Below are 54,508 nucleotides of genomic sequence, written 5' to 3'. Positions count from 1 at the left end.
AAGGATTTGAAGAGAGACTTCATGAAAGATGAGATATGATGGAAAATATGTACATGAACAGATTCTTCCCATTATGAGTCATCAGGGCAGGGCAAAATAAAAGCATAATGAAATACCACTGCATACCTATGAGAATGGCTTAAAAAAAAAAACAAAAAAAAACGAAGTTCTGGCAATAGCCAGTTTGTGAAGCAATAGCCTCTTCGGACAACAATTTGGCAGGTTCTTGTACAGTTAAACATGCACTTATCCTATGACTCAGTAGTCTCATTCCTAGATGTTTACCCAAGAAAAATGAAGATGTATGTCCACTTAGAGATCTCTTTGTGAATGATTACAGCAGTTTTCTTCATAATGGTGCCAAACTGGAAATGACCCATATATTCATCTTCTGGTAAGTGAAAAAAAAAAAAAAAACACCAAAACCCAACCCCGTGGTCCCTATGATGGAACACTACTCAACAATAGAGAGGAACAAGCTATCGATACATGCGAGAGCACGGATGAATTTCGAAAGCCTTCCATTAGGTCCAAGATGACAGATAGAAAAGGCTGTGTACTGTGTTTTATATAAGATTCTAGGAAAGGCAAAATATGGGGGCTGAAAGAAGATCAGTGGTGGCCGGGGGTTGGAGGTGGGGGTAGAAAATTGGCCACACAGCAGCATGAAAGGGCTTTTTTTTTAAAAAGATTTAATTTTTTATTTTATTTATTCATGAGAGACACAGAGAGAGAGAGAGAGGCAGAGACCCAGGCAGAGGGAGAAGCAGGCTCCATGCAGAGAGCCCGACGTGGGACTCGATCCCAGGTCTCCAGGGTCACACCCAGGGCCGAAGGTAGATGCTCAATTGCTGAGCCACTCAGGTGTCCCCATGAAAGGGCTTTTAAGGGTGATGGAAATATTTCACATCTTGACATGTTGTATTTTTTTTTTTTACAACTGCACATACTCATCCAAACCTTTCCTACACCTGAACTGGGTGACCGTCACCGTACGCAAATTATTCGTCAATATATGCGGTTGAGTTTAAAAGTGAAAGAGGCAATTGCTGTGAATCAGAAAGGAGGTGGCCTCCGATGTCATGTATCCTGGAAACGGAGTCCTGCACCCTCTGGTGGCGTCCGGGGACAGTGACAGTCTGTTTTCTGGCTGAGAAGCTGCCAGACTGCTGGGACCCCAGTCCCCATCTGTTGCCTGGCTCGGGTGCAGCACCAGCTGGCTCAAGTCCCTGGGGCCAAGTGGGTTTGGTGGCCCGTGTCACCCGACTTTGGGCGGGTATGTGTAGGGACACTGCAGAGAGGGAACTCCATCAGGACCTGTTTATTTAGTCAGACGTTCCCAAGCGCAGCGGGGAGAAGCCGGAGGATGTAACCTATTTAAAAGCAAACAAAGACTTCAGAAGTTCTCAAGGAGAAAAAGAAATGACAAATTGTCAGCCTCTCGGGGCACTCCGCCTCACTAGAAGTTTCAGGGAAATAGCAGTGACTCAGTTATGGCCTTTTGGTATCGTTGCAAGCTTTGCCTACTGTCCGCGCGCCCTGGGAGGGGCACGTAAGCCTGGAAGGGGATGTCCTGTCCCCTGCGCTTGGACCCGGGTCTCAGGGTCGAGTTTAGCCCCAGCACAGACCGGGGCTGCGGGAAAGAAGGCCTCACTGGGTGTTGGATAATGATGGGCAACGCTGGCTGCATCCGAGGACACGACAGCCCGGGGTCCTGTGAGCTGCCCTTTTATCCAGGACTTTCGTGTCCATGGCCCAGAATAAAATCGCTCTGTGATTATCATCATGAGGGCGGCTGGGGCGATCCGGTGACCTTTGTCAGATTTGGGCGTGGGGACTGGGTTAGCTTCATAAGATCAATCCGGAGGCATAACATCAATCCACAGTTTCCCTCCTGCCCGCTGGGAAGAGTTTAGCATAGAGCTGACCCGCTTCCCTTGGTTTGAAAGAACTCCTTCTAACGTGGGGGGTCTTTTTCAGAGATGATAACTTTTCGGATTTCTCCTGTGGTTATTGGTCTTTTGCTCGTTGAGTCAATTTTGGCAATTTACAAATATATTCCTAGAATGTTATGCTTTAATGTTGAAACACTCTAATTTGTAAGCATGGGGTTATACGTCCTACTCTCTTAAATTTCAGAAATAATCTCCATGGCTGTGTTAATATTCCCTCCTGAATCTCATGTTTTTATTATTATTTTGTTCCTGACCAGACTAGTTGATGGATTGTCCATTTTATTTATTTTTTTATTTTTTTAAAGATTTTATTTATTTATTCATGAGAGACACACACACACACAGAGGCAGAGACACAGGCAGAGGGAGAAGCAGGCTCCATGCAGGGAGCCCGACGCGGGACTCGATCTCGGGTCTCTAGGATCAGGCCCTGGGCTGAAGGCTGATGCTCCACGGCTGAGCCACCTCGACTGCCCGGCTTGTCCATTTTAATTAGTTCCTGCCTTCCCCTGCCAACAAAGAACGATCTAAGTATGAATTATACTGCTTCTAAGAAGAATTTTGCCTCTCCCCTCGCAGCTGCTTTTTGAACCGCTCTTTCCAGGAGTCCTGATTCCAGGGAGCTGCAGAGGAAGGAGATGAAGGTTTGAGCAGTGGTCTGGCCGTGCTTCAAAGCACAGGCGTATGGTTTTCCGTCTGGTCCCAGAGGCCTGCGACGACCTCGTGGGAACCACGCCCCTTTCACGTCTCCAGAAATGGGCTTGCCTTTGAATCCCAGCGCTCCTATTCACTAGCTGGGGGAAGTGGGACAAGTCGCATGGGCTCTCTTTGCCTCAGCTCCTCCATCTGCAAAATGGGAATAGTAACAGCACTGCCTTCCTAGGGATTTGTGAGGATTAAAAGGGAACATTTGTATAGCATTTAGGGCAGAGCCTGGCACAAGGCTGTGGTCCACAAGGTAGCTATGGTGAGCGTCATTCTTGGTGTTCTCCTGCACGGTCTTTTGCTTCTCCCATTCCCCCCAGAAGGTAACTGTGCTTTTCCCAAAGGCCAGATCTGAAGAGGCTTCGTGAACCGAGGCACGGGGTGGGGGTGATGGAAGGTTGCCCTAGAGGGCAAGAGGGATGGGGCTGGGGAAGAATGAGGGAGGGCACAGTGAAGCAGGCAGAGAAAAGAGGCTGGGAGAGCTTCTCCCAGACTGGAGAGATGGGCCTACACCTCTGCTAAGTAGCAAGGACAGCGTTTGCTCGGGCCAGTGCCCTGACGACGCGGTGAATCTCCAGGGACACAGCTGTATGGTGTCCCTGTGCTGTGCTGCCGAGTTCAGCCACTGGGCCAGCTCGCAGTGCCTGGCGTGGACTAAGGACCACAGGGTCCGTCTCTGTTGTTCTGGGTCTTTTATTTTAAAATGTATTTATTCATGAGAGACACGCAGAGAGAAGCAGAGACACAGGCAGAGGGAGAAGCAGGCTCCCTGCAGGGGGTCCGATGCGGGACTGGATCCCAGGACCCCAGGGTCACGCCTGAGCCGAGGGCAGACGCTCAGCCACTGAGCCACCCAGGCGTCCCTCCGATGCCCCCACTGCAAGCCTCTGTGGCTTCCCCCAAGCCCAGTGACGCCTCAGGTCCTCCAGAGGCTACAGTGTCTCCCCCTGGCTGTCCTGCTCTGAGGCCCTGGCCTGTCACCGTGCAGCTGAGGTTTTGCATGTCACCTCTTCTCTCTTCTCTGTGTCCTTCTCCACCCTCCACCCTGTTTTCTTCTGTCCAATTCTCTGGCAGAAGAGGAGCAGCACGGAGCCCAGGGCGCCCCCGCTCCTCAGGGCACAGATGGGGAGACTGAGGCCTAGCAGCCCGGAGAGTTAGGACCACAGCCAGGTCCCCTGCCACTTGCATGGCATCTGCTCTCTCTGCCCCTCCTGCTTCCAGCCACGCCAACCCCAGATCGTCAGTATTTAACAGATTCTGTGGCCTAGACCTACGAGGAGGCTGACAGGAGGCCCACGGAGCCTCGAGATGATTCTAATGGCATAGTCTGGGAGGTGGGGAGCGTCTCCACCTTAGGGCTGAGCAAGCCCGGGGCAGGGGGTATTGGGCAGGTGTCCGGGAGGCTCTTTGCAACCCAAGTGGCTCAGGAGTGCCTGGACGTGATGCTGGGGCCCCTCTGGCTTGGGGAACCCTGGAGGCAGGTGCTGAGGCAGGGGTGGAGATGGCTTGGCCGCCAAGCCTCCCTTCTGCCCTTGGAAGGTCCTGCCTGTATGGGGCAGAGTACCGGGCTCAGGTGGGGCCCACAAGCATTGCCAGGGACGGGGACTGAGGATGAATCACCTTTTCTCGGTTCCGGCAGGGAAGGTGATCCCACCCTCTGGCCCTGGGAGAGCAAGCAGCCCCCGGCCCCTGAGCCCTGTGCCTCCGGGAGCCTTGAGCTGAAGGCACGGCTTGTCCCCGGAGATACACCAGCAACACCCGGCCCCGGGTCCCGGACGGGGGCCTAGAGCATGGCTTCCAGCACCGGATCCTTCTTGAACTCACCTGTGGCCTCAGACAAGTTCCCATGCTGGGCTTCAGCTGCCTGACCTGGGAACTGGGGACTCGTGACTCAACCTCATAGGGTCCTTCTTGTCTGAGACCCCCCTTCACCTGGGGGGGGCACCTGGAGAGGAGGGGGCAGGGCCGGAATCAGGACAGCATCTCCGCGGGGTACAAGGGCGAGGCCACAGCAGAATGGGGGCCCCCGGATAACGGGCACCTGCCCACACTCCTCCTCGGTCCTCCAGCGCCTCATGGAGGGTGGCGAGGTCCCAGCACCTGGCACCATGCGCCAGGGAGGAGCTGGCGCCCAGCACGACTCCATGGGGAGGTGGGGCTGCAGCCCCGCTCCGTCCTGTGGACTGGGCTGGAGGAGCCAGGCGGGCTGAGACTCTTCTGGAGGAGCTGCTTGGCTCCAAGAAGCCCTCCCTCTCCACCTCTGCTGCCAGGCATCGAGGCACGAATAGCGTGAGAACCAAAGCGGTGTGGGGGGGGTGGGCAGCCTGCACTCACCCAGGGCTCCTTGGAGGGCACTCCAGGTCGGCCTGTTGGCCACGCACCAGGGCATTCCCATGTTTCCACTGGGGAAACCAAGGCCCAGAGCACGACTTACCCAAAGTCACAGAGCCTGTGAACAAACACGAGCCTGGCCCCTAGAGCCCTGGTGCTTAGACCCAGGCCTCCCCTTCCTCACTCACGTCAATCCCCTGGGAAGGAAGGAAGCTGGCAGGGCCAGGTGGGTGCTCACGGAAGGGGAAGGGGAGAGGTGACCCAACCGTGTCCAGGGCTCAGGGATGCTGTGGGGGGGCGGGCAGCCACGGGGCCCCTCTCCGTGCCCTTCAGCCTCACTCAGGCAGATGCCTGCGCTTCCCTTCCCGGGAGACGCCGCAGCAAAGGCTCCGCCACCCCCCCAGGCCTGTGTGGCCAGCTGCGGGGAGCACCAGCTATGGGGAGCACTATGTGAGCTCCGGACAGCAAGCCTGACCGCAGGCCCAGCACAGGCCCGGCATCGGGAGGCTCTCAGGCTGCAAGTGAAGTGGGGGTGGCCGGCAGAGTCGGTGCAGGAGGAGGGCAGGTTGGGGGGACTGGGCAGGGGTGAAGGGCTAGAGCTGCCCTCCCACACTGCCTCGCCCCCTGCCCACGGGACGTGGGGCCCCTTGTCACCCAGTGGGCTTGGCCTTGGGATAAACCCCCGCGGGGCTGGGGGCCCCCCGGTCGAGTAGTGGTGGTGGCTGTCCCCCCACCATTCCGCCAGGGGAAGGAAGCGGCCCAAGGACGGCCCCTGAGCCCGACCCAGCCCTGGCCAGCCCCGGCGGCAGGCCACAGCGCAGAACCACAAGGTAGAAAAACCTTGTTTTATTCAGCCCAGGCCTGGGCGATCTTGCTCTGTGATATGGCCAAAATATAAAAAATAAAAACCAACAACCGACAAAACAACGTTGTAGAGAAGAGTTAAGTACAAAATTGGGCCTGGCATCCGGAATCCCTGTGGTTTCGGTCTGCGCTTGCTCCCTGAGGCCGGCAGGGAGGGATGCCTGTGGCTTCCAGCTGCCCCTGCCTGGGGTGGGGGCTGGGCCCCTTGGGCCAGGTCGGGCCTGGCGGGAGGCTTCCTGGGGAGCCAGGCCGGCTTTGGGAAGTGGGGGAGATTGGCCGTCTGTCCCTCCTCGGCAAGATCAGGATCTAAGGAAAGAAAGAGAGTGGGTCAGTGGCGGGCTCTGGGGCAGGCCCCTCATGCAGCCCAGACAAGGCTGGCCACCATGTCGCCGGCAGAGGGATGCCCTTCCCGGACCCAATCCCAGATGGAGGGAGGGCAGGCTGGGGAGGAGCCCCCAGCCCCAGCCTCCAGGAGAGGGTGTCCCGGCCTCAGCCACGCACGCAGGGGCCGTCTCAGCACCACCCTTTCCCCTGGCCCCCTGTCCTCCAGGCCATTAGCAGAGCTGCTACTGTCTGGAAACACTTTCTTGTTTTTTCTAACTCGGTACTTTTAAAAAAAGCCTCCTTCCTCCTCTTCAGAAATATGATCGAAAGCCACAGGCGTCAGTCCCGTGGCCTTTCTGGGAACACTGCATCCAGCTTCCTGTGCGCTGGCCCGGCCGCCCGCCTGCGGTCAGGGTACCAGAGACGCCCTAATAAGTCTTGATTGAGCCTTTCCAAGCACTTATGTAAAGGGCCTGGAAAGAAGGGCCTCCGCCTTCCCTGGCCCGCAGGCCCCAGGGGACCAGAGGGGGCACGGGGCTGCTTCTCCGCCCGGCCTGTCGGGGGCCTCGCTCGTGCATGGCCGGGGAGCGGGAGGCTGTTTCAACCCACCCTTCCCAGCGGTGGGATGGGCAAGAGAAGGACGTGGTTCCCTGCCTCTGTGCACACCCCTGGCCCCCTTTTTGCCGTGTGCCCCTTTCCTTCCTCCTTTTCCTTCCACAGAATTGCTTCCCAGAAACCCTCTACCATTTAGGTGACCCCTGAATTGGGAATGGCTGAATGAGACAGGCCCTGAGGAGGGAGGTTAGAAAGTCAGACCTAAAAAGAGCCAAGTTGCCAGGGATGGGGCAGGAGTCAGTTGTTTTAGACGTATTCTGTGACCTGGACAATTCTGATCAAATTCGATTTAGGAGGAATCTAATCTCTAGACTAGAGGCTGCTGTTCTCATTTTTAATATACAGAGGGTGGTAGTAGTGGTGGGGTGTGTGTGTGGTGTGTGAGCAGTCAGCTTAGTGGGGGCAGCTGAGGATGAAAGGGCGGTCTCTAAGTGGGTCCTGACTCTGATCACACGCGGAGTCTTAATCCTGGTCACACACTGAGCCCTGAGCCTGGACACACACTGAGCCCCGACCCTGGACACACACTGAGCCCCGACCCTGGACACACACTGAGCCCTGAGCCTGGACACACACTGAGCCCTGAGCTTGGACACACACTGAGCCCTGATCCTGATCACACTGAGCCCTGACCCTGGTCACACACTGAACCCGGGCCCTGGACACACACTGAGCCCTGACCCCGGTCACACACAGAGCCCCCCCTGCGACACACACTGAGCCATGAGCCTGGTCACACACTGAGCCCTGACCCTGGTCACACACTGAGCTCTGACCTTGGTCACACACAGATCTCCCCCCGCCCCCTCCCGACACACACGGAGTCTCAAGCCTGGTCACACACTGAGTCCTGACCTGAGCCCTGACCCCATCACACACTGAGCCCCGAGCCTGGTCACACGCTGAGTCCCGACCCCGGACACACACTGAGCCCTGAGCCTGGTCACAGGCTAAACTTCATACCTGTCAATCATTCCTAAGCATATGCTTTTGTTTCTCCGAGCCCTGAAATCTCTGTCATTTGTCCCGCAGCTGATGGACTGAAGTCCAAGACTACTCCTGTTTTGTTTTGTTTTTGTTTTTAATGGAAAAGACTTGCTTTGAGCAACTCAAAGGGTCCCCCCGCAAGTACTTCATGTGGGAAATCAGGAGACAGACTGAAGACAGGCAGCCTGGGACACGGCACCTGAGGGCCCTGCCCTAGAGCCGTGTGCCAAAGGCCTGGCCCAGAGTTCTTCAGCTGCTTGTACAACTGGGCCCAGGCACTGGTGACGGCTCATTCCAACCAGAATCAGGGCTAATCTGGGACTGTTTAATTCAATTGATTTGACAGAGACACAGCTGCCATTCCCTGAGCACCACTGGGAAGGCTTCTCTAACACCAGACATCAGGCCTTGATCTTTTAACCTCACAAGCCTACGTGGGAAGGGCCTAATTTGTTGTTGAGAAAGGTAGTTCAGAGAGGTGAGGCGACCTGCCCAATGTTCCAGAGTGAAGAAGGCGGAGAACCAGGCTGCAGACCTCCCCCGACCCAACTCTGCTTCCTCCTGCTGGTTCCCACTTGAGAACGCTTAGGGAGCCACACAATCTAGCCCCAGGTCCACACCCTGTGGCCGGAGCCCCCCTGGGAGCACTCGGCTTGAGGCTGGCACGGATGGGGCTCCACCTGCTTGGCTGTGGACTGGGCCTGACTGCAGCTGTGCGTGACCCAGGGTGCAGGCGCGGTGGGTGGTTGGTACGCCCCCCCCCCCCCCCACTCCCCAGGTAGGAAAGGGGCTGGGGCAGGGAGGGTGGTGGGTGAGCACTCACTGGACAATTTTGCAGTTTGTGGTAGAAACATAGCGACCTGTGTAGTGGATGTTGCAACGCACCACATTGTTGGTGAAGTCAGACTCCAAGACTATATACTTCGGGTTCACGTGGACCTGAGGAGGAAGGGATCCGGTCAGGGGGCCACACCTCACCTGGTCAGCAGGGAGGGTGGTGGGGGTGCAGACAGACAGACATGGAGGAGGCCGGGAAACGGAGAAAGACCGCTTGAGACCAAGAGCTACGGAGACAGAGATACACTGATCCAGAGATACAGCCTGTAGTCAACAAAACACGTCACCAGATCTTATCGGAAGATGGGAAGCTTCCCCAGAGCCGGAGCCCAGGCCAGCTGGGGCCTGCGTGGGGTGCTCAGGGTCAGAGGGGCTGAATCACTGCCCCGGTGGTGAACGAGGGATGCGCGGGGACCCGAAGCCTGGTTTCCCGGGTCTGAAGCTGGGACCCTCTCGCCACACGTCCGTCGAGAGGAGCCGTGGCAGGGCTGCTGGCTACCAGGTGGCCTCCCCTGCCCTGGAGCCCGAGACGCCGACTCTCACTGAGATGATGGCCCAGGTGTAACCTTCAATGCTGGACTAACTGGCGAGAGGGGTGCCTCACTGGGGTGGGCCACACCCGGCTCACACTTGCAGAACACCGAAGAACGTGTCACTTCTAGATCCTTCACACTCCCCACGGGCAGGAATTGTGCAGGACTTATGTGGCCTGAATCCCTGGTGCCTGGAACCCAGAGGGGCCTTTGTACAGGTCTGGCGAGTGGATGCACAAGGGAAGGAAAAGAATACCCCCGGCAACCTGGCCCCTGGCCGCCGAGCTCGCTGGGAGGCTCCAGGGACGGGGCTGAAACCGGGGGCGTCCGGGTTGCTGCGTTCTGAATGCAGCTTTGCCGGCGGCCGTGTTCAGGCGGGTTAAAGGGCCGCCCCAGCCTGGCTTCACCGCTCACTGCTCGGTCTTTGCTTCTCTCGGGCGTGCAGCGGCGGGCCCAGGGCGCCCAGCACCGCGGTTCCCGGCCCTTGCTTTGTGCGGAGGAGGAGGAGGCAGCGATCTGCGGGCCCCCGGTGAGGCCGTGCGCAGCCTGCGTGGAGGTACCACGTTGGGCTGTGTGTCCTGAACATGCTTTTCTCCTTGGCTCCACCCCACCCCACCCCAAGGGAAGTGGCACTGGGGTGAGCATACTGGAGAAGCGGTTCAGGCCAGAGGGGACTCGGTCACAGGAGCCCTTGGCTTTGCAGGGGTCTCTCTCAGAGAGCGCCAGCGCCCTCTTCCAGATGGCACGAAGCCTCCCCTGCCTGCAGGTGGCACGGCGGGGGAGCGTAGGCGCACCGCACAGCTTCCCAAGTCACCTAGGGAAGACAGCCTCACTACCTCCTCCATCATCAACCTGGGCCAAAGGTTCCTGCTTGTCTTTGTGGCCAGAGAGGCTCTACCTGCCTGAGGCCCAGAGCCTCCAAAGGCAAGAGGAGAGCTCCCCGTGAGGTCCAGGACAGCGTCTGTGCTCAGCAGCTGGGGAAGCGAGGGCCCTAGAGGCTGGAGCATTTACGGCAGGGGCAGGGACACGGAGCCCAAGCAACAGGAGCAGCAGGAGGGAGCACCCCAGACCAGGAGGCCCACCTTGAGGATGTAGTTCCCGGGCTGCACGTCTGTAATGTCGATCCACTGGCAGTCGATGTCCGCATTGTAAGTATCATAACAGCCTGGGCTCAGGCCCTGGGAGGAGGGACAGGGGTCCAGGCTGCGGTGCTGTGCACTCCCCAGCCGCCCAGGGCCACGCCAGCAGTCTGTGCCCCTCCAGCCTCCCTCCTTAAGCCAGCTGGGTGGATGCACCAGAGAGAAAATAGGGGCGCAGAGCAGCCAGGTGGGTGGGCCTGGATGAGGGGGATGCTGGGAGAGTGGGCTGGAGGAATGGATCAAGAGATCCACTCTGTGGATGCCTGGACCGACTGCCAGAAAAGGGGGATCTGGGTGGACAAACGGGCAGCAGAACACTGTGCCATCTAGACTTCGTTGGAACGTTCCTTTCTTTCCATGGGCAGCCACGCCTGGGAGCCACGCAGGAAGGGGCCTGTGCTGGGGGGTGGGAGGGATGTGTGGGCAGTTCCCCAGGGCCCGTGGTGGCCTGGGGGCTGATGAGAAGACCCTGGCTCCCACTGGGCTGAAGGGCCAGGAGCCGTGGGGCTCCTCAGTGCTCCCCTGGGCAGGGCTCCCTCCTGGTGCTTCCGAGTGCCCGCCCCGCCCTCTCCCTGGCCGCACCTGCGTGTGAGAGGTGCACGCGTAGCGCTTGAGGTTGCCGAAGTCACACGTGCTGTCCTCCAGGCAGAAGCTGGCCTTGTGGCCCTCGGCCACCTTCTTGCCTGTGGCTGCATCCAGCAGGTCATAGTGGCTGAACTCATCCATGCTGTGGTAATGTCTGGGGGCAGAGGACACGAGGAGAGAAGGGGGCCGAGTCACCCCTGGGTTCCTGAGCTGGCCCTGGTGAGCCTGCTGTGGCACGGCCTCCCGTCCCCCCTGGGCTCCCGGGGCTCCGTGGTCCCCTGGGTCCCCCAGAGCGCCATCTCTGGTGCTCTCCACCTGGCCAAGTCACCCTGGGGGAGCACCTCCCCAGGACCCCACATTTCTTTTCTGGGCTCCCACCTGCGCTAGCCTCCCTTGGGCAATTCCCTGTACTCTAGGCATTTCCATCCCGTAAGACCGAGCATCCTGCAGTCTAGCTTTTGCTAAAGGACTCTCGCCCTAGTGCTGGATCCGTGGCACAAAATACCTCACAGGTGCCCCAGCAGCACCTGCTCCTCCCAGAGCACTCTCGGCGGGAGGAGCTCAGACCCCGAGGCCCCGGGCCCACAGGAGGGGCCCCACTCACTGGTGGCAGCTGTGCCACTCCCAGGTGTGCCGCGGCCGGTTCGGGAGGAAGTCCGCGGTGCCCTGGTTCTTCACGCGCTGGGGGAAGCGCAGCAGCACCCGCACATCGTAGTCGGTGGCCTCGGGGGCATAGGCTGTGCTGCAGAGACAGGTGGGGAGAGGAGTGAGGCCGGGGACTGTGACACCGATGCCCAGAATGGGCCCACTTGTGCCTGAAGAGCCTCACAACGGACTCCCGGTACGGTGGCCAAAGCTCAGGCCCCTCCCCGTCCCTCCTGAGCACACGGACTTGGCTGTCCCCTCCCTTGTGGCCTCCACCAGGTGCCGGCAGCTACCAGTGAGGTCTTTCCGAAGTGGCATCTGGCCCGACAAGGACAGTCACACCCGCAGGTGATTCTCAGCTGGGGATGGCCTTGGGGCGTGGGGACATAGCAAAATCTTTGGAGGGCTTTTCAGAAGTGGCCCCTATCCAGGAGATTCTGGACAAGCGGCCCCTCCTCTGGACGGAGCCCAGACGGTTGACCAAAGTATGCCACGTCTCAGGTGTGGGCCCAAGAAACAGGCTTGGGCTCTCCAGTGTCCCTCCCCTCCGTCCGGGGGTTCTGGCTTCGAACACTGTTTCTCAAGCCGACTTCAGCCCTGGTAATCCATACTTGTGTCCAAGCGGTTCATTTGATCCAGATCTCACCCAGCCTCCTAGGTCTAACTCGTTTCCTCCTCCAGGAAGTCTGCCCTGATTGCCTCACTGAGACAAGTCTTGACTGCCTGTGAACTCTAACAATGGGTGGCCTGTGGCTGTATCCAGCAGGTCATAGTGGCTGAATTCATCCATGTGGCCCAGCCCGACACCACATGCCCCCTGAACGGGGTCGGTAGGACCAGGCCGCCTTTCCCTGACCGCACGGCAGCAGGACCAGGAGCTGCCCTTGCCTGTTCAGGGCGCACGGGCCTGCTGCAGACCGCCTGCTCCCAGTGTCCTTGCTGACCCCTCTTTCCCAACTGAGACGGGCTCTGTGAGAAGAGGAAGGGAGGGAGAGAGGAGCGAGGGGCAGCAGCGAGGGGAGACACGCACGCGCACGTCGGGGGGCCGCCTGAACTCCCCTTCCGCAGAGGATGCCGACAGCTGTCCTGGCCGGCCTCAGGGGCACTTCCCTGGCACTCACTACGGTCTGGGTCCTGAAGCCAGAGGCAGCAGGCGGCCAGCTGTAGGGATTAGCTCTCTCTGAGGACGTCTGCACAACAGGCAGTGTCGGCTGCCAGGACGTAAGGCCCTTGGCCTCGTCTGGGGAGGCTTGGAATCTGTCTGGGTCTGGGCTGGAGCAAAACATCCTCCTTCCCCCTGTTCAGTCAAATCCTGCCCTTCTGTTCGGCTCCGCACACCGTGGGAACCCGTCAGGGCCTGAGGTCTGGGCCCAGCTGGCCGCAGACTCGCGGGGAGACTTGGCGGGGCGCCCTCCCCTCCTCTGGGCTCGGCCCAGCCCACGCGCTCCGGACTCTCGGTGATCTTGGGGGCCCGGCCCTGCCGCCCCGGCCGCAGTCCTGCTGGGCCTCCCAGCCCGGCCCCGCCGCTGCCCTCTCCTCCCTGACCTCCCCCGACAGCTCCGGCCCGGGAGCCAGCTCTCGGCCGCTCCCTGCGGCTGGCTCCTGTCATGGGGCGCCTGAGGGGCCACTCCCCAGAGGCCCAGGACCGGGGCCGGCTGCCTCCCCTCTCCAGCCCATCCGCACAGGATGCTCCACGAAGACGGGGCCGTATTCTGGCTTTGACTCACACCCCTCAAAATTCAGCCTCGGTGGCCTGCCGTGGAGGCCGTGAGGTGCTCCCTGCTGGAGGGATTGTAACAGGGACACGACCATGATGCTCTGCCCCAGGGACAGCTGAGACGCGAGAACTGAATGCACAGGCCCACTGAGTACTTTGCTGCACCCCCTTATCCGCGGTCTCACTTTCCGCGGCTTTGGTTACCCACGATCAGGGCAAGGCACTCCGAGCCAAGGACGCAGCGAGCAAAGCTACATTCTGGTGCAAGCGCCCTGTCCTGTTATGGATAGACCATGCCTTGCGGTGAGCTACTCTGAGGGGCTGGGTGGGGAAATGTTGAGATTCCAGAGGGCTTCCCAGATACTGAAAAGTAAAAGTAAATAAAGAATAAAAAAAAAAAAGAAAAAAAAAAGCCAGCAAGTAATTGCTCTCCAACGTGGAGGGACGTCCACAAATGAGGCAGGACGATGTAATCTCTAACTAATTCTTTGAGCACAGGGAGATGTCCCAAAAGCATATGTATCTGAACAGAATATTCGAGGTTAATCAATTCCGAAGCAAGCTCTGCAGGAGGCAGAGTCGCCTAGGGATAAAGCAGAGCTGGCCTCGCTCCTTCCTTGGGGTCTTGCCAACTGGTCTCCTTCCCGTCCCGACTGCCGCACGTACCCAAGGCCTCTCAGTCCCGGTGCCCCCTGCCCCTGCTGGAGAGCCACATCTGTCCTGCGGGGCGATGGTGCCATGCTCCTGCCCTCTGTCCCGATGGCTCGTTCCCCCACTGAGCTTCCCTGGGTCCTTGTGGGAGCACCTTCTCCTGGGGGCAGCTCAGGGTGGGAAGGCCTTAGCTCCTCTCTGCTCTTCAATTGCCTGCCTGCAAAGGGCTGGTGTGAAGATTAAACACCACAGTGAGGTTCCCTGTATAGTAACCTGTACAGAAACGCTTGCCTGTTGCCTTCCCCTCCTGGCTCCCCGCAGCAGCCGAGACTCCCAGATGAAGAGGGCAGGGTCACTCGGCTTGGAGGCAGCCTGGCTGGCATGAGCACGGGCTCTGGGGGCCTCCCAGACACTGTCCCCACATTCCACACTTCATCCTCTGCCCCTTACCTGGCCAGACACTTCTCCTCCGCAGCACAGCGCAGGGAGTAGAGATGGGCTCTCTGCACATAAGTGGATGCTTGCACGTAGTTGGGGTCCGGGACCAAGTCGGGGAGACCTGGAGATGGAGGAGAGATGGAGGAGGGGGAAAGAGTTGGCGTCGAGGGGCGTCAGGCTGGCCGCGGCTAATGCCCAGAGATCTCCCCGACCTCAACCACCCTCCGCCACCCTCCTTCCTCTACACAGGCTGTCGCCTCCCCCAAGAAGCCTCCTCACCGGAGCGAGGGGTGTGATTGCAACTATTCCCTCTGGGCTCAGGTGTGGGCCGGGGAGCTCGGGGAGCAGGGATCTACTCCTGGAGCTCCGTGCTGCAGGGGCCTCGGAGGCCCCCCTGGAGGAGCTGGGACAAGAGGGAGGTCTGGGAGGGAGGGTGGAGTCCGGAAAGCCGGCGAAGGGGGAAGGGTATGCTTGGCGGGGCGAGCAGCATGAACAGGGGCCTGGAGGCAGGGCTGCGTGAACCAAGTGGTTTCCTGGCCCGGGCACTCCCTCCATGTCCTCGTTCCCCAGGCTTCTGGGCGCCAGCCCCCAGATGCCCTCTGCGGCCGGCATGCTTCCCGAACCACCGGGAGAGCCCTGGGCTCTGGCCCCAAGTGGATCCTGGAGACCTCACGGGCAGAGCCAGGTGAATGTCGGCTGGCACAAGCGGGGCGGGCAGGAAGGGAAGGGCAGCGGGGAAACATCCGTAGCACAGGCTGCTGACAGGGCAGGATTCCTTTCTTCTCCCCTGGCTGCCTCCTCTGGCCTCCAAGCTGAGAGGCCCGGAGTCTGCTCAGACCCTGCGGTCACCTGCTCCCCAGGCCACGCTAGGGCCAGCGCCCTGGCCATCCTGCCCCTCCTCGGTCTCTGTGCATCAGCTGGCCCCAGGGAACAGGTATTAGGAATCAGCAGAAACCAAACTCAGGTGTCCAGACCCTCTCTGCACTGGAACCATCCAATCTGGCTGCTGGCCTCGCAGGTTGGTAGGTGGGCAGGGGCCTCCAGAGCCCTGGGCTCTCCCCCCGCGTGGCCGCGGACTCGCGGGTGAGCGAGCCTGGAGCCTCTCTGTCCCCTCGTCCTCAGGCCTCAGGGATTCTGGCCGTTAAGCGAGGACATGAGGCCATAGGTTTCTTTTCAATTTCTTTCAAGCCCTTGGTTCTTGGGGGCCAAGTGAGGTGCGGGCAGGGAGTCACACAGGCAGGATTCCAGCCCCTCTTCTTGCTCCCCAAACACTCTGCTCAGTTTTCAGGTCCCCAAGGTGAGGCTGACCCTCACACACACGCATCCCCTAGGCTCCGAGACCCCAGCTCAGCTGGCCCTGGCCCCGGGCCTTGGCCCCACGCGGGAGCCCGGTCCAGGCCGCCAATGTGATGTCACCTACTCGGAATGAAGAGGAAGCTTGGAGCACAAGGGTGGGTGAGGATGAGGTGGCTCCTGGCTGAGGGGGGCCGTCTTGGCCAGCCTAGGTCCCATTACTCAAGCTCCAGGAATGCCTGCAGTCATTTCCCCAGGGATCCCTGGGCCCTCAAAGCGAGGGCGCACCTCGCTGCCAAGCTGGTTCTCCCCCTCTGGTCCCCGGAAGCCTCTGGTGGGGGGAGGGGAGGAAGAAAGGACCGGTAGGTCCCTTTCCCCATCATCAAAGCGCCTTTCCCGCAGCAACGTGTGGGGGTGGGTTAGCTGGGCCTGAAGCCTCATGAGACCCAGTTATTTGGCACCAGCCGGCCTGCCTCCCCCACCCCAGGCCCGGTTTCAATAAACAATGCACAGATGGCTCCTCAAAGCTTTTCTGGCCCAACCCTTCCTCTCTAGGCCATTCTATGAGCCGGCTGTGCCGTCCAGGGAAGTTAGGAGAACCAGCTGCGAAAGAGGCGAGAGGTACTTCGGGCCCATGACTGAGCCCTGACCCTGGCCCTACATGAGGCCAGACGTACTAAGGGTTTTTTTTTTACCTACAACAACTCTGAACCTCAAATTCACGGTCTCCAGATTATGTAACAAACCTTTGTACTTAAAACAGTTTTGGGGCACCCTGGGTGGCTCAGCGGTTTAGCGCCGCCTTCAGCCCGGGCGTGATGCTGGAGACCCAGGATTGAGTCCCGCGCTTCGGGCTCCCTGTATGGAGCCTGCTTCTCCCTCTGCCTGTGTCTCTGCCTCTCTCTCTCTATGTCTCTCATGAATAAATACTTAAAAAAAAAAAAAAAAAAAAAAGAACTGTTTTTAAGGAATTGCTTTGACCTCATTAATCCTTTTTATTGTAACGGAGTGGGTGGGTTTGGGTATCTGCAGCATCTACACGTAGGGGTTCTGGAGGACAACCAGCGACAGACCCCTCAGAGCTGCCCCTCACAACGGGGGTCCAGGCCCTGGCCATAGATGACCACCTTCCTCTTACTGCTGAGGAATCTCAGGTTCACCTCCTGTTCCAGGAAGTCCTCCCTGACTGGTAGCGACATTCCAGGCCACACAGGCTTTGGTCTCACCACTAGATCTGTACGGATTTAGAACTAGATCTCGTCTTATTTACCTGGGTCGACTCCCCCCAGACTCTGCACTCCCTGAAGGCAAGGACCAGGTCCCCCCCACCCCCCCTTAGCGGGCAACCCTCCAGGCTTTGGGGCTGACGGACTGCCCTGTCGCATGGGCCTGTCTGCTAGGTTTCTTTAATGATTAGTGGCTTGATACTTTTCTGTTCCAACCACGGAGTGCGCTCTGCATCCTGTCCCGTAGGAGGCACGAGGGTACACGAGGTGCTGCAGGGACCAGGGCTCAGAGAGGGTGATGAATTTGCCCCTATTACACAGGGAGTCAGGGCAGCCCTAGGAGAGGCTCCCCACCCCCTCCTAGGACTCCCTTTAAAACTCTTTTTATAAAAATGAACTTTTTGGAAGTATAATCTACACACAGACAAATTCAGACTTAAGGCATACACTTAAAGTTTTGACAAATAATATACGCGGTGGGACTATCACCACCATCAAGCTACGTATTGTTTCCACCATCCCTGAAAGTTCCCTCCTGTCCTTCCCGGTAAATCCCCCTTTCCCCCTCCACCACCTCAGGTAATCAATGATCTGCTTCTTTTTTTTTTTTTTTTTTTTTTTTTTACTTAAAGATTTTATTTATTTATTCACGAGAGACACAGAGAGAGAGAGACAGAGACAGAGACACAGGCAGAGGGCAAAGCAAGCTCCACGCAGGGAGCCCGATGCGGGACTCGATCCTGGGTCTCCAGGATCACACCCTGGACTGAAGGCAGTGCTAAACCTCTGAGCCACCCAGGCTGCCCCAATGATCTGCTTCTTAATCACTGTAGATAATTATGCCTTTTCTAGAACCTAAATGGAATCACTCCTGGCATGATTTTATTTTCTTTGTTCTGTTCTCTCTGACCATCACAGGAGTCCCCTAACTGGCTCCTCGTGGCCATGCTCTACCTCTGTCACAGTGGGGGAAGTCGCTGGAAAAGAGAGTAGCCCTGGAAGCTCAGGCTGGGACCCCCTTACCCCATTAGAGGAGGGGATCCCTTGCAGAGGTCCCTGGGAACCGCAGGCCCCTCCCTCAGGTGGTGGGCTTCTCAGGGAAGGAACAATGCCTCCTCCTCCACCTGCTCTCCTAGGAGGTATTCCATCCACAGCAGGCCCCAGGCTTGGGCTCTCAGCCCCAGGGGGCTGGGATTTGGGCCCATGTGTTGGTAGAAGGGCACCCTCCCTGCCTTCAAGGGAAGGCTTGGACAGGGGCTTGCAAATGTAGGGATAGGGGATTGGTTTGCGGTATCTGGCTTAGGAGTTAGGGGTTAGGACCAGGCCCTCCAGGCCCATGTTACATGAAGTGCACCTACAGCTGCATCATGTGCTCATCCCCCAACCCAGGAAGCATGCATTTTAAGAGGAAGACCCCGGAGAGAGGGTAAGGCTTACTCAGAAGGCCAGGAGAACTCTCCATTGTGGGGCTGTAATTTTCAGGAGGGGTTAGAATCTTTTATCCAGAATATATGGCATCATCCAGCCCTGGGACCTGGCACTGGAGACTCTATAAAGTGGGTTCCAATGAGAACGTCTCCCAGAGACCCCACATTTCTCTACATGCAGAGACTGAATGAACTGGAACCTTAATGTCAGAGCCAAGTAACCATTATTGGGGGGCACTCTTCCCCAGAAACAAAGGGCTGACCATGGAGGTTGGGCACACAGAGATCCAGGCTGTATAGTCTAGGCCAGGGTTGGACCAGGGACACCGAGGCAGCGGGCAGTAAAGGCCCCTGGGATGGCTGAAAGCAGGCTGCTCCGGGTGTAAGTGAATCGGGTCCCAGGGCCATTCTGCAGGCAGCCTTGGTGGGGGGGCCCCATCAGACCCTCCAGGCCCGGGAAGACACAGAACCAAGGCAGTCTGCATTCTGGCTCCATCCCTGGAGCTTCCTGGGGGTGGGGGGGTGGGAACCCAGGGCCCCTTCATAAGGGGCGCAGGAGCTGCCCCGTTCCCCACCCCAGGCTGGCCCACATGTCAGCCTGCAGCCCGAGGCCTGTCTTCCTCCTCCCAGGCAGGACCCGGCTGGGGCCTTCTCCGGGAAAGACTCCATCTCATCCAACCTCCCCAGTGTTCTTAGGCTCAGTTTCCCCATCTGGATGCCAGAGAGAGAACACTCACCTGCCCACGAGCACTTCTGTGGCTCCAAAAACATTTGGAGATGAAAATACTTTTCAGGAGCTACTCAGTCTGTTCCCTAGCCTCAGGCAAGAGCCCAGGACCTCTTAGAACCTCTACAGAAGATACTTCAGCAGCCCGGCAATCCTCCAGCTGTCTGACCTAAATCCTTCCTGCTCCAGGAAAACACTGGTCCCTCCCTCTCAGCGGCTCCAGGAGGCCACCGGGGCAGAGGGCCTGTGGTTACCTCCTGGTCACCTGCCCACGCCTCACCTGTTCCCCTCCTGGCTTCCCCCGTCCTGTGGGTTCCATAAACCTCGGCTCCTTTGAACTCTATCCTCCCCAGGCCTCCAGCTCCAGAAGTGGAATGCAAAATAGCCCTAATCTCTTGAGCCTGGGGCTGGAGGATACACGGTGCCCAGCAGAAACCGGTGGCGGCCTGGGAGAGATGTGTGGGACGGGACAGCAGCGAGGCTGGGAAAGCGGAGAGGGAGAGCTCAGGGGCTCTCCCTGCACCGCGAGGAGCTGACGGGGCCTCCAGGGTGGGAGCTGGCGGCTGAGCCCCCAGCCCCGGGAAATCCTCGTCTCATCATCAGGACATTGAATTGTCAGGCCTGGCCCGCACCTGTGTGACGGGGCGGCTGCGGGATTTGCTGGTCCTGCCATGAAGGGGCGCCCCCAGCCCAGGCAAAGGAGCTGTGAGCAGCCAGGAGGCCAGGCGGCCAGGCCCAGACTTCTGAGGGTGCCCGCTAAGGCCTGTGGTCTGGCCTCCACCCGGCCTTCTAGACCTCACAGCCCAAGGGTCAGGAGGCCGCTCCCTAGCACACCAGACCTCTTCTGTCCTGGTCTGATGCCACGGGGCCTGGTCTTGGAATTCCGCTCGCTTACACACACACACACACACACACACACACACACACACACACACACCCCTGCAGGGTCCAGTCTTTGGGCCCCGACTCTGAGCAGGGGATCTGGGAGTGTTCAGCTGAGAGGCTGCCCAGGAAGCAGGTTGGGCTGAACCTTTTGTGGGGGGGGGGGGTCAGCCACCCTCGGCTCTGGCCAAGCCCGTCTGCTGCCCTCTTGCCCCCTCACTCCCTTGAGCTCTTCCCCTCGCTGTGAACACAGCCCCCGAACCCGTTGCCCTCTGTTCCCCGTGCCCCCAGCCCTTACCTCCTGAAGCCTCTGTGGCTGCTTCTGTCCCCTGGGTCCCTCCCAGCCCCTCAGGCCCTTCCCAGTGACTCAAACTTTCATCTTTCTTACAAAACCTGCTCAGCCCACTGCCTTCCCATCTCAGCTCAGGGCACCTGTCTCCTTCCAGCTGCACAGGCCACAAACCTTCGTGGTACGCCTGACCCGTCTTCCTCTTACCCCCACGTCCAAGCCATCGGGAAATCCCATCACAGCTCCATCTCCAGAAGAGATCCTGAATCGGGCTTCCCACCACCTCCGTTGTTAGCGCCCTGCGCGGCGCCGTCACCCCTGCCTGTGTCTCTGTACCAGCCTCCTCTCCGTCTCCCACCTGCATCCTCGCTGCCGATCCCGGCAGTCAGGGACCCTGTTCAAATGTCACTGCTCAGCTCGAAGCCTGCAGTAGCTCCCCAACGCAGGGAGAGGAAAAGCCAAAGTCCTCCTAGTGGCCTCTAAGGGCCTGCTGCCTCTCTGGCCTGCCTCCTATCACACCCCTAGCTCAAGTTCTACTCTGTTCTAACCAGACCTGAATACACTTGAAACCCCCAGGGAATCCCTGCCTCAGGGCCTTTGCACTGGCGGTTTCCCCTTCCTGGAATGCTCATCCTGATTGTTGCCTGCCTCACTCATTGGCCTCCTCTCTGCCCAAATGTCCCCTTCGTGAGGCCTACCTTAACCACCTTTGCAACCTTCTCCTTGCCCCTCCCCATCCACGCCAGATTTCTAGTTACCTCTATTTTCCCACCATCCTTACCACATTGTCATTTCCCCATTTATTATGTTTAGGCAGGAAAATACAATGTCCGCAAAGGCAAGGGTTTTGTCTCTTCCCGCTAACACTCCGCTCTAGACTGTGCCCGGCAAACAGTAAGGCCCTCAATAGTTCTGGAGTGGGTGATTTTTCTCCGGAGATGCCATCTCTTCTCCTCAACCAGAGGGGTGGGAGGGACTGCCCTTTGCCTGCCCCCCGCCAACTATGGGGGCAAAGCAGGTGGGAGAGAGGCCGGTGAGCTGGTGGTGGGCGCTTAGGCCCCTGAAACCTGTAACCTGGTTTCTGGCTGCCGGGCCGAGACTTCGGGGGAGGACAGGCCTGGGTCTGGGGCCTCCCTGACCTCTACGTGCGCAGCTTAGGGCCTGGCACCTGTGTGCCCTGGCACGCACAGGCGCGAACACCCGCAGGGTCTGGTGGCCTCTGCCTGCGTGAGCAGACTTCATTATCCAGCAAAGGCTGAGGCGGATTCCAAAAGGCCTTTCTTTTGGAAAAGGATTAGCTTTGGGGTTGGAAAACCCACGGTTGCAGTTGGTCTGCAAGCAGGAGGAAGGGCGGGTTGTTTCCTGGGGCTTTGATGGCAAAGACCCCTGGGACCCGAGTCCCTTCCTGGTCAGGCGTTCTGACACCAGCACCAGCCCATTGCTAGGTGACACTGAAAGGCCCGGTTCCTGAGTGCCCATCAAGCAAGGGGGGTGGGGGCAGGGACCCAGGCCTGGCGCCGGCCGGTAATCCCGAATCCACACAGAAAGGCCCTCTGGGTCCAGCTGCCTGTGGCAAGGAGGCTGTTAGGTCAGAGCAGGGGGGGACCAGACCCGGCCTCGCCTTCCGGCCGAGCCGACGGCCTGGCTGAGCCACTGCCGCTCCGCAGGAATGCCCGGCACGGGAATTGGAAGCAGGTGTGGGCTGCCTGCGCGGACCACCCGCCTCCTCCCCCTCCTCTCCTGCCATTCCAGCAGGGCCCTGGGGAGTTTTCCATGTGTTCTTGGCTCGGACAGGAGTGGGATGGACTCAGGCTGGGGCTACTGGCGCAGTGTGTGTGTGTGTGTGTGTGTGTGTGCGCGCCCGTGCACACACCTCTCCTTCGGAGAGGAGAGGGCGCTGAAATGGGGACCCCTAGGGTTAGGAGAGAGGGAGGAGGGGGGACAAGAGGCCAGAACTCCTGGGTGGAGGGTGGCAACAGCCTGGTGCTACTACCCCAAAGGCCTGTGAGGCCTGCAAACTCAGGGCAAAAGTCCAAATTCTGGTTTTCCAGGGGGTTTAGGCCTGAGAGAAGCAAGGAGCCACCCCGTCCCCGAGGGGCGGGAGCAAGAGGCTGGGGCGGTCCAGCAGGGCAGAGGGGCGGCCTGGCTCCCAGCCCCGCCGGGGCCACAGGACCGGCTACCTCCGGGGGCTGCTGGGGGCACTACACGAGGAAACAGAAATCCCGTGCTTAGCAGAGCGTCGGGTGCACGGTCGATGCTCGAGAAATACCAACTTCCATGACTATTATTTAAGACAGGAGCCGTCTCTTTTTGCAGGGATGGTGCAGCTTGAGACCAGGGGAGAGAGGATGTGGCTCTGCAACCAGATAACAGAGGAGACAGGAAGTCTGCCTGCGATGAGGCTGCCAGGGACACTGGCTTGTTCCGACACTAGTGACCTTCGACTGCCAAACAGGGGAGCAGGAAGGGGACCCAGGTCCCTCTGTCTCCACAACTGGTCTGACCCTTTAAGACAGTTTCCTCGGCCTGAAGACTCCATTTCCTTCTGAAGGAGCAGCCAAGACAACGTCAGGAAGTAAGAAGGGAGGCCGGGTTGTGATTCTGGCTCTACCACTCACCAGCGAGGTGACTTTGGACAAGTCATTTAACCTCTGGGGGCCTCAGTTTACTCATCTGCAAAACGGGGATGATAAACAGTACCTAGGGTTGCCCTGGGGATTAAGTGACTCCTCGGAAAGCTCCAGGAAGAGAGGAAGACACTTAGGAAGCGTGCTAAGGGCTTGTGACATAAATGTTCTGGAGTCTGGCGTGAGAATGGCAAGTCTTTGCAAACATCCCACTGGGAAGGGACTCTTTGCTTCCAAAGCCTCGCAGATCCTCAGTCCCATCTCACCCTGTCATAACCAGTGCCTGGAACATAGCAGACGGTCAAGTACCTGTTTAGTTACCAAATGAAGGAGTCACTAAATGAGGTGCGTAGGACAAGCAAGAATACAGAAAGTCAAACAAAATTCTGCTGGTGGTCAGAACTCCGCATCGGAGGTCATGCAGACGCACCACCTGGTTTCACCACCAAGAGGCTGTGCCTGTCACCTTATCTATGAGATGGGACCAAAGACAGGAGCGGCTCGGGGCTGCGGCGGGAATTAAGGGCGGTGATGTGCAAAGTGCCCATAAATGCTAGTGTCATCCCCCCTCCCCTGGTTGCAGCTGGGGAAACTGAAGCCTGGGGGACTGCTGGAGGAGGCTGAGGTGCTCAGCCTGCCCCACCCTGCTCGCAGGGCAGGTGGCGTGTGGGTCCTCCCAGGGTCATCAGGGCTGGCTCGTTACTCTAATCCCCGCCTTGAGGCTGGAACTCTGGACACTTTTTGGGGAGAGGCCGGCTCCTGTCCTTCCCTGCATCTACTCTAAGCCCTGTGGCGGCAGGGAGGTTACCTGGAGAAGGGGAGGAGGGGCTCAGGGGCTAGCTCAGGCACAGGGACGGGGACAGCGAGCCAGGGCTGCTTTCAGGGACTAGGGGGTCCTATCTGGCTTCTTGGGTGCAGCGGCTAGATGGAGACGGGAGTGTGCTGGGAACACTGCTGGGTGTGCAGGGAGGTGAAACATCCAGGCCGGGGAGCAGCCTGGTTCCCATGAGGCTGTGGAGGGGTGAGACGGGGGAGGAAGAGAAGGAGGTGCCTCTGCTTCAGGAGCAGTAGGCTAAGGCGTTTGTTTTGTGGTGAAGGCCTTCGGGAGCTACAGAACTTTCTTGAGCAGGAGAGTAATACGGCCAGCACTGCAAGGCTTTATCTGCCCCACATGTAGAGGGACTGGCCGGGGAGAGGCTGGGAGCAGGGGAGCAGGGGGGAGGCAGCCAGGGCTTCGTCCTGGGCTCTGATTGGCCGTGGGAGGACGGGGACGCAGGACCAGGCCAGGGAAGGCTGGCACAGCCATCAGCGATGCCCTGGGACAATGGCCAGCGGGGCCGCTCCATGTTGCTTTCCACGGGGTTGCCAGCGCCGGTGAAGCAGGCCGGGGCTAGGAGGGGGAGCCTGGGGGAAGAGCTGTGGTCTTCGGGGACCAGTAGTCCTCTTAGTCCAAAGACCACCAGCTCAGAGAAGCTGAGGCCGTGGAGTGGGGAGGCGGGAGCAGGCACAGGAGGCGGGGAGGGTGGGGCTGGCCACGGCGGAGGGAGAGGCACAGTGCAGGGGGCGCAGCTAGGCCTCCCCTAGGCCTGGAAGCCCTGGGCCACCGTGCAGGCGTCGGCCCGGATTTGCTGAGAGCCAGGCAAAGTATGTGACCCTCTCTGGGCCTCTGCTTCCTGGTCTTCTCTCCAGTTACAAGTTGCAGAGCTGGAGACAGTGGTATTGCAGGAGGCCTGGGCAGCCCCAGCCCTGGGTGGGAGGGAGAAGGTGCAGGCGCCAGAGGAATAAACCGGGCTCTGGACAGACGCTTGGAAACTGCCCAAACATGGAGGGACGTGGGCGGAGCGCACATGTGTTTGGTGTTGTGAGGACACGTCCACGCCCACACACATGGGCTGCCAGCACCCAGCCTCAGACCCCTGGGTGTGTGGCCAGGAGGAATGAGGTCAGTCCCAGAGAATCTGCCTTGGACTCCCACACCGGGCCTGGGGGTCTGAGCTCAAGCACAAGGCTTGGCCCTCTCTTAACGGGGATTTTCCATGGTCTGGGCCTAGCAGGGTGGGAAGGGGAAATCAATGATGGGGGAGAAAGTACTGCTCCTTCTCTGGTCTCTCTGTGGGCCCCAAACTAGCCTGCATCCCCACGCTCCCTCCTACCTCCCACCCCATCCCCTTCATGACCAGGGGAAGGAGCACCTGGAGGGTGCTGATGGCTGTCACCTGCAGCAACGCACAGATCCCTCCTCCTCTGGCAAGTCCTCTCTGGGCCGCTAGCCCCCACCTGGGGAGGCCCCTTATCTGGGCTCCCGCGGCTCATGCCCTGCAAGCCTGCCCCATCACAGCACTGAGGTGTCCCCTTTGCTATGCCTCTCCCAGACCAGGGGCCGGATCTGATGCTTACCAGCAACAGCAAAAATGCCTTTAACCCCAAATGAACGGTGGGGCTCAGGGGCAAGACCAGAGACACCGATAAGCCCCGAGCACCCCCACTCCAGACGTGGCCTTGCCCTGGCCGGTCGCCTCTGAACTTTAAGAACTGTCAGGCCAAAGAGGGGCCCTAGAAAACCCACTGGCTTGGGACGCAGGTGCTGAGTCCCAGGCCTAGCTCTGCCAGAGTGCTGGGGCATTGGAGGCCTCAGATTTCTCCCATGCCCTTCTGACTGAGCCCCACTTTGAGGTCGAGTATCCTAAGAAAAGCCTCATGAAAGCTTAGCACCCCATATATGGGTTGCCCTCTCCTCCAAGGAGCTCTAGGAGCGGACGATGCCCAGCTTGTAGCCCCCTCCAAGAGCAAATCTCTTGGAGGCCCAGATGTGGGGGAGGCCACAGTGGGCAGGAGGACGCATGCTTCATCAGAGCACAGCAGGGCCCCCCCATCTAGCTCCTGTCCCAATCTCCAAGTGGGATTCAGCACCCAACTTGAGTGCTATGCCATGGATGTGAGGGAGTGGGTGCTACCAGTGGGGACACACCTCTCCCCTAGCCTTGGGTTCCAGCAGCCCTTCCCCCACCCCCACCCCCAAGCAGCACCCTCTCACCCAGGTCAGTGTGGCTAGAGACAAGGCAGCAGTTCCTGAGCGGACACAGGCAGAGGAGCAAAGGCTGGGGGTGCTGTGCCTGTACCCCCTGGGCCCTGCTGGGCTCAGCCCTCACCTGGTACGCCTGGCACAGCAACCTTGGCGTGGAGCACAGAACTGGGGCAGTGACTGCAGCCCGAAGGGGCTCAACGGAAAACCCTGATCGAAGCTGACTTTGGACTTGCAATAGCCACCTAGCCTTGGCCAGGCCACTCGGGGGCCCTCAGCGCGGAAGCCTGTCTGCCACAGCATGTGTGGAGCTGTCCACCGGAGGAAAGCTGCCGCTTCACGGGGTTGTCCCTTCACGGGCTTCTCCCGTACGGATGGCTTGGGCCTTCCCAAGACCAGGTCACAGTTTCGCATCCATCCCCACCCTCTCCCCCGCTGAAAATGAAAACGCCAGAGGGAGGCGGTCTCCAGCTCCCTCCTGGGGCTCTCCCGGGAGCCGCTGAGCTGAGCGAGGTACGGGCCTGGGCACCCAAAAATAAAAAAAAATAATAATAATAATAAAATAAAAACCAGTAGCCAAGAGAAGTAGTATTTGCAGCAACACTTTTTAAAACTCAGAATCGGTGGCCAGAAAAATCTGTGACGGAACAAAATAATCAACATTTCAAATAAGTACAGGATCAGTCCGCCTCTGGCTCCCGCAGCGCTTGGCGGGGCTCGGTTACTAATTGTGCTTGAAAGCGGGATACTACTCTGTTCATCACAGGTTTTTCTTAGACGTTTGCATGACTTTTGACCCAAGAGGCATTAGCATGTCACTTTCCTTGATCCCTGAGCTTTTTTTGACATCCGCCTTAAATTTTGCGCCCGGGGTCGGTGCCTCGCTCGCTAGCTTGGCCAGCCTGGCCCTGGCAGTGTCCCCCCTGCTCCCCGAGGGAAGTCCTGTCGTTCAGTCTGGACTGCGGCCTGGGCCACGAGGTGCCCCCCTGACTTCCTGCGCGTCGCGGGCCAAGCTCACAGATGCTAGGGGCTGGGATTTTGCTGCACGTCCAGGGGCATCCCCCCGGGAGGCCTTAGCGCACCCACCCCGAGCGAGACCCAGCTTTCCCCCTGCGAGGCTGGCGCTGCGGAGGGGGCTGGGGGGCGGGTGGCAGATGCCCCCCTACTCCGTTGAAACAAGGGAGGGGGGCAGGCAGGGGAGGGGGAGAGCGTCCTTCCCTTTGTCCCCAGCTGACCCCCACCTGCAGGTGCAGGGGCCTCCTCCCGCCAAGCCCGGCCAGGTGCCGCCTCTAGGGGTGCGCGCGGGCCTGGGGGCCCCGGAGGCCGCGGGGGCGCGGGGGCGCGGGGGGGGTCCCGGGCGGGTACTCACCGCGGCCGCTCGGGCTGGGCCGGTACACGCTGCCCACGCTGAGGCGCCCCTGCTGCGCGCCGGCCCGCTCGGCCCCGGGCGGGGGCGCGTCCGAGCTGCGCAGCGGCAGGTAGGGCGGCTCCGGCGCGCGGAAGGGCGGCTGCGGCTCGGCGTGGGCGTAGGGCGGGAGCCAGGCGAGGCGCGGCGCGGCGGGGCCCGCGTCGGGGGCGGCGAGCTCGGGGCCGGCGGCCTCGTGGTACAGGCTGTGCGCGTAGCGGCGGTCCAGGCCGTCGGGCGCGGGCGCGGGCGGCGGGGGCGCGTAGGGCCGCTCCGCGCCGGGGTAGAAGGTCTGCGGCGGGAGCTCGGGGGGCTCCTCGCCGCCGCCGCCGTAGTCCTCGTAGCGCGGCCGCGGCGGGAACGGGTAGGCGCCCCCCGCGGAGACCGAGGCCGAGGCCGCCGCCGCCGCCGCCAGCGCGCCCCCCGCGCCGCCGCGGTAGTACACGTAGCCCTGGTCGTAGCTGCGCGACCCGGGGTCGTAGGCCTCGTACTGGCCGACGAAGGGCGCCTGCGGCGGGGGGAACGGCTGCGGGAAGGAGGGCTGCTGGCGGTAGGTGGCGGCGAAGGCCGAGGCCGCCACGGACGAGCCCGCGCCCGCGCCCCCGCCCCCGTGGCGCGGCGGGGACACGGCCGTGCGCACCCGCGCCAGCCCCGCGCCGTCCCCGACCGCCACCTCGCGCCAGTTGTCGGGCACCTGGCCGAAGCCGAAGGGGTGGCGCGCCTGGCCGCGCACCGTGTCGGAGCCCGCGCGCCCGGGCAGGGGCTGCAGGGGCTGCAGGGGCTGCAGGGGCTGCAGCGGCTGCAGGGGGAGCGCGGGGAGCGCGGGGAGCGGCGGGGCCTGCCTGCGCCGGAGGCCTCCGGGGCCGCGCCGCGCCGGGGCCTGGGGGGCGCCGGCCAGCAGCAGCCGCGAGCTACCGTCGGGGCGCGGCGGCCCGGGCGCCACGTACTCGGAGCCCGAGTTGAGCAGGCTGTACACCTGCCCGTTGTTCTCCCAGCGGATCAGCTGCCGCCAGCGCCCCGCGGCCGCGCCCTGCCCGGGCCGCGCCTCCTGCCCGCGCGCCAGGGCGCAGAGGCAGGCGCCCCACAGCAGGGCCCGCAGCCCGCCGCCCGCGCCCGCGCCCGCGCCCGCACCCATGGCGGCCCCTCGGCACAGCCCCCGCGGCGCGGCGCGCGCTCCTCTGCCCGCGGCCTCCACGACGGCTCGGCGCTCCGCCCGCCGCGGCTCTAGCTGAGTCCATGCCGGCCGGGCCCCGCGCGGCGCGGCTCCTCCGGGGACGGCATGGCGAGGCCGCGGGCGGGGCGGGGCGGGGCGGGGCGGGGCGGCGCCCGGGGCGCGGGGCTCTCGGCGGGAGAGGGGTCCCCGCACCTGCCGCCCGCGCCGCGGGAACGAGCCGGGGCCGGGCGCGCCGGGAGGCCTGGAGGCCGGGAGGCCGCCCGCCGGGGCCTCCTCCGCGCGGCCCTACGGCCCGCCGGCTTCGGGCCCGGCTCCCGCCGCCCCAGCGAGCGCGCAGCCAAGCCGCAGACCTGCCTCCGGGGAAGGCGGTGAAGCGGGGGGGCGGGGGGGGGCGGCGGGAGGCCTCGCGCGGGGCCCTGGCAGGCGGAGCCGCGTCGACAGCCCTGGGACCATTTCCCCCAGCCTTGGGCTCAGCATCCCTGGGCTCGCCGCACTGGCTTCTCCGGCCCTGAAGGAGCCCCTAACCCCTGTTCACTCCCGCCGCCCCCCCCCAGGACTCCCCGAGCGCCCCTTCCCCGAAGCCAGCCCTAAGAGACCCCCCTTCTTGTTGATGGGGACATGCCGAATCCCCCCTCCCCCTGAATCTGGACCCCAGTTCCTTAGGCCTGAGCACAAAGGGGCTGGAGCTGGAGCGTCAGCTTTTCCCCCCTCCTGGCACACCTCTTGGCCTTCCTCTCCTGATGGGTCTCCTTGGGGACATGCCGAATCCCCCCTCCCCCTGATTCTGGACCCCAGTTCCTTAGGCCTGCGCACAAAGGGGCTGGAGTGTCAGCCTTTCCCCCCTCCCCGCACACCTCTTGGCCTTCCTCTCCTGGTCTGTAGAACGGGGTGTAGAACGGGGTGTGCCCCTGTGCCCAACAGAACTTGTGAAGTCACGGGAGAGGTCAGTTTCTCATACATTGCATCGCATGGTTTCTGTTCTCTCTCTCTCTCTCTCTCTCTCTCTCATCAACATAGCCTGGCAATAATCTGAGGGTGCCTGTGGGTAAAATGCAACCCAGGGGCTGTCTTTGATGGAGCAGAGGAGGCCTCGAGTGCTGAGGGAACAGCAGGAAGGGGGGTTCCGGAGAGCCAGGCCTGGTCCTGTTGTTGTGATGAAGTCCCTGGGGGTGGGTGGGGGGTCTTGGGCAAGGCCCTTCTCCGTTCTGATCCAGTTGCCACATCTGATCAATGGGGGATTCGGGCAGATGGTCCCCAAGAGTGCTTTGAGAGTTTCTCTGTCTTCTCCGAGGACAGCGGGGATAGGAGGGGTGCCAGAAGTTTGAACCTTGGCACCCAAGGAGTCACCCTCTGACTGCCTCCCCTGGGCTGCCTTCCCCAGCCTCACTCATGCATGAACTGGAGGGCAAATATTTCCCTCCTGTGCTTCTACATCACGTAGGAAGAACTTGTCCTTCACTTGGCCTCTGCAGATTCCCCTCTGCTTTGGAGACTCCTGGAGCCCACCTGGGAGAAGCAAACCAGAGTGGACATTCCTCGGGGACCCTGGAGCCCTGGCCCTCACCCTTGCCAGCTGGCATTTGTTCACCCATTGCACTGTGCCTGGGGTGAGGCTCCATTCAGCGGACTCCTGCCGGCAACCCTTCAACACAGGCCCCTCAGTTACCTCATGTGGGGTTAAGTTTCGGACCCCAGGTGGGACTCCGGCCAGGAGTCACCCGTTTGGCTCCTACAAGGAGCCAGAGTAAGAGCCAGGCTCACTGGGGGCCCGGGACCTGGAGGGTTAAGCCTTCGAGGCCTCCTGCCTGCCCCCTGCAGTGCGGGCCCCAGCTGCTTGGAATCCCTGGTGTCCCGTAGGGCCCTCCAACCAGCCAGATGGGCAGCAGCGCCAGGAGAGGAGGAGGAGAAGTGGAAACAGGCCTCAGGGTACCCCCAGTCAAGGAGGGGGGAGGGAAGAGGAAGGATGGAGGGAGGACAGAGGATGGCTGCGAGGTAGGGGAGCCCCACCAGCTGAGAGTGGAGAGGACCCCTCTTCTAGAGCCAGGCAGAGATGGGGTTGTGGGGAGATGGGGGCACAGGCTATCGAGCTCAACTGGCCTCTGCCTGAGAGCCAGCTCTTGGCGTGAAACCCTACCCAGTGCTGGCTCCTGCTCCTCTTTCTTTTTTTCTTAATAAGGTCGAATCAGAGTGAGTCAGAGGAGCCAAGTTTCCTGTTAGGCTCTGTTTGAATAAACTCTGCTCTGAACAGAGCTTGGGCCTCTGCGTAGGTTCCCCGAGCCAGGGCCACGGCCCTGCCAGCCGTCCCTGCTGAGAGCAGAGAGCTGGGGTCCCCAGGATGACCCCCCGGGGACCTGGCCCGGCCCTCAGCCATTCCCTGGGGAAGCCTGTTAGGTGCTCGGAGCTTCAGTCTTCAGTCTGTATCTCGGGGGTGACAATACCCTTCTTGTGGCATATCTGGGAGGATGAAATGAGAAGATTATGAAAAGTGCCTGGCTCGGCGCCAGGCATGTGGCCACTATCTTCCTCCTCCTGCACCCGTGAGAGGGGAAGAGAGGAGGCGGGGCTCATCTCCCATGGGGGGTTCCCCCCCATTTGCTCTGCCCCTTTCCTGTTTGTATCTGTCTCGAGCACCCTTCCTGGTACTGGGGCGGGGGGGATCCTTTCGGGGAGGGGGCGCTGAGCACCACCCCCTTTCTCCCTCCTCTCCACCCCCTCCCTTGACCTTCTTTGGCCTTCCCGTCTGCACCTCCTGCAGCTCTGTGAGCCCAGCGGAGCCTGCCCCACTCCCTGTCTCCAGACACAGGGCCAGGCCTCGTCTGCCTCCGTCTCTGGAGGTGTCCTGGCATCCTCCGACTGAAAACCTTCAGAGTGGCCGTCTTAGAGAGGCCGGCCGGGCTGCAGAGGGTGCAGAGTTGGCTCCAGTGAGGCCCTTGAGTCACCAGGCTGGGCTGGGCTGTCTGGACGTGAGGAGGTGGCGTGGGGGCTCCTCTCTGGGCCCTGTCCTTACAGGCTGGGATTCACACTCACGTTTTTAAGGTCTAGCCATATGGTTGATGAGGGAGCAGGGCTAGCTGAGGACAAAGCACAGCTGATGTCCCGCAAACAACCCCCACCCAGGGTGGGATATGTGTGACATTCTTTAGGAAGCTTCCAGTTGTCTTAGTTAGTGCCTTGCTAGAGGGAAAGGCAGTCTTTAACGTGACAATGGCAAGGCCTCCAGTACCGTGTAGGTCCTCCTTAGCATATGAAAATGCTTTTGAAATCTCCCTTTTTGCATAGCTCCCCCAACCCTGCAAGAATATGCTCAGCCACCCCTCACAGGCCCGGGGCAGCAGCTCATCCTGCCCAGGGGTCTCCCGGTCCCATCCGGGCTTTAATAAAACCACCGTTTTGCACCAAAGATGTCTCATGAATTCTTTCTTGGTCACTGGCTCCAGATCTCACCTATATTCCAAAACTTCATCCTGGTGGAGGCTTATTGCCAGTTCCTGTCACTTGGAACCAGTCTCGAGGGACCTCGGAGGGCCAGCTATGCAGGGCTGCAAGCTTGTCGAGAGCACGACTTCAGTGAGACCGACTGTGTGCTTGGATCTGGGCTGGGCTGCTCTGTTGCTGGGCTCGGGGAGCAGTTAGTGTCCCGTGCCTGACCCTGGGATGGAACTCAAGGTTCTGGAAAATCCACGCAGGAGTGAGGAAACATTAGGCCTGACCTGCAGAGGGTTTGGGGAGCAGAGGAGGAACTGAGTGCGGGAGTCCTCTCTGCTTTGCAGGGCGAAGGGCCAGGAGGCCCACTGGGGGTCTGAACATTTCTGTGATGCGGGAGGGAGGAGGAAGGAGGCAGTCGTCCCCCTCCCCCCCAGGCCCTGACACCTGGGTGGGCAGCTCAGGAAAGGGCACTGGTGGGATTTGTGCAGAACTGGGAACGGAAGCTCCGGCCCACCCAGCCTTGACCTCTGTACCCCGGCCCTGACTCTGGAAGGGGGGCCGGAGGAAGTGCTGCATGAGGAGGCCTGGTGAGCTGACCCAGAACTCGCTGACTCCGCAGAGTGAGGACCACCGAGTGACCACTGCCAGCTGAGGCCTTGCTCCCCCCTCCCCGGCAGCCACATCTGGCACAACGGTCAGGGAGGCAGGGGGGCTCCGGTCCCGGAGCCAAGCCAAGGGAGGGGCCGTGGCGGGGACTGCGGCCCTTCGGTTTGGAGTGTCTCTCCAGGGCTGGAACTCTGGAGAAGTCCGGAAGTGGGGGAGGTGAGGTCAGGACCTTTCCGAGGGACAGATGTGGTGGGGGCGGGTGGGGGCGGTGCGGGGAGGAAAGGAGCCACCCTTCTCTAGGACCCGGAGGAGTTCGGTGGCTCTGGCTGCCTCCCACTCGCCTTCCCTCCCCGCAAGCTGGGCCCCTGCCCGCCCCCTCCCCCACCCTGGTTCCCTGGGATTGGAAATACCAGAGCTGAAATAACAGTCTGGGCACCGAGGCCCGTCTCCACGGAGGCAGGAAGCCCCTCGGTCCCCCTGGGCCACCAGCCTGGCCAGCTTCTCCCTTTCCTGACTCCCGCCGCCCCCACTCCAGAGGCAGGCGGGGCTGGGGCCTGCCGATGGGAACCTTCCCTGCTCCCACCCCCAGGCCTCCAACCCCAGGCCCAGAAACTAGAGGCCCAGCTGCTCCTCAGGCCCCTCCGTGGGGTTGCGCCAAAGCTGTCGGCAGGGGCCTGCTGTGGGGAGAGCCCCCTCTGTCCAGCTCCGGGGCTCGGGGCGGCAGGTGGGCCTCAGCCCGCGTGCAGTGTGGGGAAGGAGCCAACGGAGTCCCCTGCCCAAAGGAGAAAGCTGGCAAGACCAAGCAGGGTGCCAGTGCCTCGGGCTCCAGCCCTGTAAACCCCGAGGAGGGAAACTGAGGAAGGAACCCAGGGGTGCTGACTAAGGCATCCTGGCAAGGCTAAGGGAAGCCTCGCTCCTCTCCTTTCTCTGCTTTAATTTTCCTGCCTCTGTGTCTTTAACTTTCATTTGGGTCTCACTGGGTTTCTTTAGCTTTTTTGCTTCTTTTTCTCAACACTCCCCCCCCAACTTGTCATTCATTCACTCATCCTCTCCGCGCCCCTCCACTTCTGTGGCTCGCGGTCTCTTCCATCTGTCTGTTCCCGCACATGGCTTACCCACTCACTGCGTCTCTGCTGCCAATGTTTCTCTCAACTATTCATTTGTCTGCACATTCAGTCAGCAGGTCCCCTGCGTGCCTGCTGAATGCCAGGCCCTGGGCCGGTGGTGGGTGGGTGGGAGGGGGACAAAAGCCTCACGTGGCTGCTCTCCCAGGAGCTTGCCATCTAGTGAGGGTGACACAATAGGCAAGACCAGGGTGAAGAGCCCCGGGTGGCGGTGAGGGTGCTGGGCCAGCGCTCTGTGACCTTTGAGAGAATTTCTGTCCTCCGTCCGTCCGATCCTGATCCCTGTCCCTGTGTGACTCCGTCCTTGCGACACCTTTGTGAGGTGGCTTGCTTTCTGTGGGGCACATGCAATTTGCTCATTTGCCTCTGGTGGGGGAGGCAGTGAGCTGAAGGGCCAGTGTGTGGGGCAGGTGGCTCCAGGCTTCCGAGGGAGCAGGGCCCTCGGGGCAGCAGACAGCAGTGCCCACTCCCGGGCTCCGGTGCGCTTCAAGGCGCTGAGCCTGACGCTTGGGCTTCTACTCAAGGGATGTTTTGCAGGCAATTCCAGGTAAGAGGAAATGATGGTCACAGGTATGGATTAAGCTCCTACTGTATGCCACAGGACTGGACAAAATAAGGTTCTTCACTGCTGGTATTTCCTATAGTTTAGTGTGTGGGACGCCCCCCTCCCCACCCCAGGAGTCCTCGAGGAGATGAGTTTTGCCCGCTTGGGTCCTGGAAGTAGGGGTCACAGGGTATGAAAGAGGAATAGAGACAGGATACCAGCAATCTCTCCCTTACATATTCTACAGCTTTTTATTGCAGATTACAAAATATGTCAGTTATAGGAAATTGAGAATATAGGCTAATAAAATAAATTACTCTGTAACATAGACAAAAACCACTCTCTCCAGTTTTTCCCCCCCTCTTTAAAAAAAAATTGAGGGATGCCTGGATGGCTCAGTGGTTGAGTGTCTGCATTCGGCTCAGGGTATGATTCCAGGGTCTCGGGATCGAGTCCTGCATCAGGCTCTGCAGGGAGCCTGCTTCTCCCTCTGCTTATGTCTCTGCCTCTCTCTGTGTGTCTCTCATGAACAAATAAATAAAATATTTAAAAAAAAATTTTTGAGATCATATTACATATATTGTTTTATGACCTGCTTTATGTAATCATATTTGATGACCATTTCCCATGTTAGAGTAACTGTCAAGACCTGCTTGCCTTTTCAGTATTCACATTGATCGTTGTTAAGCCTTCATCCCCTTTAGGACGGAACCCGGATCCAGAGTCTACAGTCAGATCTTCAGGTTCACTCTGGCGGGAAGAACTCAGATCTCGGTTGGGATATCCTGACCCACTGGTTAAGATGGCAAGTTGAGTGGTAGGGATTACCTTAATTTCTATCTGCCCTGAGGCCAACCACATCCTTCCTTCATTCCCCATGGAGCTAGTGGTGATCCTGACCCACTGGTTAAGAGGGCAAATTGAGTGGTAGAGATTACTTTAATTTCTATCTGCCCTGAGGCCAACCACATCCTTCCTTCATTCCCCATGGAGCAAGTGGTGGCTACCAGCCATATGCCTACATACAAGGGGGACTCCAGAGACCCCAAAAGACGTGCTCCACAGACTTTTTTGTGTTCCCCAGGAGAAGAAGCATCTGGCAACTTAAAATTTTTTAAATAACTTAAAATTTTTTTACTATAATACATACACAGTAAAGTATGCAAAGTGTTCATTTTGATGAATGATCCCAAAGTGAACACACCCATGGAACTTCCACCTAGATCAAGAAACATCACAGCAGCTGGCAAATTGTAGCAGGAAACTCCTTAAAGTTCTGCCTATATCAGCACTTGGCTGCATCTATTTTTCTTCAATAAGATTTTTAATGACTGAATTATGTAGATAAATCATGATTTAATTAATAACCTCCCTTGGGCAGCCCGGTGGCTCAGTGGTTTAGCACTGCCTTCAGTCCAGGGTGTGATCCTGGAGACCTGGGATGGAGTCCCGCATCAGGCTCCCTGCATGGAGCCTGCTTCTCCTTCTGCCTGTGTGTCTCTCTCTCTCTCTCTCTCTCTCTGTCTCTCTCATAAATAAATAAAATTTTAAAAAATATATAGGGAATATTTAGTACAGTGCTTACAAACACTCAATAAGCAGCAGGCATTATTAGCACCTTGGATTAATTCATTAGAAGTTGGATTTCCAGAGAAAGGGTTTGAACATTTCTGAGGTTTTGATACAGGTTATTCAGCTGGTTCCAGAAAGGTGGTCTCCATTTACCTGCCCAGAATGCCCTGGCTCTTATCACTACTGTGTACTGTCTTCTTCAAAGAGAATTAAACATTAAGCATAAAATATGTCGATGTATTTTTTTTAGTTGCATTTCTTTGATTACTTGTGAGAGTGAGCCTTTTGTCTGCGTTTGTTGACCTTCCACGTGGTTTCCCTGCCTCTACCTTTGTACACAAGTCTATTCTAGGACAGTAGCCAGAATGGCCCATTTAAGACCTAAGTCAAAATTTCTTTTTTTAAGTCAAAATTTCTCTCTTCTGCTTAAAACCCAGTACCGGTTCCCCATTCACGGAGAATAAAAGCCAAAGCCCTCTTGGTGGCTCCAGGGTCCTCCTCAATTGGAGCCCGGCTCTCCCTGCACCAGCCTTACTAGCCTCACTCTGTCCTCCAGCACCCTACCTCGCCCCACCCCCCATGGCACTCTGAACTTGTTCAAGGTTTGTTCAACTGTCATCTTCTCAATGAGGCCCCTCAGTACTGATCTTACTTACTCTTCTCTTTTACCCATAGTGTTTCTAAAATATCGCACAACTTACTTATTTGTTTGTTGCCTGTCTCTCCCCTGCAGAATGTAAGCTCCATAGCGGTAGACACGTTGGCTTGGTCACTGGGGTGTCTTAAGAACCTAGAACTATGTCTGGCACATAGGAGGCACTTGGTAAATATTTATTGACTAAATGAATAAATGGTGAATTTCCTGGTCACATTCTTCAACTATTTTCTATTGTAACACTCATCTGTTTAGTATGCGTTTATAAGATGTAGTATATTTAGCACCTATCCATATAAAACTCTTTGTCACATCTTGCACAATGAAGTTTTGACGTTTGTCATTTGCATTGATATTTTTTATACTTTACTAATATGCTGAAGTGCTTCATTTTTATTTATTTCCCCTTATGATCTCAGACTTTGTTGTGTGACCTTTGCCTTCACCAAGAATATATACATTTTCAATGAATATTTATTTCTGATTTCACTTTTTAAAAAAATATTTATTTATGTATGGAGAGAGGCAGAAGGAGAAAATCTCAAGCAGATTCTCCTCCGAACTGGGTGTGGAGGAGGAGCCGATGTGGGGCTCCATCTCACCACCCTGAGATCATGACCTGAGTTGAAACCAAGACTTAGCCATTTAACTGACTGTGCCCCCTAGGTACCCTCAAAATTTCACTTTTTAACTCTTTAACCTATTTAGTCTTCATGCATAATGAGAAGTAAGAACATAACTTTAAAACAAATTAAGCACTGGGTGTATTCTGTATTTTGGCAAATTGAACACCAATAAAAAATAAATTTATTATTAAAAATAAAAAAAAATAAAACAAATTAAGCAACTACCCCAAAGTTGATCATAAATGAATCAATCATTTTCTGGTCATCTAAAAGACCATTTTTAATCATATGCTGAATGTATTTTATGTGTTTGGGCTTTCTGTTCTGTTCCATTGGCCTGTGAGACATTGCCTATTTTACACAGACATTGCCTATTTTAATAATCATGACAGCCCCTTTTATTATTTTTTAATTATGTTTTGCTCTGGTCATTTATGTGAACATTAGAATTTTTTTGTCAAGGCAAACAAAATCAAAACAATCCCTCTGTGAATTGGAATTGGATTAAGTTTATAGATTAAGGGACGCCTGGGTGACTCAGCAGTTGAGCGTCTGTCTTCAGCTCAGGGTGCGATCCCAGGGTCATGGGATTGAGTCCCCCATTGGGCTCCCTGCATGGAGCCTACTTCTCCCTCTGCCTGTGTCTCTGCCTCTCTCCCTCTGTGTCTCTCATGAATAAAGAAATAAAATCTTTTAAAAAAAGTTCATAGATTAATTTAGTGACAAACAACTTTACACCATTGAGCATTTCCATCCAGGAATATGGTGTATCTTTCTATTACGAAGGTCTCTTCTATTGTTATTCTTTAGCAAAGTTTTGTTTTATAGATGAGTGTGTTTTTTGCTTCTTTTTAAAAAATTTTTGTTTGTTTTTTGCTTCTTTTCATGAAATACAGAAATTGTGTCTGTGGTCGGGAGCTTCTGAAATGGCTCCCAGTGATCCCTGGAAGTCCTTACTTGTATGATCCCCTCCCCTTGTATGTGGGATGGACCTAGTGACTGGCTCCTAATGAATAGAATGTGGCAAAAAGTGATGGGATGCTACTTCTGGGTCTACGTTATAAGAAACTGTGACTTTTGTCTTGCAAGAACTCCCTCTGACCCTCTCACTTGCCTGCTCTGATGAAACCAGCTGCCGCATTGTGAGCCACCTTATGGGAAGCCCAGGTGGCAGGGAACTGAGGGTGGCTTCTGGCCAACAAGTAGCAAGGAACTGAGGCCCTTGGCCCAAGAACACATGAGGAATGGAATCCTGCCGGCAACCACGTGGATGGGCTTTCCCAGGTGAACCTTCAGAAGAGACCATAGCCATGGCTAAGAACTTGATTATAGCTTCATGGAAGATCCTGAGACAGAGAATTCAGCTAAGCCACACCCAGATTCCTGACCCACAGAAACTGAGATGGTAAATGTTTTGAACCACTAAGCTTTGGGGTAATCTGTTATGCATCAATGGGTAACTAATATAGCATCTTTTGTTGTGTTGTGTTGTGAGCATTATGTTTTCTAACTGGTTGGTAGGAAGTAGAAAAGGGGAACTTTTCTGTAGTTATTTTATAACTGGGCGCTTTACTAAACCTTCTGTTCTGATAATTTTGTATTTTCCTAGTTTTTCTAAGAAGACCATCATATTTGCAAATATAATTTGTTCTCTTTTTCCTGTCTAACTGTGTTAGCTAGGATCTATGAAACAATGTTGAATAACAAAATAGTAGAAATCTTTGCTTCGTCTCCATATTTAATGAGAATGCTTCTTGACTTCCACTCTTTTGGTGCTGCCTGTGGGCTTGAGAGTTAGTATTTTTTATCATCTGAAATAAGCGTCCTTCAATTTCCAGTTCACTGGAGCTTTTTAGAAGAAAATCAGGAATGGTTGTTGACATTTAACAAACATCTATTTGGCATGTGAAATGATCTCTCTTTTTTTATTTTTTATTTTTATTTTTTATATCTTTTTTTAAAAGATTTTATTTATTTATTCATGAGAGACACAGAGAGAGAGAGAGAGGCAGAGAGACAGGCAGAGCGAGAAGCAGGCTCCATGCAGGGAGCCCGATGTGGGACTCGATCCCAGGACTCTGGGATCACACCCTGAGCTGAAGGCAGATGCTCAATCACTGAGCAACCCAGCCATCCCATGTGAAATTATCTTTTTCTTCTCTGACCTATTGCTGTGGTTATTCAGCTTACTCCTTTTTTTGATATAGCATCATCCATGCATTCCAGGAATGTTTGCTCATGATGTATACTTTTAATATATTATTGGACTTACTTTTGACTTAATCTGATTAAACTTTTATTAGGACTTTTTATCTATATAAATGAGACTAGCGTATGCGTCATTCATGCATTCCATTTTACTTTGGTGCCATTTGTTGGGTTTTAATATAACTAGGGTTATTTTGGCTCTACAAAAAGAATTGAGAAGTGTGTGAGTCAGGGTCCTGGCATGAAACATCCTCCCAAAATAGTTTAAATAAAGAGACTTGAATGAAGGGGCTACCTACAAAAGTGTGAATAAGGGGAAGGGAACAGACAAGGGATGGTGAGGCACCTGGAAACTAGTCATGACCAGGAGCTGTTACCATCTTCACAGCCACAGGGACAGGGGAGGAACCCATGTGACTGGAGCACAGAGAGCTAAGGCTGGGGACATTAGTGCCCAGAGAGAGGGCACTAAAGTAGGGAGGGAGCAGGGAAGATATACCTGCACTTCTCTCCTCCCACCTTCCAGCTTCCTGCCCATGCCTCCTGTTGTCAGAACCCAAGTGGAAGCTTTGCAGACCAAGGGGTCTCTGGGAGGTACGCAGTTTGTGGGGAGTCAGCCCCTGGGGCATGAGATGTGGCAGGGAAGGATATGGTTTCTGTCTCATGACTGGATCCTGATGGATCCCTACAGAGTCATGTGCCTAACAGCTTTTAAATATTCACTGAGGTCTTTTATACAACTTCCTTATACAGATTTTTGTTGTTGTTCACTATGATTTTGCATATTTTGATTCTCCCTTGCTTGCTAAGAGTGCATGGCTGAGTATTTTTCCCCCACAGAAGGTAGAGCTGTGCTTGATATGTGTTCTAAGTTCAGCGTGTAGGAGAGTCTTTCTTGTCTTCATGCAAGAATGCACCTGGCAGATTGCTGCAATTTTAGGTCACAACTGTGACCTCTCAAAATTCTGTAGAAAAGTGGTCCCTAAAGTGTATTCCATTGAACACTCATCTTACCACATGGTGGATGCAAAGAGGTTTCATTGTCAAATAAATTTGGAAAACTGTACTCTCTAATCTTGCTGAGTTAAGAATATGAACAAACACTTAAAAAAAAAAAAAAAAACAAACCCTGAGATTCGGGCTGGGATTTTGTCTTTTTTCTTCTTCTTTTTTATTTTTTTTAAGATTTTATTTATTTATTATTCATAAGAAACAGAGAGAGAGAGAGGCAGGGACATAGGCAGAGGTAGAAGCAGTTTCCATGCAGGGACCCTGATGTGGAACTCGATCCCGGGACCCCAGGATTATGCCCTGGGCCAAAGGCAGGCGCTTAACCACTGAGCCACCCAGGTGTCCCTTATTTTTTTTCTTCTTCATTCAGCACTTCCTGAGTTTGTTTTATGGCAGAAGCTCTTTTCTCCAACAGAAGCACTTCCCAACATTCCAAGGAATCTCTCTTCCATTTATACATTTTCAGGAATATTATAGATGTTGCCTGAACCTTTTGCTCTCCAGGGGTGCTTATAGGATTATTTCCTTATCCTCCAAATGGACAAAATCCTGAATGGTATTTCCAAGGATGCCTTTGTTTTTACTAATTTGACATGGGTAAAAGGAACCTTTTAACTTTATAGGTTCAGGTTTTTCGTCAGCCTTCATTCTACTTGGATTCTTGCTTTTGTGCAGTTTCTTCTTTGGGCCTCCATGTCTGTTATTTTTTCTCCTATTGTTTTTTGTCCCTTTGGGTATTTCCTCTGCATTTTCAGAGAACTCCTATCTTCCGTATTTACGGATTCAATTTTCTGTAGTTTCAGTTCTGTTCTTTTTACCATCAAAATGCAATTTTGAATTCTGTTGCTGCTTTTTGGTTTCTTTATAGCCTTTGGGGTTATGGTTTGCTTTTGATTTCTACCTGCTTCTCAGCCAGCAAACTTCTCATCTCATCCTTTCCTCTTATTTTTGACTCTCCTTTCTTAGAATTCACATTTTAATTAAATGAATTGAGTACAAAGTGAATGTGGTCTGAAAGTTATTTATGTTTTTGTGACAAATCTTTTTCGAAGGAATTCTTTTTCTCTGCCTTTTGAGGGACACGATCTTTTCCCTTCATGATACAGAATCTTTCTAAAGACTGTATTTGCAAGCATGTGTTTACATATGGGTGTGTGCATGTGGGCGTGTGTTTGCTTTTACTCCTCCTTAAAAAAAATCAGTATTTTGTGAAATGTTATTATTTTCCCCAAAACAGGAGGCAAAGAAGGAGATTCTCTTTAGCTCATCATACACCTGGATGCTTTTCCAATTGTCCTGTCATATTTTAGGCTGAAGGACTGGTTAATGAAAACTCATGTCACTGGGTGGCTGCAAACACAAATTGCCCGTGATGTATGTCCTCCCCCCACCCACTCATTGCCGGAGTCAACCCGTGGATCTCACTGGCTCCAGGGTATGTGTGTGTGTGTGTATGTGTTGTGTGCACATGCACACTTTTTTCTCAGGTCAAGGCTTCCAAGGGCCATTATGAGCTCGGGGATCTAGTTGAAGGAAAGGGATGGGCATCAGCAAGGGGCAGGCCCCGTGGGGAAATATGCCTGTGCACCAGGGAAGCTGTATGCCATGTTCCTTCTCTAGGTAACTGACAAAGCCATGACAAGGTGTCTGCCCACCCTGTCAGGACAGGAAAGATGTGGTATCAGAGAAAACCTGATCCAGGGAGGAGCTTCCCCTAGTTGTCTACTTGGCCTATCAACTGTGTGCACCCCAGGACTTCCCAGTGAGCTCCTCCTAAATACGGTTGATCTGTAGCACTGATACATCTTCCATCTGCCATACTGTCTGCAAACCCCATGCTTCCCACCTGTCCTCCAAGTCCAAGGGCAGTCAGCCCTACTTGCTTCGCATGAGGGAACTTTTTGCTTTCTTAGAAACTGGAATTGTGAACCAGCCCTCGGGGGTCTCCCTTCAGTCTGGATCTTGCCCATTTTCCACAGATCGGCGGCATTCCTGGCACAGAAATACGCCTTCCCTGGTTCCCAGGCCAACACAGGCTTTCCCTTTATATTCATTTGATCAATTCAGCTGGGATCCAGGCAGAAGGAGAGCCCTGCAGCAGCATAACAGGATGTCACGTGGGACTTTTCCTTCTGTTCTGGAATGCAGCTAAGACCCAAAACTGAGTACAAAAACACTAGGGACCCTGTGTCCCTACATTCAGAGAATTGCGGGTGAGCAGAGGAGCTATATTATCTCCCATTGGTGGGGCTTCCAGGGGGTCACACTGGCTCCTCTCTCATCAACTACCACCACCTCCCACAAGGGGTGCAAAGGGCAGGGGTGAAGGGATTCATTTGCTGTGTGGGCAGCGCTGTTACAGCAGAGGCTACTCTCTCCCCTCTTTGGGGGAGGCTGCTTTTTCTCCCCAAAGCCACAGGGAATTTCGAGTTATGGCAGACCAGCACATCATAGCCCAGGCAAGTGTCTGCGGACTCTGTGATATACCTCTGCACTGAGTAGGGAAAGGGGAAATAGTTAGATGGCAGGTGGAGAGAGCCATGTGTGGTGGCAGAGCTCAAGCCCACATGCTGGTGTCCAGCCCAGGAGGTCCTCATGCAGGACTTTGAAGGATGCCTTCGCAGGTCCTCCAGTGGGAGCCAGCTTTTGAACAGAGAATGAGTCAGAGGGGCCAGAGAAGCAGGGACAGTCCACCCAGGAGAGGACAGTCTTAGGAGATTTGCTTCCATATCCTCCTGGGCCCCCCAGTCCCAGAGATCCCCGGAAGAGAGAGCAGGAGGATGGATGTAGTCGGATTCCCCTTGCTCTGGGCCATCAGCTGGGGGTCAGGGCTCGTCTAAGTGGAGGTGGGGAGGCCGGAGGGGATGAGCAGGAACCAGTCTCAGTTCTACTTACAGAAACTAGAGTGGTTGGGACGCCCGAGGGGCTCAGCAGTTTAGCACCTGCCTTCGGCCCAGGGTGTGATCCTGGGGTCCCGGGATGGAGTCCCGCATCGGACTCCCTGCATGGAGCCTGCTTCTCTCTCTGCCTGTGTCTCTGCCTTTCTCCGCGTGTCTCTCGTGAATAAATAAATAAAATCTTAAAAAAAAAAAAAAGAAACTAGACTGTTCTAATAGATGAAGATGGCAGGGAGTTGGGCTATGCAGCCATTGTCACCGAGAGCCCTGCCACCCAGCAGAAGGGGGGATTTCAGCAGGGCCGAGTGTGGTGAGGAGGGTGGTGGTTAGAAAGCCTCTTACACCCCAACAAATTGAGACTCAAGGAAATCTGTTACATTTGAACAAAAGCAAAAGGGAAAAAACCCAGCTGTGGAACGCTTAAGGTAAGGAAGGTACAGAAGTGTGGGATGGGAGCATCCGTGACGGAAGAGGGAGAGAGGCAGCCATCCGCGGGGTGGGGGTAGGGGACCTCAGGGGCGGGAGTAATGCGTCTGTGCCCTTTTGCTTGCAAGTGATAGAAGCCCCGTTCACACCAGCTTCAGCAGAAGTGGGATTTATTGGAAGGATCCTGGAGCATTTCACAGAATCTAAGTAAGAGTCTGAAAGTTGAGTGGGAGGAGGGGTGGGGCCACAGGTGGGCGTGAGCAGCATCTGGAACCCAGGATCTGCAAGCCCCAGGACCTTTGCACACCCTTATGTTTTCCTTGCACTGCAGGTCAGCCTTGCTGTCCCCTCACACAGACTGGTCTTCTCACAGGGAACAGAAAATGTGACCATTAACAGCTTCTAAGTGTTGTGACCTGGGGGTTCTGCTACAGGACAGAACTGCCTCTCAGTGGCCCCAGAGGAGGCTTGGACCATCAGCTGGGCCCCGTGAGGGCCGCTGTGCTGAGAAGCAGTGAAGGACCGTCCCAGGAGAAAGAAGGCTGGGGTCCATCAGGTGGTCTCTTTCTTTTCTTCTTTCTTTCTTTCTTTCTTTCTTTCTTTCTTTCTTTCTTTCTTTCTTTCTTCTTTCTTCTTTCTTTCTCTCTTTCTTTCTTTTTTTTTAATTAATTAATTAATTTATTTATTTATGATAGTCACAGAGAGAGAGAGAGAGAGAGGCGCAGAGACACAGGCAGAGGGAGAAGCAGGCTCCATGCACCGGGAGCCCGACGTGGGATTCGATCCCGGGTCTCCAGGATCGCGCCCTGGGCCAAAGGCAGGCGCCAAACCGCTGAGCCACCCAGGGATCCCCTTTCTTTCTTTCTTTCTTTCTTTCTTTCTTTCTTTCTTTCTTTCTCTTTCTTTCTTTCTTTCTCTTTCTTTCTTTCTTTCTTTCTTCTTTCTTTCTTTCTTTCTTTCGATTTTATTTTTAAAAAATTTTTAAAGATTTTATTTATTTATTCATGAGACACAGAGAGGGAGGCAGAGACACAGGCAGAGGGAGAGGCAGGCTCCCTGCAGGGAGCCCAATGTGGGACTCAATCCCGGGCCCCCGGGGTCACGTCCTGAGCCAGAGGCAGATGCCCAATGACTGAGCCCCCTGGACGTCCCACGGCTGGTGTTTCTGGCAGGAATCGGACAGCCTCATGCTGGCCTCCTGCAAAGACGTGGCTCCCACTGCAGAGGCTCTGATGACACTGTGCCTCTTCGGAGACCCATGGCAAGGGAAACAACAGATAACAGCTTGCATTTATTGTGTGCCTGCTGTGTACCAGGCCCTGGGCTGTGCTCTGCGTGAAATTTCACTTCGTCCTCACAGAAAACGTATTATTTCCACCCATTTCGGGGATGAGGATGCAGCAGCTTGGAGAGGGTAGGAGCCAAGGTCATGGGGCCCTGAGGGGCGGCCCGGGCACCCTGCCTGTTTGTGTCTGGCTCTAGGCCCACCTTCTTCACCATCAAGCTCTTCCACCTCCAAGATTGAGCGTCTGGGCCTGGACATTTCCAGGGAAGGAAGAAGAGTCCATGGGGTCCGGGGTGTGGTTCTGTGGCGTGGACCTACAGGCAAGCACAGCCGGAGCAGCGGACGCAGCCTGGGGCCCGGCTGAGTCGCAGGGAGCTCGCAGAGGATCCTTGGATCACCTGAGAAGAAGATTCTATGGTAAATCTCTGCTGTGGTCCGTGCTGTGGCTGCGAAGCCCGGCCCTCGACCCTGGTGGCTTGCAGGGGAGAAGGGGGCCCAGCGTCCTGTGCTCCCTCCTCCTCCACCAGCTGGAGGGGAGTCCTTGTCCCTGTCCAGGCTCTCGCTGGGGACACTGCGGACTGCAGGCAGCACCGTGCCCAGCAGAGGGCGCCAGAGCCTCTTCACGGCCAGGAGGGCCGCGGGTCTGTAAGCTCCCTGCCCATTCCTCCTGCCTCCGTGGGCCTGGCTCTGCGCACCTGCACCCTGCGCACCTGCACCCTGCGCGGACAGATGTGCATGTGCCTCTGTGTGTGTGGGGGGGGGCGGGGGGCATGTCAGGGCATCGGGACCCATACGCTGTCCCTAAGAAGCCTCTGATTTTACAGATTCCAGGAAAACCATTTTCCAGGCAGGCATTTCAGTTCTAGTTTCTGTTGCACCGCGGGGCAGGCACAGAATGACTTTGCAGGAAGGGAGGTCACCAACCCTCCAGGGCCTGGCCACGTAGGTCTCGGCTCCCAGCTCACTCCTGCCATCCTGGTGGACCGTCCCAGCATCCCGGGAGCCAGGGCGGTAGCAGCCTCACCGGACAGCTGGGGATGATGAGGCTCAGAGAAGTTAAATAACTTGCCTGAGGTCACACGGCGAGGAAGTGGTGAAGCTAAGGTTCGAACCCTCGTCTCTCCGATCCCGAAGAACATGCTGGTCTCGCATCTTCGGAACTAGATTTCTCAGACTTGTCTTTTCCTCACAGGCAGACCCCACCAAAAATGGGCTTGAAAGCAGCCCAGAGAGGTTCCGGGAGCAGCAGCTGGCTCGTGGCTGGGCGGGCAGCTGAGAAATGAAGGTTGATGGACGGTTTGTGGCCAGTTTCTAGGAGTCCGGGAGCTGTTTGCTGTGGGCTGATGGGGAGTGAGAGCCCAGGTGGGGGGGAGGGAGAAGGGGGAGGCAGAGATAGGGAGGCAGAAATGAGAGAGAGAGAGTCAGACGCAGAGACACAGAGAGAAAGAGACACTGAGAGAGACACAGCGGGGGAGCATGGCTATGAGGCACCCAGCTGCCTCGCTGGCTTCTCGCCCTCAGGGTGGGTCTCCTTCCAGCTTTGCATGGAAGCCTGATGGCTGGTTGGGGTCTCTTTATGAAGGGAAGGCCTGACCATAGCACCAGGCTTCTGGGACAGAGAGCAGGGCTTGGAGAAGAGAATCTTCCAGGCCTGAGAGTGTCTCCTCCACATACATGGCATTGGGGTATGAGCCTTTCCAGCTCGGGGGCCCGGGGCTCAGACCCAAGGAAGAGTCAGCATTGCAGCTTCGTCCTGGGTGCCTCAGGGCTGAGGCGTGTCCCTCTAATGTACCTGACCTCAGTTGCCCTTCCTCACTGCCCAGACGCCTCTCTTCTTCCTCACAAGAGGAAATGCAGGCGCTTGCTCGGCCTGTGCTCCGCCTGCTTCCTGAGCAGTCTGCTTTCCCAGGAACAGAGCGAGGACTCCCGCCTTCTGCTCACACACAGGCCTGTGGTACCCCCTGCCCGCAGCAGCACTTGGCAGGCCTTTTGGGCATTTCTCTGCCCCCCCCCCCGTCTCCACCCTTCTCTCCATGTGGTTCTCTTACCTCCCTGCCTGCCTCCTGGTCCCCCAAGGTGGGCAGCTCAGAGGCCACCGGTCCCTGGGACTCGGCTCCCCGAGGAGGCTGTGGAGCTGCAAGTAACAACAAACTGCCCTCCATATAGAAGTAGCACCACTGTCTGGGACTCTCTTAGGCTGGGAGAGGCCTCTAGGCTGGAACCCAGGAGACCAGCCTGGCCCATCCCATCCATGTGCAGGTGACCTAGAGTCAGCCACTTCCCTTGCGTGGCCTGTGCTACCTGGCTGACACTTAGGGGTTCTCTGGGGTTGCCTGCCCTTTAGGCCAACACTCTACCCTCCAGACTATACTCGAGGGGAGGCATGAGGACCCAGCCGCCCACAGGCCTCAGGCTGCCATTTGACCTGCCCCCAAAGCATTCTGCTCTGCCCCTCAAGGAAGACTTGCACCTGGGGCTGCGGCACACCTGGGAGCCAGAGATTGGTGGGGTCCGGTGGGGAGGAGAGTGAAGGAACTCACTGGTTTATAGCAGCTGCCAGCTCCCATGGGGTAGCTACTCCCTGCCCAACGGATTTCAAGCTACTGACTTGATGGCCCTGCATGCAGAACTAGGGAAGGCGTGCAAATAATTGTGCCTGAGCCAGGACGAGTGGACCTGAGCACAGCTAAGGGGAAGAAAGGGCGTGCATCTGGGGACCCTGACCGCAAGGACGTGCCCAGTCCCCTGGGGGGAGAGCCCCCAGCAGATCTGCAGAGCTGCACGGCCCTCTGGCTACACCTCAGAAGAGGGGATTAAAAGCGCCAGGGAGCGTTATGAAGGAATTTCTTTCAGAAACAATCAAATCACTTTGCAATTTAATTGCCTAAATATTTTTTACCTAATTTAAAATCGCCTGTCATGTGAATAATTGGGCAACGCTTTATTGAATTACGGGAGGAATGCAGTGCCCAAATTGAAGAAGTAATCAAACATTTGCATCTTTGAATCAAGTGGTTGATGGACACCCGAGGAGGCTGTGCTGGAGGGGGCTCCCTTGCTGGGCCCCCCTTCCTGGGAGCCCGAAGGCGGCAGGGGCCCTTTCTGCGTGGCCCCCCTGGCCCGGCCAGCCTCCCCGCCTCCCCTGCTGCTCCCAGCTTCACTGCACTTTGCTCAGCTCCCAAGTTCTCCTGGTTGTCCTGTGTCTCTCGCTGCCCTGGGCTTTCCCGGTCCTGTCCTCTCCCCTCGCCCAGCTGTCCTCCTTGTCCTCTCTTCCTGCCTCTGTCTTTGCCTCGCTCCTCTCACTCTTCTCCCCCCCTCTGGATATTGTGTTTGCTTTGTGGGTTCGCTTTACCTCTCCCCCTGCTGATTTGGTGCCAATTCAGCCCTGCCCCTCGGGGGAGCCCAGAGCAAGGGCCTGTGGTGAGCCCGAGACATCCCCAGGATTTTGCCACAGGCTGTTGGTGGTGGGAAGGGGTATTGGCAATGGTGGCTCTTGGAAGAGGATGAAATCCTAGCATGGGCCAGCTTGCATGGTGTAAATACCCCCCACGGCTGCCTGCAAGCCACCGACACCATGGCACCGAATGCGAACTGGGAAGTGATGTGCTTTGGTGCTTTGGAGCCAGTGCACCCCCGGGCCAGGGGAAGGAAGGGGGTCTGCTAACAGGGCTGCTCACAGAGCGCTCGCTGCAGTCTCCTGAGCATAAAGCAGAAGTGCTGGAGGGGGCAAGGGCCTTCCAGGGGAGGGCAGGAGCCAGAGTGGAGGGGACCGTCACTGTCATGGGCGGTGCAGGCGACAGTGGGGCCACAGTACCAGAAAGGTGAGGGTGGTGCAGAAGGGGCAGATGAGGGCCAGGATCACCGAGGGTCTTGAGGACTGAATGAAGGAGCCTGGTCTTTTCTGGTGGCCACCGAGGAGAGGAACATGCTCTGGTGCCTTAGTTTGGCTTCCCGGGAAACAGATTTGTGGATATGGATTTGGGTGAAGTCCTTTGTTTGGGAGATGATCCTGGGAAGCAGGTGAGGGAGTGGGGCAGTGAGACCAGGTGGAGAAGAAGGTCAATGAGGGGTGTATCACTGCTTCTGCTGTGGAGGGTGGGGGCCCCTCTGACTTACGGAGCATGCCTTAGAGCTGTCCAATCAAGGGGCAAGTAACCACCAATTCTCATCCCTTGTTGGTCAAGGGTTGCTCCTGGGGCATTAGTGTCCTTGGCATTCCAGCCTGCCCCACGTGGAGCCAAGGTCAGTCCAGGCCAGAAAACGCCTTTACGAAGAGCGACCAAGAAGCCTAGGGCCTGCGCACCGGGGCGGGAAGCAGCAGCAGAGAAGCCTGTCGTGGTCGGTGCCTTTTGAGTGATGCCTTTGGCTCAGGTGGCCCAGGGGTGGCTGGTGGCTCTGTGAGGGCAGTCTCAGTGCAATAAGGGGGCAGAAGCCAGACAGGCCTGACTCATGGGGAGAATGAGAGCCAATGCGGAGAATATAAATTATTTTGAAAAGTATGGAAAAATGGGAATTTTCAATATTGAAAATATTGGAATATTGGAATATTGGAAGGTACCTCAGCTGGGGAGAGGGTGGGCTGGGGGCAGGTTGGCAAGTTGCTCTGGGCCAGGAGCAGCGGCAGTGCTCAAGCAGCCCAGACAGCTGCAAGGGTAGGTGGGCCCTCCCCAGGGGGCCCCGACCAGCACCGATTCACATGGAACAGCCAAGCCACGGAGCTGACACCTCGTACTTCATTTTTCTCCCTGGGAGCCACGGATTGGCTCAGCATGACCCAGTTCTGCAAGCACTGATTTGATTGAGTGGAAGCAGACAAGGCATCTGCTCTCCAGGGGAACAGATCCCACGCCAGGCAGCGAGGGGGGTGAGGAGATGAGGGAGACCTATCTTCATAGTCTAGGAAGTTGAGGATGTGCAATGACAGATGCGTGGAGCGGGCAGCCGGCACACACCAGTGGATATACCAGCGAGCGTGGTGGACGCCCAAGACGAGGCAGCTGTTCTGCTGGGGCTGGGGCAGCCGAGCCTTGAGAGATGAGGGACATGCAGAGGTAGAGAAAATGGGGAGCAGGCATTGCCAGACTTCAAAGCTTTCCCAGCCTTCAGCCTTCTGGTCACCACACGCCCTCGAGACCAGGGACCCAGTGCAGCTCTTCCATAGCCAGAGCCCTCCCACCATCCTCTGGTAGGATCAGACTGCCCTTGTTGGGGAGATGGGAGATGCAGGAAAGAGGATGTTGGAAGCGGGGGAGTAGTGTCACCTTGGGCCCTAGCTTAGGGGAGAAGGCTGCTTGCTTAGCTTGGGCTCCTTGGTGTCAAAGGCTGAAGAGTCCCCTAAAACGTATCCATGTCCTAATCCCCAGAACCGGCAAATGTTACCTTCTATGGCAAAAGGGACTTTGCAGATGTGATTAAGTTAGGGATTTTGAGATAGGGAGATTCTCCTGGACTAGGCAGGCGAGTCCCAATATAGTCCCCAGGGTCTCTGTAAGAGGGAGGCAAGAAGGTCCAAGGAGGAAGTAAGAGACACGGCACTGGAAGCAGAGGTGGGCCAAGGACGCTGCTGGCCACTGGAAGCTGGAAAAGGCAAGGAGACAAGTTCTCCCTTAGAGCCTCCACAAGGAACCGACCCTGCTGACACCTTAACTCGAGCCCGGTTGAGACCGAGTTCGGCCATCTGGTCTCCAGAACTGTAAGAAAATAAACGCTTGTTTTGTGTGTTTTAAGCCACCAGAGTTTATGGTGATACGTTCCAGCACCAGAGGAAGCAGGCTCAGCCACGAAGATGTGCATGCTGCTGGGGCGTGTTCTTGGGGAGGGAAGGGAACCCAGGTGGGCAGAGGGTGCAGCTGAACTGCTGGGGAGTCATGGACAAGTCCATGCACAGCTGCCTCCTATTGAAGCATGAGCCACTGGCCCATGACCCACAGTGACTGAATGGGGCTGCAGGGCCAGGTGATGTGGGCTTGGATGAAAGAGCAGTTGATGGGGGACCCTCCTCAGTGAGCCCTCCATAGGCCACACTTGCCTGGTCCCAAAGGAGATCTGTGGGTGCTGCTCAGCATCCCCAGTGCTGTGGAAGGTGTCCCTCTGAGCCTTCTTCCTCTGGTCTGCAGGCCCGGTACTTGACCACTTTCCAACATCCGAGACTCCTTCACCCACCAAGGAACTCCACAGTATGTCCACACCCTTCCCTGAGCCAGAAATTGAGGTTTTATTCCCACTTTCAACAGCTACCACTGAGTGCCTTCCATGCACTGCTGTCTTTATTTTATTTTGTTTTTTTCCACTGCTGTCTAATCCTAGAAGAGCCTTGTTATCATTCCCATTTTACAAATGAGCAAATGGACACTCAGGAGAGGAGAATGAATGCCCAAGATCAAGGCCAGGATGCTCCCGAGGTCGCCTGGTGTCTCTTCGCTGCTCTGTGACTGTCTCCCATCACTCAGCATTTTCCTATGAGTTGTGCCATGCTGAGTGGCCTTTCAACCTCTTTTGGCCTCAGTTTTTTTGAAACTCTGTCCTGTTTCCCTCCTAGGGCTTTTTTCACTAGGCCGCAAGGAGACAAGATGTCACAGGCTTCATACAAGGGCCTGTGAACCCTGCTGCTCTGCCTCCCTGGGCCTTCCCTCCCCGGGGCCTCCCCTCATCCATTCCTGATAGCTCTGGGCCCTGATCCAGGGGAGAAGGAGGAAGCAGGAAGGGAAAGGTCTCATCTCTGGCTGCTTGTGATTTTCAAGTTAGACTAGTCGCCTTTGCTCGGTTTCCCGTAATGCTGGGAATTACGCAGGACGGCTGCATAGGCTTGAATGGTTTGTGTGCTGGACCTCGCAGAGAGAGGGGGAGGCGTGGGGTGAAAGCCAGCCATGTCGGGCACCGTTTGCTGGGCACAAAGGCACCATCTGCCAAGAGGCTGCGTCTACCCAGAGGGGACAACCTTTTCAAATTGTCACAAAAGCCCAGCATTGGTTCGCAGTGGGCGGGGACACGTTGGCTTCATAGGAGGCCAGTGTTGCAGCTCAGACCTCAGATGCCTGGAATCCAGAGTAGAGAAGGGAAGTGAGAAGCAAAACCCCACCCAACACACTGTCACAGAATCAGAAGCCTCTGAGACCCGTCTGGAGGCGCTGCCCAGCCTTGGGACTCTGGGGTTGCCCGCCTCCGAGCCTCAGAGGCTCCACTTACCTCTCCACATACCCTTGCATAGGAGGCCTCACCCCAGCTGGACCCCCGGAGCCAAAAAGGGCCACTAACTATCAGGGCAGTTACTTCCCTCCTTACTTCTCCCTTCCCAATCCCCTCTGGGTGGGCTCTGATTGCTGTGCCTCAAAGCCAGACTTCAGAAACTTCCACGGTCCCACTCTATGTAGGCTGGTGATTAGTGCACGTCACACACACACACACACACACACCCTCCAAGGCCAACAGCTGCTCCTTTCTTTCCCCGTATTTCCCTTTGGCTCCCTGCCATCTCCTGTCCCCCAGATCCCACCTCCAGACCTTTGCACAGACTGTGGCCTTCCCGGAACTCTTTCCTTATGCTTTCCCTTCCACCGTCTGTACGCTAACCTCCCTTCCGTGCTGCACAAAGCGCCTCCCCTCATGCAGGGCAGAGGGACAGCTGGCATCAGCTGGGCGATGGGCCAGGACAAGGAGCTCTGGGAATGCAGCTGGGTGCCTGGTGTGCCCTGGGCACTGGGGTTTGAAGAGTGCCCCCGGCGTGCCCTCTCCAGATGGCAGCCCCCTGGGAGGTGGGGGCTCCCCAGGGAGGGTTGATGGCCCTTCTGGCTATGAGCAGGTTCTAGGTCCCCAGGAGGCTTGGCGGGGGTGGGGGGGCCCTAGTTTCGAGAACCAAAAGTAGAGATGCTAAAGCTCATCAGGCCCTTCCCTCAGCCACTGCTGCTGTAGGATTCCCAGAAGACCACCAGCTCCTCAACCGGTCAACACAAATTTATTGATATTGGGGACTGGAAGGTATCAGGTGTGAGTGAGTAAAACATGCACTGTCCCATACGGGAGCCACTGGCTGTGCACTTGAAATATGGGTCATCCCAATTAAGATGTAGGGGCCGAAAATGTGAAATATACACTGGATCTTGAAGACTTGTAGAAAAAAAAAAAGAATGTAAGAATCTCATTAATGATCCTTATACCGATTACATAGTTGAAACAATAGTATTATGGATCTATTGGGTTAAGTAAGTCTTTTCAGCTTTTTACATTTTTTTTAAGGTTTTATTTATTCATGAGAGACACAGAGAGAGAGGCAGAGACCCAGGCAGAGGGAGAAACAGGCTCCATGCAGGGAGGCTGATGGGGGACTCGATCCCAGAACCCCGGGATCACACCCTGGGCCGAAGGCAGACGGTCAGCCGCTGAGCCCCCCAGGGATCCCCACCTTTTTACTTCTGTATGTGGCTATGAAAATGTTAAAAGATGCGTTTGTGGCTCATATTATATTTCTATTGGACACTGCTGGTCGTGGGTGTAGAACATGTAAGGGAAGTCCTTGGATGGTTGTTCACACTGTGGAACAGGTAGTGTTTAGAAACTGGGTAGAGAAAACAGAGGCAGCCTCCCACACCAGCCCCACACGGCCCTGACGGCAGCTGGCGCCGAGCGCTGGCCCCGATGCTGGCCCTGCAGCGGGAGGGCACGGCTGGCGCAGCTGCTTCCGGTGCGGCACGTCCTGGGGCAGAGCCTCTGCCGCTGGGAGCAGCATCCTGGGTGTGCGAGAGCCGAGAGCAGGCTGCGTGAGGATGCAGGCCTGGGCCCGCGGAGGAGGCTGACCGGTCCTCTCCAGGGGGCCCTCGTTGCCGCTCAGGATCACTCTGCTAGGTCCCGCCCTCCTCAGGCCACCCTGGGTAGACACAGGCCATCAGGATGACTGTCAAGACTCACAGTGAATTATGCCGGACCCCTGTGTCTGAGTTTTGGGTGGGGAGTGGGGGGAGTTCCCAGTCAAGAAAGGGGGCACGGGCGAGAGCAAGGTGCTCACCGCACCTGCTCCGGAGGCTCTGGAGCCATCAGGAGGTGCTTCCCAGGGGGATCCCGATGGCTCTTCCATCCCAAGCTAAGGGCCGGTTCCCAGCAAATCTGCAGCCAGAGTGGAAGGCTCAGGACCTTTGAGAGCGAGAACAACAGATCCCTTCCCCCAGCAGCTCTGGCCCAGCGGACTAGGCTTCCTCCCCTGCAACGCCTCCACCTAGCCCGGGAGCACGCCGGGATTGCAGTAACCCTGGGCGGGTTGCCTCTTCCTGGAGCCGCCGCCTCTGGGGTGGGGTCCGGGTCGGTGGAGGCGGCGTGCCCTCTGCAGGACTAACGGGCAAGTGCAGGTCCCCCAGGAAGGAGGAGCAAGTGCCTTATTGTAGAGACGCTACTTGGGGCTGTGGGAAGTCACAGGTCTCTGTCCTGTGGCTACTGCTCCTTGGGTTAAGGAATACATGACACGGGTGCACCTTGCTCCTGCGCTGCCCCCCCGACGGCCGTGGGCTCTGGGAGCTGATGTTTGCTGGACCAAACGCATTTATAGAGAGCGGCACTGTGGTCCCCACGGTAGATACCTTTATTCCTAATTACAGAGAAAACGGCCTCAAAGAGGCTTATTGTCCAGGCTCACCCAGCTGCTCCGTGGAACCTGACTCTGGAGCCCAGGGACTAGAACATTCCCTCTGTGCCGGCGGAGGGTGCCTGGGTGTGCCTTTGGGGCTGGAAGCAGAGCTGCCAGGTA

At 56.9% G+C, this 54,508-nt stretch overlaps 1 protein-coding gene and 2 long non-coding RNA genes across 5 annotated transcripts; 1 reads left to right on the top strand and 2 right to left on the bottom strand.

The window, feature by feature from the left end:
* Positions 1 to 5,822: 5,822 nt before the first annotated feature.
* Positions 5,823 to 28,497, bottom strand: LOXL1 (lysyl oxidase like 1). 2 transcript variants are annotated; one of them, XM_077881817.1, is made up of 7 exons: positions 27,189 to 28,497; positions 14,339 to 14,447; positions 11,480 to 11,617; positions 10,873 to 11,029; positions 10,234 to 10,329; positions 8,605 to 8,720; positions 5,823 to 6,161 (listed from the first exon to the last, which is right to left on the bottom strand). In XM_077881817.1, exons 1-7 carry the CDS (start codon positions 28,357 to 28,359, stop codon positions 6,155 to 6,157), a joined length of 1,794 nt encoding a protein of 597 aa, XP_077737943.1. In that variant the 5' UTR covers positions 28,360 to 28,497; the 3' UTR covers positions 5,823 to 6,154. The 2 variants fall into 2 exon arrangements, with proteins under 2 accessions (XP_077737943.1, XP_077737944.1); XM_077881818.1 differs by lacking the exon at positions 27,189 to 28,497 and adding an exon at positions 19,010 to 19,058.
* Positions 27,193 to 38,671, top strand: LOC144303524 (uncharacterized). Its single transcript, XR_013370561.1, has 3 exons — positions 27,193 to 27,297; positions 36,404 to 36,493; positions 37,848 to 38,671. It is a non-coding gene; the product is annotated as an uncharacterized LOC144303524 (long non-coding RNA).
* Positions 30,307 to 33,783, bottom strand: LOC144303523 (uncharacterized). Of its 2 annotated transcripts, none has more exons than XR_013370560.1 (3): positions 33,546 to 33,783; positions 31,843 to 32,108; positions 30,307 to 30,852 (listed from the first exon to the last, which is right to left on the bottom strand). It is a non-coding gene; the product is annotated as an uncharacterized LOC144303523 (long non-coding RNA). The 2 variants fall into 2 exon arrangements; XR_013370559.1 differs by having other exon boundaries at positions 31,843 to 32,047; positions 33,546 to 33,776.
* Positions 38,672 to 54,508: the final 15,837 nt, after the last annotated feature.

This window comes from Canis aureus, chromosome 32, assembly GCF_053574225.1.
Source record: "Canis aureus isolate CA01 chromosome 32, VMU_Caureus_v.1.0, whole genome shotgun sequence".
NCBI classification, from domain to species: Eukaryota; Metazoa; Chordata; class Mammalia; order Carnivora; family Canidae; genus Canis; species Canis aureus.
This window is presented reverse-complemented; position numbering and strand designations above follow the sequence as displayed.

What these genes read in the sequence shown, in the direction of transcription:
- LOXL1 (XM_077881817.1), bottom strand. Translation starts at nt 28,359, where the DNA reads ATGGGTGCGGGCGCGGGCGCGGGCGCGGGCGGCGGGCTGCGGGCCCTG. An exon ending in GAGGAGAAGTGTCTGGCCAG is followed by an intron (nt 11,618 to 14,338) that starts GTAAGGGGCAGA and finishes CTGTCTCTGCAG; the next exon opens with CACAGCCTATGCCCCCGAGG. An exon ending in CCGGGAACTACATCCTCAAG is followed by an intron (nt 8,721 to 10,233) that starts GTGGGCCTCCTG and finishes CTTCCTCCTCAG; the next exon opens with GTCCACGTGAACCCGAAGTA.